The sequence below is a fragment of the Pocillopora verrucosa genome, chromosome 3, assembly GCF_036669915.1.
Source record: "Pocillopora verrucosa isolate sample1 chromosome 3, ASM3666991v2, whole genome shotgun sequence".
NCBI lineage: Eukaryota > Metazoa > Cnidaria > Anthozoa > Scleractinia > Pocilloporidae > Pocillopora > Pocillopora verrucosa.
Genome location: NC_089314.1, coordinates 26,437,007 through 26,509,095, shown reverse-complemented (window position 1 = coordinate 26,509,095; position 72,089 = coordinate 26,437,007). Strand labels below are relative to the sequence as shown.

General features: G+C 37.8%; 4 protein-coding genes across 5 annotated transcripts in view; 3 read left to right on the top strand and 1 right to left on the bottom strand.

The window, feature by feature from the left end:
* Window positions 1-27,063: 27,063 nt before the first annotated feature.
* Window positions 27,064-46,348, top strand: LOC131772334 (alanine aminotransferase 2-like). Its single transcript, XM_066163733.1, is given in 14 exon segments — window positions 27,064-27,100; window positions 27,103-27,144; window positions 27,147-27,184; window positions 31,530-31,616; window positions 32,838-32,946; window positions 33,737-33,867; window positions 34,350-34,469; window positions 34,718-34,847; window positions 36,522-36,735; window positions 37,087-37,186; window positions 37,496-37,561; window positions 39,003-39,158; window positions 44,969-45,081; window positions 45,452-46,348. Coding segments are annotated over 14 exon segments (1,449 nt in total). The 3' UTR covers window positions 45,558-46,348.
* Window positions 46,349-54,036: 7,688 nt separating this feature from the next.
* LOC131772335 (alanine aminotransferase 2-like) lies at window positions 54,037-67,770 on the top strand. Of its 2 annotated transcripts, XM_059088234.2 has the most exons (12): window positions 54,037-54,205; window positions 57,758-57,844; window positions 58,529-58,637; window positions 61,073-61,203; window positions 61,778-61,897; window positions 62,143-62,272; window positions 63,262-63,475; window positions 64,005-64,113; window positions 64,422-64,487; window positions 65,208-65,363; window positions 66,460-66,572; window positions 66,719-67,770. In XM_059088234.2, the coding sequence occupies exons 1-12, from the start codon at window positions 54,083-54,085 to the stop codon at window positions 66,822-66,824; spliced, it is 1,464 nt and encodes a 487-aa protein (XP_058944217.2). In that variant the 5' UTR covers window positions 54,037-54,082; the 3' UTR covers window positions 66,825-67,770. The 2 variants fall into 2 exon arrangements, with proteins under 2 accessions (XP_058944217.2, XP_066019827.1); XM_066163730.1 differs by lacking the exon at window positions 54,037-54,205 and having other exon boundaries at window positions 57,829-57,844; window positions 59,374-61,203.
* Window positions 67,771-67,937: 167 nt separating this feature from the next.
* LOC136279689 (uncharacterized) lies at window positions 67,938-70,715 on the bottom strand. Its single transcript, XM_066163626.1, has 2 exons — window positions 70,708-70,715; window positions 67,938-68,505 (listed from the first exon to the last, which is right to left on the bottom strand). Exons 1-2 carry the CDS (start codon window positions 70,713-70,715, stop codon window positions 67,938-67,940), a joined length of 576 nt encoding a protein of 191 aa, XP_066019723.1.
* Window positions 70,716-70,792: 77 nt separating this feature from the next.
* Window positions 70,793-72,089, top strand: part of LOC131772289 (TNF receptor-associated factor 4) — a 4,284-nt gene continuing 2,987 nt past the window's right edge. The window contains exons 1-3 of the mRNA XM_059088179.2: window positions 70,793-71,109; window positions 71,559-71,610; window positions 72,072-72,089. The exon at window positions 72,072-72,089 is cut by the window's right edge and continues 87 nt beyond it. Of these exons, the coding sequence (XP_058944162.2) occupies window positions 71,039-71,109; window positions 71,559-71,610; window positions 72,072-72,089 (141 nt within the window). The 5' untranslated portion in view covers window positions 70,793-71,038. The remainder of the gene's footprint in view (window positions 71,110-71,558; window positions 71,611-72,071) is intronic.

Here is a 72,089-nt window from a genome sequence, read left to right as displayed (position 1 = left end):
TTGCAGTATAGATTTCCCTTGAGAGACTAGTTTTACCGCCAAGTTTATACTTTATACCCTTTGCTCTTTGAGTGCTGAGCATTTGCGTTTCGACTACAAAGGTTATTATGTGGTGGCATTCTGTGCATTAAATCATTCAAAACAATTCTAAAAGACAAGGAAAAAAACAAGAACAGGACCAAATTCTTGCCACTCTAACAGGATTGTCTAAACTTAATCTGTAACTAAACCGAATGCGTAAAACATCTACTCATATATTTTTCATTATGAATCTCCGCAGGATGTTTGTTACGCCGAGCAGTCAATAACTTAAAGCTCGTCTCGTTTTGATTGATATATCGTACGTTTCCAAATTCGATAAAGGAGCAATGTCGATTAAGTTTTCTGAGGTGGAATAGGCTTCGTGTTTTATACAAGGTATCAGATACTAAAGCTTCCAAAAGAAATAAAACTTGGAACTAATGATTTTTGGCACAAAGTGTGGAATAAAAACTCTCGGAAGAGTTTTTGACTTCCGATAATTTTAAGTTCAGCATGTAGGGAATTAAGTTCAGCATATAGAAGAGTTGCCTTCGTCGGCGTTGAAGTGGTTGTGAAATAATTAATTTTTTTCACTAGGCATCGTGTTCTGAGCGAAGAAACCCTTTTTTCATTTTCCGAGTATATCTCTGATGCCTCATGAACATAACCCACATGGCACTTCTTTTCATTTGCTTAATTTTTTGGTTTACTTTATCAAAGCGTGCCCACGAGCATCTTCGAAACTACGTCAGTAATATGAAGACTATTTTTAGTGAAAATGTTATTGACGTCATCCCCTGAGTGCTGCTGTGAGGGTCCATTAGAGAGTGTACCACTGATAAAACACCAACGTTGTTTTTTCAATGCAATAGTTGATTTAATATACACTTTGTTCTGGAATTTCTCGGAACGTGATTTATATAACATTTATAGCACTGAAGTCTTCCTCTGAAGACCATATATGGTAATTTGGCAGAACGAATAGCTACCAATATTACAAGACGCAAGTTTCTTTATTATTGTAAATGAAAAAATTTTACTTTTAATAATCTGCCGAGGAAACTTTATACCATTTGCCCTTTGAGTGCTCAGCATAAAAAAAAATATGCGTTTTGACCATAAAGGTTATTATGTGGGTGGTATTCTTTGCATTAAATCATTGAAAACGAAACTAAAAGACAAAACAAAAAACCAAGAACAGGACCAAATACTTGTCATTTTCACTGGATTGCCTAAAGTCAAGCGGTAACTTACCCGAATGGCACTGAAGTCTTTCTCTGAAGGCCATACATGGTCTTAATGGATAGCCACAAGGCATTACTGTATCTGTCTTGCCGAAGGAAAACGTAGCTGGTCGAGGCTAATGTGAATTATGTGCAATTCTGCCAACATCCTTCGTTCAAATCACTTTAAAGAAGCCAAGTGAAAAAAAAATGAATAAAGATGTTCCTGAAAAACAGCGACAGTATGGAGAACAAATCGCTATTGAGTAACCCAGCCCCCGCACGTGTTAGTGCTGCTTATGGCGGAAGAGAAGTTTTCATCTTCTATTTCGCCTCGCGTTCAACATTGTGCATGTCTACCTCACGTTAGTTATTTTTTATTCTAACTTTTTCTTGTCTTCCCTGCGCATAAGATAAACTTAAAACTGATTCTGAGTAAAAAATCTGTAGGTTTGTTGCTGCCTGTGGATGTTTCTCTGATTAGATGAGCCATTTCCGTAAACAGGGTGGAATAAATAGATGCTCTCAGATTTTTTTTAATCACGTCACGCTGTATTATATTACCACAAGACCTTTGAATCAGCGCTTGAGAATCTTTTATTACTAGAAAATATCGAAAATTAGCTAGATTAGTTATTTCACTGCTGTGTCCAACTATCCTTTGTGAGGGCGGTTGATTTCGTGCGTGAACTAAAGCTCGTTAGAGTTCAAAGATGATGATGAACGGGGCCAAGTGACATGTTTAGTCGTGATTTTCCGGTAATGGAGACATCGAGAAAATCTTGAAGCATTGCATCGCCCTCCAAGGTCAAGAAATGATTTTTTCGACTATTTTAAAGGCTGTGACCCAAGTCATAAACATTTTGGTAGCGAATAAATTAAGGTAATTTCAATAGTTTGATTACGCTTGTGAAAGTCTGGAGGCGATCTTAAAGAAATTTATGACCTCGCGTTGAAGCCCCCTACTTATTTTTTTTTTCCTGTTTATTAAGACAAAGTTAGCTTCAAGAGTCTGGAAGTTATACACTCAGCGATCTTTCTGAAATAAGAAAAAAAAAACCTAAAATAGCCTTAAGAAAAAAAATCCCACGACCTCTCTTTCGAGGTCACTCATTTAAACATGCTTTTTGTGCGTGTATTAAGACAGACTTGGGAAAAGTCCAAATATTTGCTGGAAAATTAGAGGGGCGTAAATCTTAAAATATATCTTTCATTCGCAAACGACGTAGAGATGTAAATTTTGACACCTCTTGATAAGGAGATGAGAAATTTAGCGTAAATATTGCCGTCACAATGACGGACACCCTGACTGTTGTTTTCCCAGCTGCTCAAAAAAGATTTTGAAAAAACTGAGCATTTCGTTACCAGGAAAAATAAATCTCCTGACAAAGTTCAACCGGTAAATTGCTGATGAAAGCCGAACACTGCGTTGGCAAGAGTATCATGTTTGACTGGGATCTAATTTTTAGAAATTCTGGTTTGATAACACAAGTTGATAGAATCCCACGCACGTCAAATACTTGTTTTGCTCGCCCACAGCGCAGGTGCAATCTATAAAACTTGTAACATTGCGTGCGGATTTTAATCCGACGTATTTGAAAGATTGACGAAATTTGAACACAAGAAATTGCCGTCAGGGCGTACGTTAACAGCGGATAATAATTCATCTTTGAGTTGTCATTTTTGGACAAAAGAACTCGCTGTTATAAATAGCTCGCATATAGAGGGGAAAGGATCGGATTCACAAAGCAAGGTAAAAGAAAAGAAGTGGTGGTTCTTAGTGAAATCTATCCTGGCGAGGACGTGGTACAACAGTGGTTATATCGACAAAAACATGAAACAAACTCTACCATTCTTACCACGATTAAACATGACTCGGCATTTAAGTACAATCTTGGAAAAGAGAGAAGATAACGAGGATTTTGATGACGACGAATGTCCTTTTGGCCGGCCGGTCGAAGGAACACACAGAAGATTCCAGCGAAGGGTTCACTCCTGTGGTGATTTAGCTGTTTCTAGAGAGTGTAGCAAACCCAATGATATTTTAATTCTGCCTGTGCTACCGTGCCTTGAGAATACTCACAGACAAGCATTACTCAGAAAGGGAACAGCGATAAAGGACAGTTATAAAGCCTGTAGTGATCAGAATATATTTCCGGATTTTAGACCTTCTGATCGCAATAGGAACGAGATAGACCTTGACACTAAGACTGCGAGAAATTCTTCGCGGTCAAATACAAAGAGAGGTGGAAATTTTTCCCACAACAAGGAAAACATTGTTGCTTCGTGGCTTCAATTTTTTGGATAGAAGTTTGAGAAAAATCTGTACAAATCAGTAATGCAGACAGATCACGGCTGATGAAAAACTACCTCTCAGTCGATAGCTCAATGAAAAATCACGCGGAATAAAGCTGAACAAGGAATTATGATATATTTTGGAGAAGTGCTACACCTTTAAATTTTAAGTCTACGTGACAACTTAGCTGATAAGGAAACGTTGTTTCATTTTTTTTTAATGTGCTATCTTCTCCAGTGAAGTAACGAGGACCGTTTTTTCCAATTTCGTTATTTTCTGTAAAAACTTGATGATGGTATAAGAAGAGTTAAAAAAAATAACAGAAAAAAGCAAGACAGACTGAAAAATGAATTATTTTTTTGAGAGAAGAAATCTATTTTTTTGTATTTCATCTATTGTTTAAGGGTAATAAATTCACCCGATTACATTCATTTAATATGCTTGTATAGTCAATCAATTTTCATTCCCGGTGGCCTGACAAGGAAAATTGAAATTTCAACCAGAGCACGTACAACATATTTCGATATTTTTCTATTAGCTTCATCATATTTACGGGTGAAAAGAATAAACAATAAACTCGAACTGTTGGTAAGTCTTTACAAATGCAACTGTATCATCATAAAAGATATATACATAGCTTTTGAGTTGTGCTCCTTTATTCTTTTAAAATTTTCGAAAAAAAAAACATATTATGCAAATTTTAAGTTTCATAACAAAAGCCGTCAATTCCTGTTGTTTCGGACTTAAACTTGAAGTAGAATTTACATTGTATATTACCGTTTTAAAGTGTTTTTCCCCCAACTCGAACTCTGGTAAACATTGCATCAAAATAATTCATTAATTTAATTTCCCAATATACATCAATGATCGATGTGATTCTCCTGACAGCTTCACCTAGCTGTGTAGGCGAGTATACTTGATAATCAGCTTGTTGATCTACAGCGGTTTTGAGGTTATTAATCAATTGCAGCACGTACGCGGAAGCCATCGAACAATTCAATTTAAGCGCTTTGTGAAAGAAGCGGTAGGAGTTTGGCGGATATCGTATCAGCAAAAATTTTGAGGGAATTCTTTCTTTCCTATGTATTTTCAAAACCGGAATTTACGTCAAGGTTTAGTTGTGCGTTCACTTAGAAACAAAATTGAATACACAAAAATATTTTAGGGTTTCGCTGGGGGTATGTGGATATCCCCACGATTAACACAACTTTTAAGGCTGTGCTTCATTCATCGACTATTTGAAAAATTTATTTTGAAGAATATCCCTTCGTTCCTGCGACTACTCCCATCTGGACGATGCGCGTGTACGGTCAACAATGACTCCTGCATGTAGGGTCAAACTAATTACTGTCTAAGAAACCATAATCAGTTCCTTATGAATCATCAGCATGCTGGATTTATGAGAATTTAGGAAGATATGGACTAAGAATATGTGGCAAAATTAAAGGATGTAAATCTTCTAAATTCTAATTTTTCCAGGGCGAAATTTAAAGTGTTACGCTAACCGGCGTGTTGTGAAACGCTAATGTGAGTGAAATCACGAACTTATTGTCACCTTTGGTTCCATAGAGCACTTACAAAACCATATTTCAAGAGTCTTGGTGGAGAAAATCCAGCAATTAACCCAATTTGCATTAAATCAGATTGTGCATTAATGATTAACTTCTCTCATAACTAACCAGCGTCTCGGACACGTCTGTAACTGAATGGAAGTAGGCAAAGCCACTTCATTCTTCGGGGAAGAGACTTTTTCGTTATTGTTATAGCCCAGTTGACACGCGCCTGGAAAAACGGTCTTTTTAGCATCCAAAAAGGAATTCAATGTGATTTCTTTCTAGGCCCAAGCTTATCATAGGAGAACAATAAACGAGTCGTCCTACAAAAACTTTTCGTTTATGCATCTTTTGCGCGTCGGTGTTGACGGGTCCTGAATTACAATTTATTGTGTCATAAAGAGGTATATTACACTCTAGCTACTCAAAAGCTGTAACTGCACGTCATCGTCAACAATTTGTGGCTTTTTACGAAATCTCCGACATCCTTCATTGAACGTTAGAAGAACCCATTAGGACTAATAGTCGTAACGAACTCAACAGCTCTTTGAAAGAATTCCATACTCAAGTTTTACCCACTCGAGTATTTCTTTAGAGTTCTCAAGATGCTTCTCGATAGGACCCTTTTCTTCATTGCTAGTTAAGATTATAGATGGGAAACTTGTCTCTTGGTTCCTGCGTCGGGAAAGAAATTCTGGTAAGAGTTTCAAAGCCATATCAAGTTCTCTCCATCTGGGTGGGTGGCTAAGGGTGGTTTTCTTTTCGTCTGATATCTGGAGACAAATACTTATGTCTGTGGAACGCAGAAGCTGGGTATTCTTGAGATCTGAGTTGGTCTCCTTTTCAAAATCATTTGCTGTTTTCTGTGTGTTTTTTGCCTTGCGTCTACAACCAGAACACACTTGACAGTGAGTCATTGATTTCAGAGATGGCAGCAGTGTAACCTACCCGTTTTTCAATTCACCCGACAGCGATGTCTAAACTTATCAAGGTCCAATTTCTACGAACCAAAAGCGGACGACAACCTCGGGAAAACGATCATGTCTCTTTCGACTAGATATGCTTCTTCTTCACAAAGTAAACAACGACCTTCATCTGAATATATAGACCCATAACTAATTCTAGGAAATACGTTGGTTTCTTGAACTTTTACGAGTTTCGCGTCATTTCACGTCATTTCACGTCATTTTACGTGGTCACACGTCATTGTTAGAATTATAATTTCCTTCAGTATCGCAACAATCTAACTTACAAATGCGCGACGTGTTTATATGTCATGTATACATATATATATATATATCTACTAATTTTTCAAAGTATTTCGTGGCCTACCTGAGAAATTAATCTTCTTTCTATCATGCCCAGTCAACTAAAGAAGAGCGAACGTTCAGATTCTGTTTTCAAAACTACACTAAAAAAGGTAAGTAACCGATGAAAAACATCATGGATTATGCAAATATGAGATAAACACTCCTTTCTGGTTCTTTCCAGCATCTGCTCCGATAAATTTAGTGTTGTTTGATATCAATGCTGGAAAGATCCGGCTCGTAACTTAGTCGTCCTAAAATTGGAAGGTACTCTGATAATCTATTCACCCAGTTTTTTGGTCTCATTCCTTGAAAACCAATCGGTCAAGGAAAATGTAGCACTCATTTTCATATGTTAACTTCTGACATTACAGTAGGCATGATATATTGTGTCGAGAAAAAAACGGGAAGTTCTAACGCTGATGAATAATGCGAAAATGAATCCTTTCAATAGATGCTGAGTAGAAAAATGATGACAAAATATCTTAGCAGAAATCCATGAGCTGAAACAAAATAACTCTTTCCTGCCACAAAAATCGACTCAACGCTCTTTTTTTAAATTTTCAATACATAATTCTCTTTCAACGCGTTTTCTAATTATTTCCTGACGCTGAACGCCACTTCACGCTGCCTAGTTTTAATTTAAGATGCCTGTCTCTTGTTCTTTCAGACAGATGAAAATTAGACAGGGGGGTCAACATATCATAGTTAATTTAACTGTTAATAACTGAATAGAAGGTCTCGGTTAAAATACATCACATTTTAAATCTATTCTCTATCGATTTATTTATTGTGCGACTGTATTTTAAACCTTAAAAATAACTGTCATATTGGAAAAACCTTTGCATTTTTAATTTTTTTACCACGTTTGCCGGTACATATAATGTTTCGTTCATAGACATCGTAAGCGTTTTTGTTCTCTTTTGGGAATATTTGAATTATTTGCAAAACAAGAGAAAAAGCTGAATGTTATGTGGTTAGTTGGCTCCCAGGTTGCAGTGCGACTGATTGTTGCAAAACCCAAACCAAAGTAATCGCACTGGCCAATCAGAAAGGAAAATATCCCAAGGAACCAATGAGAGATCAAAATAAATTCAAGCAAAGAAGTATGAAATGCTGGAAAAATGAGTTACCAAGCTGTGATTGGTTTAGATTTTCATCTCATTGGTTTGAGGATGGTGCGAATTTTTCAGATCAATCGGAAACCGAAGCAAAGGAACACCGCAAAAAGAGAGCATAAAAGATCTAATGTCCCACTTCCTGCTCTTGCTTTCCTACCAACTGGGCTTGTCCCACTGTGTATTTTTTAATTTTTTTTCAGTTTACAGCGGAGGTAGGAAGTCACATCAGCTTAAGTTGTTACGTTTTACCGTTAGATTCTTTAAACGTCATAAAAAAATATCTTGGTCTTGTTTTATCAGAAATGTAGGTGTTTGAAATACATATCACCTAAGCATTGATGCGTGTGACTTCATCATCGACTTTGCTTGTCAAATTTCATCCTATGTTCCTTCTGTGAACTATAGTTGCGATTGTCATCTTTTTTTTGTGGAAAGACGAATAGCAATACAATTTCGTTCCACCGTGCGCTAACGCCTTGATAACGCAATTAAGGTTCCCTGCAGAATTTGACGGTACTAAAATCCCTCGATGTGAAATTTTAATTATCGAAATACCTCATAAAAAATAAGTAACTCTGAGGCACCACAAATCTCAATGTTATCCCCTATAATCTAATCGCTTTGAATTAGCTGTAAAACTAAAAAACCTCTAGTCGATGTTTTTCTTTTTGTGATCCCTTTTCTATCAAAAAAATGTATTGTTATTGAAAGAAGAAACTCCTTTATGGTGCCTCCAGTGAATAGGAGGTATCATGGAGAACTTTCTGACTCAAATGCACGCCTCGTAAGGGTTGCAAAAGCATTTAAAGCTCGGATAGTGATATCTTTTCGTTAGACTATCGGACTCTTTTTTTTATTAAAGCATCTTTAACATATAAAGACAATAACTTGTTATTTTTTTTCTGCTGATCTGATCTGATGCATGACAAAGCGATTTATTATGACTGAAATGAAAAAAGAAAAACAGTGTCGGAGAAGCAAGGGAAATCAAGAAAGTATAGAAAATTAGGTTGAATTGAATGAAGAAATTCTCGAGCACCACAAAGATATCCTTGGACTCTTCGATATAATGAAATAAAATAGTCTAAGTTAAGAGATGCAAATTATAATTCGTCAGTACCTCTAGTCAAACGAATTTACATATATTTGTTTCTTGGAAATGTTTGTGTCCTATCACTCAGGGTTGTTGAGACTTGAAACTGACCTGAGAAAATCTCTTCCAGGGTTGGATACGATTGTTTGGAATCGTAACTGGTTCGTGAAGGTTGTTGAGGGAAAAAGTCGGGAAAACATGCCTTAGCTGCTGTGATGTCTTTCACATGCAAATTTATCGGCATAATGTTTTTCATCGGTCGGCAAGTAGTTCCGAAGCAAACATAAGAACTTCTCGCGGAAGTGAGCTGTCCTTTTGCACGGGCAAAGTGTAGAGGCTCACTTAATCTTTTATTCGTCACCAAATCTTCAGGCGTGTAAGCTGCACCATCGTCATCGTTATTGACGCACTCTTCTGCGATCATAAGCCTACTTCGCTTCAAACGTGATTCGCGGTTACCAAACATGTTCCTTGCCTGTTTTTCTATATCAGGGGCCATTTCTGCTGCGCTGGTCTCCGTCATCGTACGTTTGAATGTGCTTGAGAGAAAATTGGATCTTTCAAGCTCCTTGCATACTCCAAGACTGTATTTATCTCTAGGTAGCTGATACATCGCTCCTTTTAGGTCTTCGAAGACGATGTACCTTTGCTTTTGAGCAATTCCTGTTATATACTCGCTAGTGCAACGGAGGGACGTGCTCAGCAAGTTGGAATAGCTAAGTCGCCTCGAACCTGAACTTGAGTTTTCGGCGTACAGTTATATGTACAATCATGGCTTCACGTTCTTACGTCAGCGTGGTCACGTTGCGCTACTTGCATTTGTCACCTGAATGTTTACCCCATTGTCCCGAAAGTTCTGGAAAAGAGAAACAAATTTTCCAGCCAAAGGAAGTTAACTAATTTGCCTTACAATTAAATTGCAATTTGGAAAGAAAGCGTGTTTGTTTTGCAAATACATGTGTTGTTTTTACCCGAAGAGCAAAAGCAGGGTTCATAATTATTCCTTTTGCCTTAAAAGGACTTGACAGTAACAATAGGATTTTCTCAGCGAGATGGCGAGTTAGTTGTTTGCGCAGCTGATGACTCGGTGCCGTAACGTCTGGTTTCTTGTGTCCGTATGTGGCAATAAAACTTTTAAGTTGCGCTTGTAGAAAAAAGCTTCTTTAGTTTAAAGAAAACAAAAATAAAATGATCAGGAAATCGTTAACTTAAAGTCAAAATACAAAAGATTATAAATGGAGAATAAAAGGAAGAGTAATAATTTTTTTGTGAAACTGTCTTACCTGTGCTTATGTTTGTGATAATTTTCTCAGTCGGTGATTCAAAGCCATACCCTGCTGTAACGTAACTGGATATGCAATAATGTTTCAAGAAGTTGTAATGGAGCAAACCGTCATTGATAGGAATCGGGAGCGCGAATCGGTTGTTAAAAACATGAATATATCACGGTTTTTAGTAGTACTCACGTATGAAAATCGAGCATTTGCATGTAAGTTGTTAACCAAACGCATAAGTTCGCTACAAAACGTATTATTACTATTAATGAGATTTTTATTGAACTACGGACCTCAGGCAATGTAATATACAGTGCACGGAATGAAAGAAGATATGTTTTTTTTGTTTTTTATCTCATATTCATAAGTGTGTCGTGTGGGTCTATACGTTATATGTAATTAAATTCTCTGTACCTTAGTAAAGAAAAATTGTTGATAAGCCAGTTAATTCACCTGTTGATTAATCAAACAATTAATTGATAAATTTATTTTTTTCACTAGTCAGGCAACCATTTATAAGTCACTCACTCATGTTTTCGTATATGTTTTGCTAATATAACGCGCGCTTCATACAGATGTCAACAGATTATTGGCAGCACTGTTGCTCATAATCACGCCCTTCCTTCAAGTCCCTCCAAAGATCGATGCCATACCTCTTATCGATTGTTGCACAACGTAAAACCCTAGTATAGCAATGTTAGGTGATAAGAAAAGGCATATTGATTAACTAAAAGATAAAAGCTGTATCGAAACGCACCTTGAAGCTGAATTTGGTGCTAAGATGTGTATGGGGGTTGTCGATGTTTAATTAGGTGTGAATGCACTCTACGCAATTTTACGTATAAAACTTTCCTTGGTCAATGGTTATACGATCAAGATCTTAGCAAACGGGCAACGAATGATCTCATATTAACACTCGAGCCCGCTTAGAGGGGTGAACCTTACAATTGTGTCTTGCCAACTTCTGTATAGCATCTGGGCTAAGTTCTCAGCTTTCTAATCGGGCTGAAATTTCCGAGATGGACTGGGAGACGAAAACTTCCATGGCAACCGAGACAGAACGATTACCCTGGACTCATACGGAAAGGCTCCCGCTTCAGTTTTCACCATCGAGTCTCACCATCTCGAGAAATCATCTCTTGGTCTCACTTGTAAATTCGTCAAGCGTTTTTATACTTTAACCACATATCTAAAATATTTAATCTGCTGGGAAAAAATTTTTCTATGCGTGTAAGGTAAGACCACATAAAATGGAACATTTGAATTCCGTCATCTCAGCATAATCCTCAACGGAAGCAAAACAAGTACTCTGCTCGCAAATGAATTATAGATAGCTCTTTTCTTACTCTCTGTGATATTTTCTCCAGTTAAAACAGATTTTTTTAAATTGTTAATGCTGCAGGGAACCGACGCATAGTTGAATCGTCGTAGATACTCTCAAGTTTTACAAAAAGCCACTTTGCTTTTAAGACTGCGCATGCTCTTAGGAATACCTACGGAGCCGAGTTAGTGCCATCTCGTATTTCTCATTAATTTTTTTCTCCACCTCAACTTTATTTTTCACAAGCTCAGTTTTTTCTCGGTACGACTTCAACTTTCCTACACGACTTCAACTTTCCTACACGACTTCAACTTTCCTACACGACTTCAACTTTCCTACACGACTTCAATTTTCCGGCACTACTATAACTTTCCGGCGCTGCTTTAACTTTCCGGTACGACTTTAAGTTACCGGCACGACTTTAACTTTCCCGCACGACTTCAATTTTCCGGCAGGACTTTTTTTCCGACTTTCTCTGGTCTGTTATTCAACAGTACCTACAAATGTTTACTTTAAGATTGAATGTCACCTTTTTTTATGGGCAATAGGCTTTGGTGGAGACGTTAACAATCAAATTGTTTTGTGTTAACATATAAGGCCATAAGTAGAGCAGTTTTGTGACGGTTCAAAAAGAAACAAAGACAAAGCGGTTATTCTAATCAGTAGGAACAGGTTTAAACAAAAAAACGAGCCAATCATGCAGATGTTGACAAGCGAGTTGGCCATGTCTGAATTTACTTCTACTCAGTACATTAGCGATACAGAGAACCAGGCTAACTCAAGTCAACGCAAGTGTTTTATCCTTAATTGAAAACTGATTTATTTCCTAGCAATTGAGTGCAAGACAAGCACACTAAGCAAAATTCGATCGAGTAAACTTATCCAATTTAGCTTTGCCCAGTTGCAAATTTATTCTTAGCTTTTACCAAACAGTGTTACAGTAAGTGCATTGCGATCGACCGGCGGTGACTTGCCGCCTTGATTCTTGTGTTGAGTCTTCAGGTGGAAAAAGTTAAATGTCTAGCCAGAAAAAGTCGTGCCGGAAAATTTATGTCGTGTTAGAAATTTAATGTCGTGCCCGAAAATTAAAGCCGTGCCGGAAAGTTGAGGTGGTGAAAAGTGTAGTTGAGGTGATGAAAAAAGAGTTTATGAGAAATACGAGATGGCACTCGTAAATACCTGATATTTCATTCATACGTTTCCGTCTGCTTTTCGAAAACAATCAGTCGAGCTAAACTCTTTGACTCATTTATCATTTTAATTGCTGCAGATCTGATTTATTGTGTTGAATGAACGACGGAAGGTTTTAAGCTTATAATCTGCACTGCGCAAAGCAACCCTTTATCAAATGTTTAATAGAGGAAGACAAATGAAAATCAGATGAGGCAAACAGAAGGGGGGGAGGGGGGGAGGGGGGTCGCTAAGCCTCCAAGTTACTGTCAGTAAAGTATTAAGCATAATTTTAGATTCTCATCGATAACCGATATTTGTTACTTGCCGTCTAAAATGCCAGATAAATTAATTTTTTTCGTGAAGTAGCGCCTGGTTTTTTCATCTTCATCACATTTTTCATCTTCATCACATTTTCGGAATAACACTATGCGCTTCACTATTTCCTAATGTGTGTGGGCTCATAGGATGCTGGTATATAGGGGCAGAAGGAACAAAGTTTCCCCATGAGGTGTTTTTGCTTTGCTCGGTGGCACGGGAAGGGAAAAAGAAGAAGTGATTTGTCTAAGCCTTTATGTCGATCAGTGTGTCAGGTAAGAATCTAAACAGAAGGCAAAAAAACTGGATCAAATTCACAAGGTCGAAAACTAATGGTGAACTTCCCGGAAAATTAAAGAAAAAATCGTCTCGATGTCCCAAGCAAAATTCAATTCAGGTATAAAAAGAACGATGAGTCGAACGAAAATAGCAAGCCAATATGTAAAGCGCCGAATAAACCAGACTTAAAGTGAAGGGTACAAACAGCCCATCCAAACAATGGGAAATCTCTCAAAGAGATAATGCTGAAAACTAGTAGCTGTTCGAAGCACGGGAAAACACGATTAGTTTAAGTTGCATATGATTGGCTGAGAGGACGACCCGAGTTTTTGAACTAATCACTGGGTACTGAAATAATTTACTCTCGGCTTAGTTGCGACTCTCGTTTAAGATTTACTTATACTAGAATTTTATATACCAGTACAATGTCAAAGAAACAGGTAGTTTCAGGGAAAGGAAGCTTCAGCTTTCTACCATATATCTCTCCACTCTCCCTTTCAATATTTTTTACTCTAGTTTTAATCAACACCATAAACTTTATAATAAACTGATGATTTCACTGAGTCACGTGTACATCTCGCATAAACTGTTATATTTATAGCACGGATGCTGTTCTAAGTTCACTTGGTGATTAGATCCTTGAAATATTAAATTCAAGTAAGGCTATATAAATTTTAATTTGCTTTGTTTTTCTACACATTCAGAGCTTTATCGTTTCTAGGAAACGTCTGAAAGTATCTAGATTGTAAAAACCACCAATCAGAACAGTTTTTCATTAGTGTCTTAGTACTCAAGATCGTTAAGACTTAATCTGACCTGAAAAAATCTGTTCCAAGGTTGGATGCGAATGTAAGCAATCGTACCTGTCTCGTAAGGGTTGTTGAGGGAAAAAGTCGGGAAAAAATGCCTTAGCTGCTGTAATATCTTTTTTGCGGAAGTTTCTCGTGTTGTGGTTTTCCAACAACAGGCTTGATCCAGAAGAATCAGCAGAACTTCCTGTGGAATTGAGCTGTGCTTCTGCATGGGTAGAGTGAAGAGGCTCACTATGTCTTCTTCTCTTCAGCAAGCTTTTACGCTGGTAACTTTTCTCTGCTGCTCCATTGTGATCCTCTTTGTCGCACTCTCCTGGGATGAGGAGCCTGCCATACTTTAGACGTGATTCGTTGCCAAACGTAGACCCTGCAGCTTGTACTCCTTGAAGATCAGCCGTCAAATCTGCTGGATTGATCTCCATCCTTGTATGTATGAATGGACTCGGTAGAGAAGCAGGTCTTCTAGCCACCTTGCATACTCCTTGGCTGCACTCATTCTCGGGTGCTTGGTTCATCGCTCCTCTTAGCTAAGCGGTGGGAATTTATTCAAGGCCTTCAAACCCGATCTGTGTTTGCTTTGGTGCAATTCCTGTTTTTATGCTCGCTTTACGACAATGCACCCTGCAAATACTACAACTATAGATCAAGAATGTATCCGGCACCAAAATGAAATTCCTAAGTCGCCTTGAACTGAACCTTGATGTTTGGTGCACAGTTATATCAACAAGCATGGCTTCGTTCGTCGTCATGTTGTTACGTCAGCGTGGTCACGTTGCACTTCTTACATCCATCACACTCATCTGAACGTGAAGAGTAATGCTCCCAGAGTTTTGCCAAATCGTTTGCATCACTTTGGATGTCGAAGAATATCATTTTTGTGTTATTATTAAGGAATTAAATTTTATGCTTCGGATTCGTGTTCTTGAAATTCGATGGAAACCTTCGAAAACGACTATTCTAGGAGGTTCTAGTCTTTTTAACTGCTTCTACGTATGCAAGTTCGTTGAATGGCCTGCTGGGAAACAACATCTGTCCTTTCCGACATGGCCATTGTTGTCAGGTTTAACGACCTTTCCAGCAAAAGGAAGGTCATTTATTTTCCTTCCATTTAGACTGCAACTTCAAAAGCATTCGTGTTTGTTACATAACTTTCACTCAAGCGGACTTAGCCCTTTCTAGCAAAAGGAAGGTCATTCATTTTTCTTCTGTTCAGACAGCAACTTCAAAAGCAGTCGTGTTTGTTTTATAAATAAATGCGTTTTTTTTTTACTCTAGCTGGCTTAGCCCGGTACTAAATTTTTCATTTTACCATAAAAGGAGTTGACTGCAGTATAATACAATACCGGCGCGTTAATTGTTTGTTTAGCTGATGACCCGTGCAGACACATCTTTACGTGCGTTGAAAAGTAATTATAATATTCTGCTTTGTTCCTTGACAAAAGAATTATTTGAAAAAGATTTCAATTTATTTAACTTTAAATTTAAAAACCAAAAGTTGAATATGTGGAGTGAGGAGAACACAATTTTTCTTTCTTGTGAAAATGAATCCAACTTGTAATTGTCATATCTTTTTCAGCAGGTGAATATATTTAATATTTTTAGTTCCTTTTCATCAAACCCGAATCCATCTTTCGCTCATATAAGACAAACATAGGAGCCTCTTATTGATTAAATCAGGAGTGAAAAGAAGTAAACAATGATAAAAACGTAGATCTAATAAAATTCAGTGGCGCTCGTGTGTGAAACATTGAACATTTGTATGTAGATATATGCAATAACTTTTCAAACGAAACGTGATATTTTAAAAGGCGAGATACTAAATGAACTATTGTCGAATTCTAAAACGAATAACACGTGTGTTGTTCGAAGACTTGTGACTGAAATCAGCTCAAGAAGAAATGTCATTGTGGAAAATATTGCACGGAGGATTTAACTTCTTTTTCATCGTTTATCCGATTTTACAGTGTGTGATGAGGCCGCAGTGTTTTTTTAACTCTCACGAATTAGACCTGAGTTCATTTGGCCTACATCAGATATTTAATTCGCTCTTTGAATATGCCGCAATATTTGTCATCGTGCATTATCAAATCGTCAATTTCTCGCGCAAGATAGTGAAGAACTTAATCTAAGTAAGAAACTCGTTATTAAGCGCACGATAAATAAATTTTCAATTTTGTGCAGACTCTAAACTTGTGATTTTGTGATTAGAATAAGCTGCTGGGTAAAGAGTCGGACATCTTATCAAGAAAGCTTCCGGCAATTCGTTGTTAATGAGGTTTCTTCGACGTCGCTCAGCCAATAGAATGCACCACTATTAACTACCCTCGTGACAGACCTTTCCTGAATATGAAAATTGACTGGGGAGGGCTGAAGAAATACAGAGGAACATCATTGGTTTTTTATTCGTTTAATACGCAATGTTTTGAAAATAAAAACACTAGCTTTTACGTATAAAGTCTAACAAATTAATTTTTCCATATTTTGGGGTAGTTAATACATCTCACATTTGGCTAGACAATCTCATATCTAGTCTGCCGCTCTATTCACTTGAATGGAAACAGGTGATAAATTACAACGTTTATGAGGGGTACGTGTGCATAAATCCAATTTACTGATCCATTCGAATTTTTTTTCACCGATTGCTAATAACTATCAAACGCAGTCAACACGTATTTCTCAAAGATGATCGATTAAGTTTAGATTGTTAGAATGATAATTGATATTGTTTCCAATATTCAAAGCTTGCTTCCTGATTAAGTCCTTGTTTCTCTGAAACACGAGCACTGCGAATCCGTCCTGAAAATACTTCCTCCATTGTCAGTTTTGCTGCCCATAAGCCACTGTGAGAATTATATCCTTGTTCTAGGTCTCTGGGAAAGAACTCCGGAAAAAGATTTTTAGCAAAATTTATGTCCTTCGAATGTCCATTCTTGGAAACAACTAGCCTTGACTCTCTCAAGTTCAGTTCAGTGCGAAGTTCAGTTTGTAATTGTGTATCTTCTGGTAAAGTTTTGATGTGAAGACAGTGAGTGCTCTCGTACAAAAGTTCATTGTACTCCTTCACCCTTGTGTCTGCGCAATCTTGGCAAATTTCATTCTCTCGTCTTCTGCTTTTTCGGGTCTCTCCGATGTCTTCGGATATCGTAGCCAGAGGCTGTAGACAGCGTTTGCTTCTATGCAATAAACGGCTTGGCTTTTCCATCGCTTTGTTGAGTACGTTTAAAAACAGTGGGATTTGCTGTTCTCGTACTGGTGTGAAGATACTAATTTTGTGTTTCTCAGACAATGTTTTGTTTTCTTAATGCTCTTCAAGTCGCCCAGTTGTAATTTATAGTGGTCGTGTTTGAAATGCTGGAACAGTCTGAATTAGAGGTTACGTGTTACTTGCCAATATAAGAGTGAGAGACCCTCTAGAAAAGCAAATATTTTGGCATAAAAGCGTCACGTACTTTCTAAAGGGCAATATCATATTTTTGTCACGCATAGAAACAAAAAAATAGTGAAAATAATAACGAAAATTCCACCATGTGGTTATTCAAAATTTATAAAGTTTTAATCGGAAGATTTCTCCAGCACTGGTTTCATTGTTGTTTCTACAATAGTTCGTGTCCCTCATCAAAACTATAATTTTATCTCGTTTTGAATAATTAATTTTGGTGACATTCAACTATATTTACCCAGTAGGTTCTATTTCGATCTGAGTCACCAACAGACTTCGTCTCATGGTCAAGACATACTCTGATACATTCCGCACCATTAGTGCGGGCAAATTATATTTGCTTTATATAGTTTATTTGAAGGAGGAAACGCAATAATGGGAATTATTTAAACGAAAACCTGTAATTTACTTCAATTTCCGTTGAATTCCTCATCGAGTTGTAAAACATGATTAGAAGATTTTCATTATTATCTTCATAAGTGCTAACATACATTTCTGTCTGCGTCAATTTCGATCTTAGTAAAAAATTCACCATCTTCGGATTTATCTCTAAAAATGACTATACTTCGGAAGAAAAGATGGGATCATAAATTCTTAAGAGGCAAAACAAATCAAAACGTGCTGACAAATATTTATAAAAATACAGCTTTTAAGTACATGTATATTGGACTTGTTGATACCAATTTAAAAGCATATTCGCGTTTTCTCTTTTCAGTTAATATCTTTGTTTCTGGCCCTGAGACTACTTCCATTTCGATCTGTGGGAGGACGAAAAGACCAGAAAACCAAGAAACTGAAGTTCGTAAAAAGAATCGATTTGTTTGTACGTAGGACTACGTGATCGTTGCAGCTTTATTCGGGAAGTATTTATTATCGAAGTTGACGGGCATTTTTTGCCAGGTAAACAAGACGTGTTTCAGCCGATAAGCACAAACCTTAAAATAGCATAAGTATTTTGCGGAAGCATTAAATTTTTGGAGGAAATCTGTGTAGATTGCCCTTAGTAAGCAAAAAAAAATCCAAAAATTTACTGCTTTCCGTCAAATGGCATATTCCAAATACAATTCAAGTGACTCTCCGTATTTTTAACTCTCTCGCGATATCCATATGCAAATCAATTACTATTTCAGACCCACTCCTCTGGCTCCTTCTCTTTCATATTTGCTTTGGTGGTATGTTGTTTTCATCATTTATAAATTCAAAGTCCAATTTGACGCTTGAAGATTAATTTTTTTGTTCAGTCATATCTCCAAAACCTGAAATATCAAGTTGAATACCTTAAATAATTATGTTATAAAATGATCGTGTCTTCCAGATCTTTCGCTGAAGTATCGGATGACTTTATGGCTGCTTGTTGATGAGCTTCTCGAATAAATTCCATGATTCACATAATTCGAATATATCATTGTCTGCTCCATCAAAGTACAAGTGTTTTGTGTCGAGTACACTGGAAGTCAATCCACCTAAATGCATAAAAATCGTTCATTCAAAAAAATATCTTGAGGATTTTTATTTTTGAAACTTCTCTCGTGGGTATTAGTGGCGGATCTCGGGGAGGGGCCCGTGGGGCCCGCCCCCCCGCCCCTTACTTTGGGTAAAAAAAAAAAAGAACCGCAGACGGAAGAAAAGCCGGCAGGGCAAGCGACAAAAACCGAGCCCTTCCCCCCCCCCTTAGCTCCAGGTTAGGATCTGCCACTAGGTGTTTTGCAACGCAAGCCACACTATTCTTAATTCTTTTCGAAACAGCAAAAAAAAAAAAGAAAAAAGTAACTGTATGTTTTCCTCAATTATCAGTCTTGTCGATTTGACCTCTACACTGACAAAGAATTAACAAACTTCAATCAATCATTAATTACCATAGGAGAGACTTGTTTTCTTTTTAGAGTTGAAACTACGTACTGTACATTTCGATGAAATCTATATATATATATATATATATATATATATATATATATACATATATACATCTCAAATCATTCTCCTCGCTGATTACTAGACAGTCTAACGGATCCTTTATAGATTTTCATGTTAAAATTTAAAATTTTTGTTTTAATAGTATGTTGAGATAAATTCCCTTTCTGGAATTTTTTTGTGTTAATTCTACTTACTTTCTTAATGGACTGCGCTCGACTTTTAAAACAAAACACATTATATTTGTACTTGTATCGCAAAATATATCGATAATATTTGAAAATATTAAGAGTCAGGGATCAGGTGAGTATTTCGCCCGAAGTTTCTTCCTCTCCAATACGAAACTAAGATAATTAATCCTGGTGACATCTTTGCAATAGGCTCTTCGAGATTTGTGGTAAATGTAGTTGCCAGCACGGTTTTTGAAATCATCTTTTGACGGAAATGACATCGTAAACTAAATGAATTGTTTTTATCAGCCCCAGGACTGGAATATTTCCCAAAGAAGAAATAACTCCATCAAATTTAAAAAAAATTTAGTTTCCGTAGTTTTCCGCACACGCGGAAAAATTAAAAACATTTCGTTTCTAAATCAACACTCGAAAAAGAAGTTTTTCGTGAACCTAAAATCCATGTCTTTAATTTCATAAATTGTATAAGAAAGCTCTTCTTCTTTATTTCTTTTTGAACAATTTAGAATCATCAAGTATTCTTGACTGCTATCAAGTATACGCCTTAATTTAATTTGTTGAAAAAAGTGAAACTTAATTTAAAATGCAAGAATTATTGCATTGGATTCATAAGCTTTTGGTTTTCTAAAAATTTGTTTTTGGGTATCTAAATGAGATCACGTAGCAACCTTCTAAGAGTACTGAAATTAGCAAATACATCTGCAAGTTCTTTTTAAATTTGACTTTGTTAACACCTCCGTGATGGTTAACATCCTGAGCCCTCATCAGAGAGGAAACATTCTCTGTTGATTGAGCTCCCTCTGACGTCATCATGACGTACAGGAGTTAGCGATTCACGTTTACCAAAATGATGATTTCCAAATTTTCTTGGAAAAATACATAATTCTCTTTACTTATTCAAAATTGTATTGTGTGTTATTGAATAAAAGTATAACACCACTAATTATCCAATTTGTCATTTTTGAAATGTCACACCCTAGAGCAATTTTCTGCAGACAAATTTCAGTAAAAATAACCACCTTAAGAACGGCCTTTGTTCTTGATACTAAATTATACCAAGATGAATGAAAACTGATATTAAAATCTCCAGATCTGTGTGGTAAAATAGATGCAGTAAAATCCCTTTTTACCTCCAGGTCGCTCTTTCTCATTCAGTGGCTACAAGGTATTTCAAGGGTAATGAACAGTTTAAAGTGGTTTTTGGTTTTTTGGTTCATTTTGCAGTCGAAGTGTTTAACCGAATGTTTTCCCCTGTTTTTCTATGATTTCGTTATGTATAGTCCACTCTTGGTGAATGTCAAAGGCCTTGCTACAGCCGCCAAAGACGAACGTTCATATAATGAATGTTCGATTATAGGAAAAAACGGTGACTGAAGGCAAAATGGGAAGCGTATGGGATCGAGCAAGGTTTGATAGCGGTTAGAGATAAATCATGAAACACTTTCTTTCATGATGTAAAAATTTCCTCATACCCAAATTAAGAATAAAAATACTAGTATTGTGTTTGGTGAACAACTCCTCAAGAACACACTTCAAATTGTAAAAAATTATAATAGACCATTTCTCTTAATCTCATATCATTCGCGGAAAAAAATAGAAAGAACAGAATGAAAGGTTGACTTTCAATGAAAACCTTTATGATTGAAGCTGTAGTGTAGTTCGAGAGACTGTTGTTTCATTACTTGCTTTATTATTTAATCGTCAATTTCACCATTTTTTCAGTGATAAATACTTATAAACCCCTTTGTGTTTTTCTTTATTTCTAAGAAAAATTAAGCAGACTGATTTGTTCCATCAGACGAAGCAAAGCATTGTGCTTATCATCATTTTCCTTTTTATGTAAATCAGCGTTGAAGGTAAAGAGAGTGATTCTAATGCATAGCAGTTAACGTTCCAGGAGTATGATACTACTCAAAGAATTACTGAATTAATGTCATCGAACAAAACAGACGACGAGAATCATCTCAGATGACAAATGGAGCCTACTTTATAAAACAGGTACTGCAGATTTAATGCACCTTTAAAATTTAATACGTCCATGTTTCATTGCTGTGATAAACAATGGGTTTTGTAACCAATCAGAGGAACTGCAAATTCTAATGTACATAAATACGATATATCAACAACAAAATGTCATCAATTGATCACGAAACGTTGAATTCAATTTACTTTTTTTTGAACATGGTATAGTTTATTGCCTGCAAAGCGGGAGAACTCGATGTCTACTGGCACCTGTAGTAGATAAACAGAAGTTTTAAAAAACAAATGTTCGACTCAAAACGAATGTTGTCTTCAGTTTCATATGTTATGCAATCAAATTTAATTTTCACCATCTTGAAAACGCGATGGATCTGAACTGACAATTAAAATAAGAAAACAAAGGTAAAAAGAAATAAGACGCCCCATGCATGGTATCGGTGACCTACATTAATAGATGTACTTTAAGAAGATAGAGTTCAACGTTTTTGGAAATTGGATGATCTTATTTAAATGGATTAGGCATGTCGTTTCTGTGCGTGCTTTGGTGCCTTGTGAGGGTATATCTACAGAGCTCTGACAGTTGACTATTATTCTGTAGCCTGAGGCATCTCGGTTTCCCGCAGCGGTTATCTTATCCACCTGCCTGCACCTTAGCTCGCATTGGAGCGTTCAAAAACCCCTTGTCATTTTGCTTTTCAAATAAGCCCGCAAATGTCGCGATTATAATAGGCATGAGACCTGTTTTGCTATCTTCTCAAAAATTTATCGTCGTTAAAACAAATGAAATGACAGCAATATTTCCCCTCCTAGTATCCCATTTGAATAGAAGCCAAAATTAGATTTTTGGGTCAATAAAGAAAACAGCGTAGTTGTGAAAAGCTTTTTTGTCGATAGCTGAATTAATTTTCGGCGTCTTCGGAAACCAAACAGCCCTTGCTTTAGGTAAAAAAAAAGCGATTTGAGAGACGTGACATGCATTTAGTTATCTTCAGAAGGCTAGAAAACAAGTTTTGGCGGAACCAATCACAAAGACATTCGCACCTCGCTTAGAACAACAAGTTGGCGGATATGGGTTATTTTTAAACTCGCTGGATCAAACGTGGGCAGGTAACTTAGCGTAAATCTGTTCTAGTTGCTATAAAGAAACACATATTTCGGCTAATTGGGGTAAACTTGATTTACGCTTGCCATGAAAATCGTGGAATCACCGAAACGGACTTCTTTTTTTCCTGCTTGATGAGTTTGCTTATTTCAGAGTGGAGTGTTGCTCGATGATTTCAAGCCGTAATCAAAACACCTTCACGAGGAACATCTGACGATTTCACGTGAATCGATTGAAACACGAAGATAATTACCAAGTACAACGATGACTTTTTACAAGCGTTATATTCCACAGAAAGGGAAGGAAATTCATTAATATGACCATTTATCGTCAGGAGTCCAGCAGGAACGCCAAAAGAAACTTACGAAGCGCAAAATTACCTTCTCTTACACGAAAAAGGAATTCTCCGAAACATTTGCCACCAATTTATGAGATCGACGAAGATTGTGAAGAAACTGTTTCAGATGCTAGACCAAAACAAAATATCTCGTCTGGAATATTAGGAATCCTACCTCACCACAGTGAGGACAAAAGCTTCCAAGTTAATATAAATGTTCCTGAAGAAGAATATTGGGGATTAAGTAATACGCAGAGAGAGCAGCAGAAACATCGAGAAAATACAGAAAATACTTCCACTTATTTTAAACGAAATCTCAAGCGCAATTTATCTGTTACCTCGCGCGACAAAGGTAACAATCAGATGGCATTTCCAGACTTTTTTCCTCCAGGCATGCACGTACACTGCGCTCAAAACTCTCTCCCAGAGGCAAGCAAAGGGTTGTACATGAAAATAATGCAAGGTGAGGCTAAAATGCAGAAAAACATGTCCAGCACCAGCGAGACATCAAGCAGTACATCTAGTTATAAACAGTATAACTGGATGCAGTTTTTCGGTTAGAAAAAAGAAACCAATTCTAACTGCGGTTTAGGCTTCAGTTTCTTTCCAATAATAATAACACTCATGTTTGAATAGAGGCAAATTGTACAAATTCTAACCTATCCGACAGTGCACACTAAGGTAAACACGGAGAGATTTGTCTTCTCTTAAATAGAAAACAAAATTTTTGAATTTTTGACTGTTTTGAAATTATGATTTTCATTTGTAAGTAGTCTTTTAAGTACGAGTGTAAATGTTCTACACGAAGCTCTGTGTGATATTCAATCGCTATGTTGTTAAATTCAAGTGAGATAGAATAATTATTTCTTAAAAATACTGAGCTAACTGTGAACTATGCAATGTATATTCATAACAATGTTGGTGAAATTAAAGAAAATGTGGTCGGTGGTTACGATTCATACTTAACACGTGACCAGCAGTGTCTCAGAAACATCTGATTGAGTGACACCTGCTACTTGTGTTCTTTATTATAAAAATCACATCATGATTCCAAGTTATCCATGGATCATGCCGTGTACACTGACAACGCGCAAGATTATTGCTTCCTCAAATTTAAGAGCACTTGCCAAGGACAATTGTTTTGTTATTCGCGTCAATGATTCCTTTTTTGTTGAAGAATCGAATATTGTGAATATTGTGCGTTAACCCGTATAATCAGTTGTGGATATTCACCTAAAAATATGCAAACTGCAATTTATTGCAAGGAAAAGTAATAGAAGTTTATTCGTCCAGACCAGTTACACAACTGTAAGGCACGTGATGTTTTCTGCGGGGTTTTTATAAATAATATTTTCACGTGATTCGATTCGCAGAAATAAAAAGCGTTCAAAAAATAGTAATAATAGTAATGCTCGGCGACACACATGTAAGCTTAAAAATACTGAAAACTTTTAATCAGTATTAATTTTAAGGAGTAAAATGGAATCGACAAGTTCCTGTCACCGACAAACATACACAATTCCTGTACAATACAGGTTCTCAAATCAGGTCAGTCCTTTTTACTAAACCAAAAAAAAAGAGTTTTTCAGATCAATTTTTTCCTTTACTGCCATAGAAGTTTGCGAATCATTTTCGCAGCGAGGCGTTGCAGATTTTTCAGTTTTCGAACTTGAAGAAAGTGTTCCATGATAATTCTTGAACTTTCAGGCGTTGCAGATTTTTCAGTTTTCGAACTTGAAGAAAGTGTTCCATGATAATTCTTGAACTTTCAGTTTGAAATGCTTTAGTATGTTGCTTACGGAAAGACTATAGTGTCAATAGGAATTAGTTACCAACTATTTATTGGTTTTGACGCACTATGATGCTTGCATGTGACCAGACCTTAGTTACTCCCGTTCAAGGCTGCTCTGATCTAAGGCAAATGATCTCTACTGACAATTTACTATGATACTTAGCGGTCAGTGTAAAACCTTGTCGGTATTTTCCTCCTCAAAAGTAATTTTTTGTGTGTTTCGTGTTGTATCATAACCAGCTTCAGCGTTCATTTGGAACTCACCACTCAATTCCAAAAAATTGATCAAAGGAAGGAAGAGAAAAAATGCAAATCCTTCCTCTCTCCTCCCCCCCCTCCCTATTATAAACCACCGTATAATTCAAGAACATCAAAAATTACACTTCCCCTTGAATTGGAACGTTCTCACCATGAAGCTTTCCATTCGCACACAAATATCTCATGTATTTTGCATACGGAGGGTAACTGTCTTTCCTGACGTATCGCGTTTTATGAAATGCTAACATAATGCGGGTCTTGTTTAAGAGGCACACAACGAGTGACTTTAACGGTCACTATAAGTTGACCACGAGTGGCCATAGGTCACTACGAGGTGACTACAGCCCTAAGTGAGTACGTTGTGATCCTGTGAAGAAGAAGTTATCAAAATACTTGGCAACCGCGTGTTCCTCCTCTGTGTACTCTCTCGCTTACCTAGATCTTTTTCTAAAGGTGCCAAGTCCCGTTACATGGACTGTTGGCTGTCGACAAATAATCACGCAATGTTATGGCGTTTTCCCTCCCCGTTTTTTCCCTCATCGAAAATCCGCTCACATAGAAAATGATGATGAAGAAAAGGGTAGTGGAATGATTTTACAGTACAAAGAAAGCGCCTTAAAAGAGTTAGTTTCAAGAGAAGATACCGCGACAGCTGACCCGCAGATTCTGCCTCTAAACAACATGAAAAGGATAAAGAAAACGGCTGACGACATACCAAAACAGGCAATGGAAAACGTTAAGGGAGACGAAGAAACCCGAAATCACGAAAGTATGGATCTCAAAACGGCCGCAAGTCAGGCCAGAGAAGCGCATAACCACTCGTAGAGTTTTTGGAGGACAAGGCTGATGCTGACCGTGAAGTTCGAAAACAGGGATCTTTAACACTAAAAGAGAAAGAACAGGAGGGTCAACAGCAGGTTTTGGAGGTACTCCTACAACAGCAACAGCAAATGAACAGCATGTTCTTGCGGTTTTATAGAAGGTGATCGATAAGTATTTCAGACTTGTAAAATTGTTTTTATTGAACATGAATTTTCTTGTGAGTAGAGTAAATATGTTCAATTGAAGCAGTTTTTTAAACCTTGTTTATGCTGATGAGTAAATTCAGTGTACAACTTCAGGGTGGTTTCACCTTGAAAAATACATAACCCCAATACCACTAATTTGTTGATTCTGACTGGGACTTGACAATACATCTTTTTGTCACTGTTTAGCCTCAGAGTACATCACCGACGCCATTATTGCTTTCTCTGAGGAACTAGTGAGATTCTCCACATTAAAAACTTAATTTCCAGTAACTTTTCTCACTTAGAAAAGTAACTTTTCTCACATAGAAAGCTCATTTGCCTCGGAAGCACACACGACCTCTCGAGAACACCTTAAATACTTCTCTGTCTGCATGTAATCACCGAGGAATTTGGAACACATCGCCAAGTCGGCAAAGATCAGCCCTTTTGATTTGGAATTCCACCTTGCAATCAGCTTAGGGCTATATCATCTTGGTCGAACTGATCGTAAGACTTGTAACAAAAATCTTTTTTTTTTTTTTACTGAAAACATTCGTAGAGAAGACCCATTCTCATCAGAAATGGTGTTTTCATCGTGAGTTAGCTGAAGCAAAGCTCGAACATTTTAAAACTTGTCCTTTTTAATTTAAATTATATATAAAAATATTACAGATAAAAATCCGTGAAAAGACTCAGCGGCTGTGACCGTCACTACTTATGCCGTCGTGAAGTGATGGACGCGCCTAAAGGTTTGTTTTTGGCGGGAAAAACGCCGTTCTCGATCCAGGTCCTTCCGTACCCCACCGTTACCGTCTGTAGTGTATTGAGGAGTAAAAGTACTCTACCGATATATTAAAGTTCACATTGCAACCAGGCGGACAATCAGACATGGTTTGATGCGACTCTGGTCTACAGATTTATTGACTGTAGCCGAAGAAGTTACAATTCACAGACCCAACGTTTCGACACTATTGTCTGGTGCCTTCTTTCAGAGGAGTGTGGGCGGAGTTACCTTTTCCAATGGCAGCGAAAAGATAACTTGCTTGATAAACGATCAGAAAATGATAAAAGAAAGACGCCAATTTTGAGCGACCGTCGTTTCAAAAGAAAAAAAAAACATAATGGAATTGCTTAAGGCCACTCTTAGGGTACTTTTTAACATAAACTATCGATGCGGTGTGATTGAAGACTGGTAATTTCGTTGACGTCTGTTGCTAAACTGACGAAAGACATTTCCCCAGTTTCACTTCTACTACAGATGGAAACGACAGCAAACGAAATCCTGACGGACAAAACAAGCTCCCACTGTTCCAGAGAGCCTATAATGTCAGAGGATGGATCATGCCCGGGCTTACGAAATAAAACACGATATGGCGCTGGTGAGTGCTGGTGCGTCTCTTCATGTTCTTTATGTATTCCAAACCTACGAAACAATTTTGATCGCCTGGGCTGGGTTGTTCAAAGCTGGGTTAGATAACCCAGGGTTAGTGTGAAATCGGATTTCAGCTCTGGGAGCTTTAAAGGAAAATTCAGTAGAATTCTTTTGTCAACAATTTGATGATTAGATGCTCCATATGGAGTAGAGAAAATGATCCCAAAATGGCTATCGAACAAAGAAGTTATAAACCCAGATTAAAATTTAAGCCTGGGGTTGCGCTAATCGGCTGTCGAAAAACTGGGCCCTGTTGCTTTATTTTCCAAGTTTCGTCCATGACAAGAAGCAACACCTGTCCACACTCATTGTGGCCGTTCAATTACCTTGGGACTCACTAATACACTGTTTTGAAAAGTTTTGATTTTCATGATTCACGTCCTAGGTTAAGGTTACTTCACACCTTCAGAGGCCGAAAAATCGATTCTTTCTTCTATTTGAGTAAACTGAATTCAACTCTCGATTTTCATGTTAGTTTCATAGTTTGCCCCCATCGCGCACTTTACAAAATTCCCTCATGGAATCTCTTTGATAAGGAAAAAATCGTTGCTAAAACAAAAATCAAAAGCGGAAGAAAGCCCTTGGTAAAAAGGAGAAAAAAAAACAGGCTCAAAGAAGAACGAAAGTGTCTGTCAAGATAAGAAAAATCCCTTTTTAAGCGATTGGTAGTGGCGGAGCTCCACGCTGGCGTCCAGATTTCGAACATAGAAGTCGCCGTCAAACCAAAATTGCCATCCATAATGTTAGAACGAGGTTTCCTTTTCTGTATACAAGTAACAGCCTTGGTACAAAACATTACAATCATCTAGAATGGTAATTTTGAAAGCTGTATATCTGTCTGAATCATCAGCACATTTTCCGGTTTTCCTCATTTGCTTCGGGCAACTTTGCTCGTCATCAGGACCTTTGGCAAACCACCACGGCGACGGCAACGAGGACGTGGGCAAACAAAGATTTAATGAGCACAAAATGGTTTAACGTGAGCGCCTTAAAACTGTGTACATTCTTGGCCGTTCTCTGCGAAACAACAACGTGAAACCATCAGAATTTCGTGGTCTGAGAAAGGAAACCCTGACAGATTATTTAAGTTTCCATTTGGCACTCAACGGAGCTCTCATACGTGATGCTGAGGGATAACTTTCGTTGCTATAAGATGATAAACATCCAGTCATTCGCGAAATTCCAACTAAAAATATGTATTCATTTTTAAATCGACGTCCTTTACAGTTTGAAACAATTTAATTAACTCGAAAATCAGTGTCAGAGGAGAAACAAATCACCGCTGACACATTATCTGATTTTCTTTCTATGATATCCTAATTAGGCCGAAAAGGAGGGAGATTTTTGGAAAGTTAGAAGTATGTTATATTTTCCATGTAATGCATCAGATGACACGCCGCCATGAATTATCCTTGTAAGTTTACTACAGGCGACCTAAGCTCCATTGTGAGATGATCAACTTGCGAAATAAGAGTCGTAGCGGTCACGTCTGGTCTAAACTGGAAATTTCTGAAGCAAACTGCGGCGTAGCGTCGGTTTCACGGAGAAGATTAAGTTTGAGTGATTGAAATGAAACTACAATATATGTGCTTGGATTCTTCGTTGTATTTGTGGCTGCCCGGTCGTTTAAAGATTGGATTTTTCGCTTCTTCGTATCGAGCGTACGGACTCTTATGTACGTAGTAAACCTAGATATGGACAACTCGCTAAAATGGGTTATTTTCAAACATAGTAAGCTGGCAGATAAAAGCGATGCACTGTGGCAGTGAGGTGAGGTATTTTTAGTGAGAATTTGACTGATTTTATACCAAAGAAAGCGCCTTCGCACTTAGCCTCGTCCTCACGCCGTTATTTCGGTACCAGATCACTGAACCGCGAGAACTCGGAAGAAATCGCAAATTACAGATCTCTATTTTACATATCATCAGCATATTTCCATTTCTCAAATTACAGATCTCTATTTTGCAAATCATTAGCATATTTCCATTTCGCAAATTGCAGATTTCTAGAAATCTTCAATTTGCGAATCTCCACTACGTTCGTGGATAACTCAATGCTTCGTGTAGGCCATAGAGCGCAAAAGTAATAGGCCACTTCCGAGTTCTCGCGGTTCAGTGATCTGGTGCGAAGGTGCTTTCATCAGTGGTAGAGAAAACTAGCGAAATTTTCTCGAATTTCAAATTGGGAGAGGAAAAACTTATTTGCGAGCGAGGCATTAAGTAAAGTGATGGCGGCAAAGGAAAAAAAATACGAACTTTTTTATTCATGCAAGAAAGCTGCCAGCAATGAAGCCGACCAAAGTTGCCTCTACTGTCAGAAATGAAAAAAACTGTTGGAGATGAAAGGAAAAACAAGTGAGGGGAAATCTTTAGTACCAAAGATTTTTAATGCTTGGACGTACTACTAATTTAACATTCCAGAGCTCTCTTGCGTCGTTTGTTTTGAAGTCATTATTATACCGTAATTTTTACTTCTTGCTGAATCGTATAGTTTTATATACTATAGTTTTCGAAACAAAATTGAAACCTGTAGATTGTTGAATGAACTCAAACTCTGTAAATTTCGAAATGGAAAATGTGTAGATCTGTAATTTACATCAATAGAATTGCAGAAACTTAAGGCCACCAACGGCAAGGATGAACCTACATAACCTTGCAGATAATACCAACTTGGGAAAGAACGAAAGGAAAATCTTCGTGTTCACTTTGCAAAATATTCACTTGTCCGTTTACGATGACTAATTCGAATGCGTGACATGACATTTTACTACATATGTCACGCATTCCTCCTCAGCAGGAAACATAGAAGCTATCTCTATACCATTGCCCTTATTTACTACAAAAATTTTCAGAGATGGTTGAAATGGGAAAATGTTCAGTTTAGGTTTAAATGTTATTTATAGTTAATATTATATGCTAAGTTGTGTTTCCAATTTACGCTAGTGACGAACTGACCGATTTATCATTCTGGCCCAGTTGTATAAAAGGCGGATAACGCTAACCAATGGGTAAATCGCTATCCAGCGGATAAGTGATAGCAAAACGTATAGCGTTATCCAACGGATAGAGTTTTATCCAGTGGATAGCGTTATCCAACCTTCGAACAACCGGGGCCTGGCCGGTGGAGTTTACCGCATGGATTCTCGTTTTGTCAGAAGTAATGGGCTCCTGGTTTTGTACATTACAGATTTTCATTTCGCACTTTTGCTAATTTTAGATTTTGAGCCCATTAAATGGTTTTTAATTCGTATCGTTAAGATCGTCTCACAATTACAGTTAGCCCTTGCTACGAATCAGAGAGAAAAAACAAAAACTAAATGATGACAATAAGAAACTTAGGCCAGGCTTGGCCAGGCTGCACGTGGACGCCGAACGAAAACTCTGGAAAGTTACAGAGGTTGTGCATCCAAGCATCCAAAATCTTAGGAACTAGAAATTTTCCCTGACTTGTTTGTAATTTCTCCTCCAACAGCTCTTGCGGGCTTCAGCAGAGGCAGCTAGTTGGATCTGCTTCATTACTGCAATAAATAAATATATCGAACGGTTTCTGCTTTTTTCTTTCCTTTGCCGCCATCACTTAGCTGTGTGCCTCTCTCCCACCGATAATTTTTCACTCTCCCACACTGAATTTCGAGAAATTTTCTTTCATTTAAATTTCACAACCACGGCACTTAACTCTTCCTACCGATAGGACGACTTACTAACTAGCCCACATCACTGGCTACTCGGGTTCATGTTAACCCCTTCACACCTAAGGTCACATAGTAGTTTACCTTACTGTCTGTCACACAATTCTTGTGATGTGAGTTTGGATGATTTGTTATTGGATTAACTAATAATCCTCTTATTTATTTTTCTTTATTCTCATCACTTTTCATTTGTCTGCTTGAACTGTACTGATGTTTTAAGGAGAAATTCTGTCTTGAAGACTCATGGGAGTTACAGGGTTAAGAGTGGTAAAGATTTCCTCACTTTCGTCTTCGGAAAATCTTTTTGCTTGTCTTGAGCTGATAATTCATTTGTCTAGTCTGTATGTCATTAATTGTTCATAAAATTATCATGTGTAAAGTTAGTTATATGATCAGACGTTAAAAACTACAGAATGAGTTTACATGAAAGCATGGCATTTTGTTCTGGGTTAGCTGTGTGGAAACTTACCCACAGTCATCCATATGGTTCCGATATCACATAGTCATAGACCAGACATGGCAAACTTTTCCGAAAGAAAACAAAAAAGCTGTAGATTTAAGTACTAGAGAATTCCTCTGAACCCTAAAATCACATTATTTGTAGGGTGAAAGAAAACCATTTGATGAGGTTGTAATACATTATGGAGACCCTCATGCATTTGGACAGTCACCTATCACCTTTGTAAGACAGGTTGGTAAGCTGATGCCAAGAAAGTTAAGAGCATTTTAACTGGTGCTCTATGTTAAGTCGGTTAAAAATCTATCCTTACGATAAACTATTACAACTAAACTAATTTCACATCTGCCCCCTCTTTTGAGGGTCTCCAATAGATTTTTCGGGATCCGGGATTAGGCTTATTTAGAGTCCGGGATCCAGGAATTTAAAGTAAGAAGGAGCGAGATGCAGGATTGCTATTATGAACGGGACACGGAAATCGGCGATTTTGAAGAGCAGGATTCGGGAAATAATCACTTAAACGAACCTAGAACCGGGATGTTCGTTGACGAGAATTTATGAATAAATGGATTTTCTCAGTCATGAGAAGTACCAGGCATACGGGCTCTCTTCAGTTACTGCGCGGGGATGAAAATTATATCAGAAGTGAAGTTGCAAATTTATCAAAAATCCTCAATGGCCAACAGGAAACGTAGTCTAAGACTGCTGCGTCAATTGAAATGCTTAACGGCGTTGAAAAACCTCCTGAAAGTCTCAGAATTTTACCGATATGATGCTCTTAAACCTGTTGAGTTACATGTTTCTAGATGTGAAGAATATTCACTTAGTTGTATCTTTAGTCGGGATCGCGGGATTGAAGAACCCTATTGGGAACCCTCTCTTTTATGAGCCCATTCCTGCAACATTCCCTCTCAAATTAGCCACTCTTCTAAACAACCCTCTACAAAAATTTCCCTTCTCTAATAAGTCTCCTCCCCTAAAAAATTCCCCCTTAACTTTAACAACCCATGCTCCTCATCTTTCCCTGAACAAAATCTTGAAAAATGAAATGTGGAAATATTCTCATCATTCTCGCATTTCAAAGTGTGTCCTTGATGATGTTTATGAAATTGTAAGTTTTTCCTATCAAAGTTATATGTTCTGTACACAGTATTCATAGCAACTGGGCAAAAGTGCAAAAGTTATAAGATATCCCCCCCATTGTGGCCCTCAATATGTTTGAAATTAGCCTCCCTCTCGACTAATTCAGCCCACTTCTCTAAAAAGACTTCATCTGAATGACCCCCCTTTTGTGACAAAACACGAAAAGATGGCTAGCAGATTAAAACTCTCGCTGCTTACGGCTGAGCGTGAGTAATAAAATTAACCTTCTCCATCAAAATAGAAAAAAAAAATTCAATTCTTGAAGAAAGGTACTTTGATAAGGATTACTGAGATGGTTATTTGTATCTTTAGTGTTTAGCCTGTCTCCTTTGTCCACAATTTCTCGATGACCCTCAATTCCCTAAGGATGTGAAAGAAAAGGCTCACAGAATCCTAAAGGCAACGCCAGGTTTTGCAATAAGTATGTACCAAATTCATTTTACTACAGGCTCTATGAGTAGATTTTATGAAGTTATTTAATTTTTTTTTTGGATTTTTTTTTTTTTTCCTTTTTAACCCTTTGCTTTACGTTTTGCTGCTTTGGGATGTGAAAAGAAAGGCTCACAGAATCTTAGGGCAACACCAAGTTTTGCCACGAGTAGGTAGCAAATTAATTTTACATACAGGCTCTATGGGTAGATTTTATAAAGTTTTTTAATCTATTTTTTTTCGGATTTTGTCTTTTGCTTCTTTAATCCTTTCCTTTACGTTGTGCTGCTTCGGGAGAAGCACTGTGCAGTTGGTTTGGATATTTGGTTTTCTTGTGTGCTTTTCAATCTTCTCTCTTTTCGATTTTTTTCTGTCTTGTTAGATATCTCAATTTCATAAGCCCCTGAACCTGCGGGCTTCAGTATAGGAGGGAATTATTGTATGCTTAATTCATTTAGTATATACCAAACATGCCGATGGTGTTTTGAACTTTTTCAGTTTCTACGTGGTTCATACTAAAATAATTGTTCACCTCACTGTAGTGATAAAGCTGGAATATTATCCACCCCTAGTAAAAAATTATCAAATGTACTTTTCTCATATCCTTTATAAGTTTTAGTGTTTACAGACTCCATATGCTGTGTTCTTGCGAGAAAAAGTACTACAAAAGACAGAAATCAACTAAATTTCACAGTTATTTTTTGTGCTTATTAATGATTTTAAATATCAATTCACATTGTTTTGAAGGACATCACTATCTATAATAATGTATCTTTTATTAGGTTCGTACACAGATATTATTGGATTAAGACTCATTCGCGAGGATGTAGCCAAATACATTTCGAGAAGAGATGGTTACCCAGCTGACGTTGATGACGTCATTTTAACTCATGGAGGGGCAATAGGAATCGAGGTTAGAGACCAGTACTCTTTCTACTGGGTTGCAGTTAATCTGCCGATCAAAGTCGTGTGTCTGCTCAGTTGTATATCACAGGTACAAAAACGTGATGAAAGCGAAATTTGGTTAAAACGAAAAATGTGGTTTGGACAAGTTTGCCACTAATACATAAATGCATAAATTTGTTTGCCACTGATGCATAAAGTAGAGCAACGTGTGGGGTACGACGCCGAGAAATCATGTTAACAGTCCCATTTAGGCTTTTCAAATTCAAAGGATGCGGAGAAGAAGGAAAAGAAATTCAAGTAAGGTTGGCATAAGTAGCGAATTATGAGGTCACTATGTGTAGGTACAATGTCGGCTACCCGCCTGCGTAGGGTGGCAGTGTTTGTGAAAAGTAGTTCTTTAATTTAAATAACTAGAAATACTGCGATTACCACACAAGGTTTGTTTCATCTCAGAGCAATTTACATTTTCTACTAAATTATCTTCTACAGGTAGCCCTCGCATCGCTTGGTACTGATATGCCGAACGGCAAACTTAAGCCAGGGCTCATGATTCCCATTCCAGTTTTTCCTCATTACAAGTCCAGGATTGTAGAATTCAACCTCTACGAGGTAATGCTGACATTGTGTTGAATACTTACAACCGGCATCTCTCTATTGATTCATTTGCATACTCTTCAGTTTAATGTTTCTTATTCTTTGTGTCTTAGTGCTACATTATTGGACAAGTAGAATTTAACAGAAGAAAAAATTAGAATAGATGAAGGTCTGATATCAATCAGTGACTCATGCTGATTAGAGTTCATAAGAGGAATGACCCAGCTTATGATTGCTGTGCTAAAACTGATCTTTCTACTCAGATCCCTTATTATTTGGAAGAAGAAAATAACTGGTCTTTGAACATCGGTGAAATGAAGAAAGCCATAGATGAGGCCAGGCCGCACTGTGAACCAAGAGGACTGGTACTGATTAATCCTGGTAATCCTACAGGTGAGACATACGTTTGTAACCATGGTAACTAGTGCTGTGGTTGGAGATGAACCTGATAACGAATGAGTGAAGTAGAAAACCTAGTGTTTTTTCTTTGTTCTCGAGAATAAAAACTCCTAAAGGGGAAATAAGAAATAATGAAAATTGTCCAAATTGGTTCGAGGTCATGACATACGGACTGAGCGCAGCGAGGTCCGTACGTCATGATCGAGAGCCAAATATTTACCCGTCCAGCCTGACCAAAGTCAGTCAATAAGCATTTTATCATATGACCACTTAGCGTTGAAAATTTCGAAAGTTTTTGTTCAACCATAGTAGGACGCGATACATGGGCACGCGGGAGAACAACAAAAAATATTCTACTCTTAAAAAAGTTTTCCTCTGTGTTTTTCGAGTCAGAGAAAATAAATCACAATTCATTAAAAACGCGCCTATGCTTTTACCCTTTTTTCCTTCAAGTTTTTGCAACAAAGCAGTGTTAGTGCAGGGCCAAATGGCTTTTTCCGGATCGACTCACGTCAATCCGTCGTACAAACGTCAGCTTTCAACATGGTTTTCTATGGGATTGTGCGCGCGGGGCCGTATGGGTCATATGGTAATTATCAATCATTCACTGAAGTGGAGGTGAATAGTGGTGGACACCTATAGCTTGCCGCCTCGCGGCTCGGTAAATATCCACCATTTGTTTTAGTATATAACGCACAGATACCGACAAATTAGTTTATTGCTGACATGGTTTGATGCTACTCTGGTTTAAACATTTAATGAATGTAACCTGACGAGGTGCAAATAGGCGTCAGGAAATAAGCCGCCATTAGCACGATTTAAAGGAGCGTGGGCGGAGTTGATATGCTAGGCTTCCAAACGAAGGCGCCGGTGGTAACGCCGATTAGTGGTGATAATTTTAGACTTATTCCACCGATAAAGCTGAATTTTCTTTTTGCAAAAGAAGACTCCTTTTTGATGCTCTTTCAAACGTCTACTAAACTGACGTTTGGTCCGTCCGATATACTCGTTATCACAATTTACTCAGCCCTCCTGAGTAAAGTTTTGGCTACAGACTTTTTATGGCAAATAGGGTGGTGAGAATCGAAAGCGAGATATTTGTCGTTGTGGGTAGGTTTACGATAGACACTTGTCTCTAAATTCCCCTGTTCCCCTCTGTACACATTTAAATCAAGAAAAGGAAAATGTCAATTCTTTTTTTGCTCAAGGGTGAATTGGATAGACGGCTCTATTGAATTTAAGTGCGATAGGAGGTATGAAGTGGCTAAGGCCCTTTGTTCGACGTCTTTATAACCATATTGGCAATGACAGCAGAAAACGGGCGAACCCATATCTGTGCCAAAAACCCCTTGATAGTAGGTGCCGTTGTATGCAAATTGCGTGGTTTTGAAGCAAAAAGACAGCAGATTAAGAATATCCTCCACAGGCAGAGAAGTTCTCTATTTATTTTTATATTTATTACATTTTCAATATTGCCTTTTCGGCAGAATCCACACGTAGTTTATTGATACATTGTAAAATTGGTAAATAATGGATACTCGTGTTGGTGTTTTTATAATTCCTGTGTTGCCTCAACCGCCATTTCGGAGGTCTCTTTTACCTGTGATTGCATTGGCCACCCATATTAATAGTCATAGGATGACCTTTTCGTCTATCTTTCATACTCAGGACAGATTTTGAGTTACGACCACATAAAGGAAGTCATCAAGTTTTGTGCACGAGAGAAACTGGTTTTATTTGCGGATGAAGTGTACCAGGAAACAGTCTTTACAAAGGAAGTCCAATTCCACTCGTGCAAAAAGGTTCTGAGGGACCTGGGACCTGAATACAATAACTTTCAATTGATGTCGCTCAACTCCGCCTCTAAAGGATTTTATGGCGAGTGAGTGGAGAGGCCACATTATGAACAACACTGCGGCATAATTATTTGTAAAAATTCTTATTATCATCACTTATTCTATTTTAACCCGTGTTTTATTTGGAGTTTTCGTTAAGAGGCAGGGAAGGAAGGGGTCTTAACGGGTTGTTTGCGGTACGCCAAAAATATGCTTTAAGATGTTCAACGTGAAATTTCTTTACAAGATTTCTTAGCTTTGGAGTTCGTGAACATGATATTTACACTACTTTAATTTGGGCGAAAGGACGATATGCAAACGCAGGTTAAATACCGAATGACATGCAAAAAATGTTTTCTCTCAGCTTAAGAATCATTTCATATATTTTACTTTTATAGGTGTGGTTCGAGGGGAGGGTATCTTGAGCTGGTCGGATTTAGCAACGCAGTCAAACTGCAGTTTAGAAATCTGATGTCACCAAGCTCGACTATTGGCCAGGTATTATTTCAAGTTTCTTAATTTTAAACATGTAGAGAACCTCATGATGAAGCACTTAGTCTAACAGGAACAAAACGGTGAGTAAGCCAAACCGTTTGAACGTCTAATGAATGTTATCTCTTTTCACAAAATGGGAGATTTCACATACAGAGAGAAGTACCAAACCATGCACCCCTACGTATATCTGCTGTACTGAAACGGCTTTTTGACTTCTGTACAAGGACTGAAGGGAAAGTGAAACGTTGCTTGAAAGATAGAAGAACAAAATCATGTACTTAGCCTTGCTTGATTTTTATTTCTATTTTCAAGGCTGCCATAAGTTTAATTTGTTGTCCGCCTCAGCCTGGAGACGAGTCGTATGAAACTTTTATACAGGTTTGTAGCGAAGGTCTGGATACAGTTATATTTGAGTTAACTCCAAGGAAGAATTATTTTTAGAGTAAAATTACTCATCAAATCGGCTATAGATCTATAAGCCAATCATTCAATTATTCCTCTTTTCTGCGTGTATTTATGTGTTTTTTGCCCTTTTTGGGTAAGAAATACTCGCAGTCAAAGGAAGAACTTTGAAATATCATACTGGTCGTTTATCTCGCCAAGCAATAGAAATCCTTGTGGACAAGGTTCCTTATGGTACGGTTCCCTTGGATGAGGTCCCTTTGTCCTGCAAGCTTTAGTCCCTATCCTTTATGGGTACGTGAAGGATAGGGTTCCCTGTGGAGTAAGCTTCCTTTGTACTGTTAACTGCACTTCATACTCTTTACGGACTAAGTTCCGTTAAAGTAATAATGAATAAGGATCCCTGTGGATAGGGTATCCTATGAATAAGAATCTTTTGTACCGCAAACTATCGTGACTCTTTATCCTTCATTGACAGGTCAAGGATAAGGTTCCTGAGGGATAAGGTTCCTTATGGAGAAGGTTTCTTAGGGATAAGGTTCCTTAAGGACAAGGTTCCTAATGGTGGGATTTCCTTTTGAATAAGGCTATTCATGAATAAGGATCCCTATCGATAAATTCTCTCAAGGGTCGAGTACAGTCTATATAGTTTGCCAAGAATTCGCGAACGTTAACCCGTTACACCCTAACATCAGTTTGCATATTCTCCATACTGTTCTCTACACGTTTCCTAACTTGCTGACAGGCAGAATTTATTTAAAAATCAAGAGCTTCTTTAGTTGGTGATCATTTCCTTTATTCTCGTGACCTTAAAGTGCGACTCAGGGGTGATATTGTAAGGAGAAATTAGATGCCAGTCACTCTTAGGGGTTAAAGGGTTAAAAGACTTTGTTAACTGATTTAGATTATAGTCATGTTTGCTAAATAATTGTTACGTAGTTATACTGAATAAAGTGATTTTTTTATAATTTTAAAATTTCTTGCGTGAAACTCACCAGAGACCAAAAATCAGTCAATGATGGTGAGGCAAACAAACTTCCGTTTGTTTCTAGGGCTCGTAACACATGTACTTTGAACCTTGGAAACAAACGGCAGTTTAGGCCCGTGTTCAAGATCTAGACAAGAAGATTTCGTGACACGATTATCACTGTTAATGTCATAAAAGCCTCAACTAGTTAAGTGGACTTTTATATTTAATCGACATATTCTATTTATAAATGTAACAAACCAGTTGGCTTAAACCACTTATAGTTCTTTTCAATGTTATTATTATTATTATTGATATTATCCTATTTAATAATCGTGTAATTCAATTTTTTTAGTTGCAAAGCGATTATAAATAAACATCTTATCTCTACTTAACTCTCTATCTCTATCTTACGAAAGACTTCAGTATATTTTTACTTTTGTTTTGTAGGAGAAGACGGCCATTTTGGACTCTTACCAAAGGAAAGCGAAAATTACCACTGCAATGTTGAATTCTTTAGAAGGAGTGACGTGTAATGAAGTAACTGGTGCCTTGTATGCTTTTCCCAGAATTCGTCTTCCACAAAAAGCTATCGAGGAAGCCAAGGTGAGGAAGTGAGCTGTAAATGTGACGATAAGTTTACTCACTATACTCAGAGGTGCACAAATATATTTTAAAGGGACGAACCTTCGAGATGATACTCATTATTTTTTCTCAGTTCGTGAGCAGGCGGTATTCTACAAATCCTGCGATTTAATTGGTTCCGAGAGCAGGCACTACTCTCCCATCCGGTACGCTCTCAGCTGAGAGCGGGCGATATCCGCTTCGTGTTGAGTCGCTTTGCAGAACGTCTTTAGCTTCCTTGTAATTATTCATGTTGTTTTCCTAGCTGGGCAGCATTAATGAGCAGAGACTTCGGTCACGACCTTTAACCGATAAATAACTTATCAATTCTCTCCTCTCTTTGTCTCTCTCTCTCCACCTCTCTCCCTCTCTCAAATCACTTTGGTTTTTTTCCGCAAAAATTGATTTCAAGATGATTTTTGTGGTGTCAAATGTTGTTTTTGAATATATTGACTGATTATATTGGTGAGTGTCAACCAGGCCATCATGGCGGTCAGACACGTCCGTATGGGCGACACATTATTGTGTCTTTTATCCCTTGTCGTACTTCTACGAGAATTTCGTGAGTCATCAAACTGCAGTTTTATGCATCCCGAACGCTGTACGCGACTGGTTATTTCACTCCACTTAACAACGTCAAGTGCTTACTACAAACTACCTTTCAAGCTCGCATCGAGGCGTTTTAATGGAGGAAGATTATTATACACTGCTACTGGTGTAGGTACATTTCAAGCGCTAAGATTGTTGATTTCTGGAGATTTTTCACCTAACCCTGGTCCGAGAAAGAAGGCTACGAAATATCCTTGTGGTGAATGTTCTAAATCCGTAAGAAGCAATCAAGACGCCATTTTATGTTCTGAGTGCAACACCTGGTCGCATGCAAGATGTCTGAATATTTCGAACTGGACCTTTCAGTACTATCTTAATAATCCATCTGTCGACTGGATATGCTCTTTCTGTGCCTTGCCGAAGTTTAGCGATTCATTCTTTTCCGCCTTGAATAGTTCCACGCATGAAAGCGCGAGCGACACTGAGCTGGACCTTGAGGAGATCAAGGAATTGGCTAACGAACAGAGCCTTCGACATTCTATCCATACAGGAAACTAAGATCGATCGATCCTTTCCTAACTCTCAATTTTATGTCAACGGGTACAAGTTATTTCGCCGTGACAGGACGAAAGGTGGTGGCGGTCTTGCCGTCTTTATTCGCGATAACATCGCCGCAACATGTAAGAAAGGCATTACAACATCAGTGGAATCACTCTTATTCGATCTACACATCGGACAAAGACGCTTTGCTTTAGTCAGTGCCTACAAGCCTCCTTCTGTTAACAATGCTACTTTCAGAACTGAATTGACTACAGTCCTGGATCAAGCGATATCTCTCTGCGAAAACGTGATTTGTCTTGGTGATCTAAATTGTGACATAATTCATCCGTTTATGAATAATAACCAGGGCAAACGCCTTTTGGATATTTGCGATATCTATGACCTCGACACATTAATTAAAGAACCGACAAGAATTTCAACAACTAGAGCTTCTTGCCTGGACGTCATTCTTTCAAATGTGCCCATGTTTATGAAATCGTCTGGCGCTATCGAAACAGGAATCAGTGATCATCTGCTAGTTTACACGGTTCTCAAAACTAAAATGTTACATGCTAACGCCGAAGTCGTCAAGAAACGGATATTCAAGACCTTTAACCGAGACGATTTTCAGAAAGATCTCAGTCGAGTTCCTTTCCATGCTGCATACGTTTTTGATGATATAGACGATGTTCACTGGTGCTGGGAGACATTATATAACCAGGTGTTAGATGACCACGCACCAATGCGATCTTTCAAAGGACGATCTTCAGTAGAATCGAAGTTTATCACTCCTGAAATTCGGAGAGAAATGGTGGAACGAAAACGGCTTAAGAAAAAATTTAATAGATCACGTAATCAGTGTGATTGGGAGAGCTACCGTATAGTGCGCAACAAAGTAGTTAGCATGAGAAGAAAATCTATACGTAGACATTTTGAGAAGCTGTGTTCGGACAAATATGCAGATCAAAAGAAGTTTTGGCGTGCCATCAAGAAAAACTTAATCATTATGGCATCAGAGGAATTATCAATGCTTGGTTTGCCTCGTACCTTCTCGGTCGTTCACAAGTAACTGAAGTGGGTTTTAACTTATCTACCGAATGTATGATCTCATGTGGTGTCCCACAGGGGTCTGTGCTTGGTCCTCTGTTATTCTTAATCTATATTAACGATATTCACAACTCTTCAGCGAAATTTTCATTCTATCTCTTTGCTGATGATACGAGCTTGTTGTATGCTGACTCTAATTTGAAATCTCTTGAAAAAACCGTCAATAGCGAACTGCTCAAAGTCTCTGACTGGCTCAATGCAAATAAGTTAACGCTCAATGCTAAAAAGTCAAACTATGTTATCTTTCGTCCATATCAACGTAAGTTGAACTACTCGATTAACATTGAAATGATCGATAACTGTACTCAAATTCCTACCACGCTTCAGTGCGAAGACCATGTTAAATATCTTGGCGTCCTATTGGACAGCAACTTAAGCTGGAAATTTCAAATAAATAATGTTGCATTAAAAATAAGCAGAACTGTTGGTGTTGTTGCCCGTCTTAGGCACTTCGTCCCACGTACAACCCTTTTAAATATTTATCAATCATTGATCTTGCCTCATCTGACATATGGTTTGGCGGCTTGGGGTCAAGCTGCCAAAACCCATTTAAAAAAAATCCTCGTGCTTCAAAAACGAGCCCTTCGTTTGATGTACTTTTCTGAACCTAGAGCCCATGCTGTGCCTTTATTTATTTCCTCGAAAATTCTACCCCTACAAATGTTATATGCTGAAAAAGTATCTTCTATAATGTTTGACGTTTCCTGCATGAATGCTCCGTCTAACATCTGTGATTTCTTCACTAAAGCTAATTCAAAGCACAGGCATGAGACCAGGTTTTCTTCGTCTGGAAATTATTATGTTCAAACTTCAAGACTGAATCTAAATCAAGATTCTTTTTCCAGGTTTGGAGCTAAACTTTGGAACGCAATTCCTAACGAATTTCGTCAACTCTCCAAAGGAGCTTTTAAGAAAAATTTTCATGACTTTTTGCTCTCGATAATGGAAGCAGAGGACGATTATGTTGAAGTGCCCATTCTCCTACAAAAAATGGCAAATTCTGCATCCTCGACTCAATGTATATAATTGATAGTTCTGTTAGTAGTAAATTTGATTGTAATATCATTCTGTAAGACTATATATTTTGTAACTTTAGCTTGTTTTTTTTGTTTTTTTTGTTTTTTTTTTCAGTAGTTCTTTTTTATCCAGATAGTTTATTTAGTTACTTTACAATTGTTATATTATCTGTTATGACTGCTGTAACCTTTCCTCTCCGCCTGCCTCGTCTAGCTTTTGCTATTTGCGGGTGGAGATGGCAAAATGATTTGCATGAAATAAAGTATAGTGTGTGAATCATCAGGAATCCTCAAGAGGTGACCGAGACATTAAATAATATCTTCACAAGCTGTACTCAAAGTGCCAAACAACAAAATCAAAACGGCTATCCAGTAGATTTATCGCACATATCAAATAACTTAATAAGCAGGCTGAATGTGTCGCTAAGCAACACTAATCCAACAGAAGTTTACGAGGTAATGAGGAAACTTGCTCCAAACAAGGCTTCTGGATGTGATGGGATCCCTCCACTAGTAGTTAAAGAATCGATGGATGTCTTATGCTTCCCTCTTAGTACACTGATTAATCATGTTTTAACTTCAACTAAGATACCACAACAGTGGAAACTTGGCGAGGTCACTCCAATTCTCAAAAAGACTGCAGCCTATTAAAAACTAACTATCGGCCGATAACGATTCTGCCAGCTATATCGAAGGTTTTCGAAAAAATTGTTCATTGCCGAATAAGCCCGTATTTTGAAGAAATCTATCACAAATATGTGTTTGCTTATAGGAAATATCAAGGCTGCGGCTCAGCACTTCTTAGTCTAACCGAACAATGGAAAAAAGAAATTGATAGCAATAAATTGATCGGTCTGGTCTCCATGGACTTGTCCAAGGCTTTCGACACCTTACCTCATGAACTGATTGTTTTGAAATTAAAAGAATATGGAGCAGATGAAGCAACAACCTCCCTGATACAAGATTATTTATCAAATCGATTCCAAAGGGTGAGACTGGGGGATACGCTTTCCAATTGGCAACCTATATGCAATGGTGTACCACAGGGATCCATCCTCGGCCCTTTATTATTCAACATCTTCATGAATGATCTTTCATATGTCATCAAGAAGTGCACTCTGTCCACTTACGCTGATGACACTCAAATCTTTTACGCCGACAATCAACCCTCCAAAGTTGAAGAAACAATCAACAATGGTCTTATTATTGCTGATATATGGTTTGCGCGTAATGGTATGAAGAGGAACAGTTCAAAATACCAGGCTATGGTGTTGGGAAAACACAAAGGAACTGATGAACCAGTGTTTAAGTGTGAGGAGTCACAACTTCCCATATCCAACACAATGGAACTTCTTGGCGTGACAATCGATGATAAATTATATTTTGAAAAGCACATTGCTAAAATATGTAGAAAAGTCAGTCAACAAGTCGCCGTAGTAAAAAGGATGCAGAAAATGTTGTCTTTTGAAACTAGAAGGGATCTTTATAAAGCTTTCATTATACCACACTTTAATCACTGCTCCGAAACGTGGCACTTCTGAAATAAAAAGTCAGCTGACAAGTTAGAGTTGGTGAACAAACGTGCGCTCCGTTTTGTTTTTAGAGATAAGTCCTCGCCTTATGAGGAACTAGCGAAAATATTGTCCACTGTCTTTAAGATATTAGCCAGTGATGCAGGTCCAAAAAGCTTACGTGATCTTATAACAGTAAGGTGCTCCACTTATAACCTTAGGGGCACCACAATACTGAACCTCCCAAAAGTAAAATCAACAACCTTCGGGTTAAGATCATGGAGATATGCTGCATCGAAATTATGGAACGCTTTACCGGACGAGTCTCGAAAGATACAAACATTTACTACTTTTAAAAATTACTTAAAAACATTAGATCTCACAGGACTCCAGTGCGGTGAGGATCTATCCTTGATTATATTTACTGTTTTTAATAATTACATTTTATACATTTTACTTGGTGACTACATTGTTAAATTCTTATATTTTAATATTAGCTAGTTCTTAATCTTAATTTAGTTAAATTTATATACCTTCATAAGGCTTTATAATTTCCTTTTCTCTTTTTATTTCGTGGCGTACCTGTAAACTAGCTTTTAGCTAAGCGTTCTGACCACGTTAAATAAATTGATTGATTGATTGATTGATTGATTGACACACGGCCTAAAAACAGTTTGAAATTTAATCATCCTTCATAAAAAGTAACTCAGATAATTGTAACGAGAGGTATTTGGGGTTAAAAGTTACATTAATCAACATAACTTTCGTTCATTTAATATCTGAATTCTCCAAAACAGTTTGTTCGTTGTAAAACGTTGAACGAAGTGTTGAAGTCACCTTAAGATCTCTGAGTGGTTTTGAAGAAACAAATCGTCGTAAGTAAGGCTGATAGTCGGTGTTTAGCACCTCATCTATTTGTGGACACTACTTTGTCATTTGGCAATTCGCGTTATCCGTGCACTACTCATCTTTCCTTACATTTCGAGTTAACTTGGCGTCCATCAGTGGGAAAAGGGTTGTTATGAGAACGTCATTTCTATTTCTTAAAATCATTTCCGTTTCTCTTTAGCGTAATAACCTTGACCCAGACGACTTCTATTGCTGGCAGTTGTTGGAAACAACCGGAATAGTCCCCATGCCTGGAAGAAATTTTGGACAAAAGGAGGGAACATACCATTTTAGGTCAGTTTATTTTTCTGTGTTGTCCATGTGACAGCACTGCTTTCCAGACATAACGAGCTGGTTTTTTCCATCTATCTTATTGGACTCTTGAATATCTGTTTTTTCCTTAAACGTCTGATGGTAAACGATCAGAGTCTATACAGTCATTCAGCAAGAACCATTCGTTACTTGACTACTACATACCAACAAACAAAATTTGATTGGTTCTCATTTTCTTAGATACTCGCCTATATACCATGCCACCCTTTTTTATTTCTATTTATGCGTTTTTGCTCTAAAATAAGATGAGTTTTTATCTTTTATCTCATAGTTTGCAATCACAGGCTTGCCTCCTTTCCAATTGCTTTGTTCCCTTTTTTTCCTCCTACAGATTAACAATTCTACCCTCTGAAGAAAAAATTGCCCCTATGTACGAAAAGGTGAGCAAGTTTCACAAGGAATTCATGGACAAGTATAAGGACGACAAAGAAAACTAATAGGGATTTCAAACTGAGAGCTCGTTTTTTGTTGGGTATTCACGGTGTTGTTGGTGGCAGTGACTGACGTTTCGAGAACCTGAGGTGGAAGTCTAAATAAGAGTGACTTCGATGAATACTCCGATGATGAGTCATGAATGCTTGTACTCGCCTGGTTAATTGGGGCTTATTATTATAATTACAATATAACACACCTCTGCTTCGTGAATTGTATCGGCTACCTGTGTGATACCGCAAAGAATATAAAAAAAAACTCATCCTTTTTAAGTTATTGCATGGCATTGCGCCGGAGTGTTTTAGTAATTTAATATCTATATTATCTCCGTCCATGAATAATCTACGGCGCAATCATGACACTGGTATCCTATCATTCCCAAAGGTGTTAACCAAGAATACTTCGGGGATAGATCATTTATTAGTGCTGCCCGTAAATTTTGGAATCTGTTCCCGAGTTCAATTGATCCATTTTTCAAAGCTACTTAAAAGTCACAGATCTAGAATGATGGTAACAGTTCAACATCGCATAATACTAAATACTTTCAACAAGCAGTGTACAAAAACAATTCAAGATGATATCCTGTTTGTATCAAATTTCCGCCGTGTGTTCTCAAATTTTGACGATCGTAACCTTTCTTCGCCTGGCCAGGCCAGATTCAACCGTTTTCCATTTGTACATCACTCTATAACTCACAGCTGCTTAAATTATTTGCATTCTAACGCCATGATCTTTGTTAACAATGTCTTCTTCTACTTGTAATTCAAAATAAACCTCTCAGTCTCCTGCCTCGAAACGGACGACGCATTTTTTGTGATTGCAAGTTTTGTCTTTTTTTTTTTGGTTTTTTTTACTGGGTGAAATTAAAGATATGCGGCAGTGAATTCCGCGAGTTTTAATGATTGGAAAAAGGCCTGGAGTACTCTCATCTGCAGAAGTTTAAGTTTACTTAATGACTAGCAGTGGAGAATAACTGCTGTTTTTTTAATTTGTCTAAATATATTAGATGATTTTTGTTCAGCGCATATATAGTTGTTTGGAAATTATTTTAAGTAACGGACGATGTATACTTCTTAATGTATGTAGAACACTCGAAAAGAGCAGAAAAAGAAAACTGCCAGTGAATGAATGAATCCAAAGATCAACGACCTCGGAAATTAAAAAATTAATTAGATGAATGCTTCGATTCTAAATTTAGCATCATCTTCTAAGCTATTTATTTATTTATTTTTTCTGTTCTGTAAATTTGACTTGGGCGTGGCAAAGTACACAAGGCGATTTACAACAGAATACCCGCCCGATCTCCGTTGGGTACTAGGTCTTATTACTGAAAGCATTGCCATGATGTAGAGTTGTTTCAACGCGTACGTAGGTTCTACATCAATTATTCAATTGAAGGCATACGTGATGACTTCGTCGTAGTCCGTGACACTTGAAAAATCTAAGTTTGTAGCTTATTGTGTAAATCCCTTCCATTCTTGGATAACCTCTCATAATTTCTAGTTAACACTTGTTCGTTGTTACTCTAAAGTTCTTTCATCTTATAGAAAAGTTATTCAGTTTAAAGTAAGCGTGGATGTCGCAGACACGAAAATCCTTGATGACTCGAATGTGGTTAAATCGAAATTAAACGAGATTGGTCACGGTTTTTGAGTCTCCTGAAATTAAGCATAGATATTTCAAGTCCTTATTTTGAAGTTCGAAAAAAATTTTCTTTATACATGTCTTTCGTTAAGCCTCTTCTAACTTTGTTCTCTCCAACGTATTAAGTGTTTGAAGGCGACCACTGCAAAATGATATTTATTATTCGGAGTTCCTTCTAAACAAAGGTTATTTTAACAGTCCTTACAACCAGTCAAAGCATTTGATAACTCCCACCCTTTGAACCATTTCAAAGTAATAAAACTTCCAATAAATCAATCTCCTCAATAAGGTAATTAAAATTCGTGGAAACTGATTCGAAAGCACACGTCAGCTATGCCTAACTTATACCTCCATTTTAAGGAATAGAAATGATTCTTATCTTGTGAAAAAAAACTGCGTCAAAGTCTCGCCTACAATCTCAAAGAAAAAAACACCTAAATGATAATAATGATAACGCTCAGCAGCATATGTGTACGATTATGGCAAATGAAACGTTTAACATTAATTATTATCAATCAGACTTACTATGAAAACTCTGATTGGTCGAGAGTATCCAGCCAATATACAATAGAATGTGAAGTTGACGTGATAATTCAATATCTGCAGCGGTTAATTATCATGGGTGTCCTCTTTAAGAGATTGTTTAAAATATGTATAATAAAAAAATTATTGAATTCGGTTTTCGCATGATATCATAAATTATCAAACCTTGAGTCTGTGTTATCTGTTACAGCCTTCGGCTTTAGCAGATAACTCAGACCTCGGCATTGATAATTCATTATATCATGCTCAACCACATAAATTAATTGCTTAATGCATGTGGCAAATTGTTATCTGCTTTTACTCCTGGCGTTGGAAAACATGCACAGTTCCATTGCATTACCCTCACATTCGATTTACCAACTTCAAATCAGTCTATGCTGCATTTGTAGCCAATAAAGCGGTGCAGATAATTTTTTCTTGAACGTCCCACATGCCTGGATGTTCCTTGAATACAGCCTTTTTTTACGGGGCTGCACAGCGATTACCACATTATATCAGGGTACGCATATTTGGCCACTGGGCAACAATTCACGTAGTCTTAAAAAAAAGTTATGGCCACCAAATATGGGTTTAACCACATATGCTTCATGAACTAGCTCTTCTTCCATACTGAAACCTTAAAAATAGAACCGAAAATGGAAAGTGAAAGTACTTACCTTTGCATTTTGATCGGAACTACGTGTTACTGTCTCTTCGACACGACTGGCTTTTCCACGGTTCATTTCCGAACAAGAGAACCACGTTGTCCCCGTTTCAGCTTTTCTTTTTCTGCTCTCAGGTAAAATGGACAACCAGGAGGCTTGGGATTTAGAGATCACCTTCCATGAAGCTAATGGCGAAAACGAGAGTGAGGTCGAAGAGACTGATTTCGCCAACTTAGCAGATAGTCATAGCGAAAATGACGAAATTCAAAACTGTCTTGGTGGCTGCGAATACGAATTTGTAGACGAGACAACTGACAACCAGAAGTGTCCAGTGTGCCTTTTTCCGATGAGGGATTCCGTGCAAACTGAGTCATGTGGCCATAGACTTTGTAGAGAATGTCTAAACGGGATTCCTAGGTAAGCTGTGCGAAGCGTTGTGTAGGTTAAAAAGAGTTACAGTGACAGAAATAAAGCTTCGATCCTTTGTGCCTAGGTAAGCAATTTCCTTTATTTCGGTAAAGACACGTGGTGATTAGCATGATGCAACATGCAACCGAAGAAGTACAAGTCGTGGCAACTGAAAATCCATGAAAAGACGTAAGGATTCTCACTAACCTGTCTCTTTACTCGGTAGTAGTTTGCTCAGTGCGATTGACTTTGTGTAACTCCGCTGATTACTTGGAATAAAGTCCTTTATTTCCACACGTGGGTAGGCTCGAAACGCGTTTGCTGAATGCCAAAATCTTTATGCAACAAAGTAATTCTTAGAGTGGCACTATTAAGCTCTTATATTGAATAAGAAGGGCGTAATTCCTCTGTTTGACGTAGCAAGATAGACCACAAAACGTACGAGGTAAATTTTCATCATTAGATATATAGATATTGTGTTTTAGACTAAAGTGAGTGTATTTCTCTGTCATTTCAGGAGCGGTAATCCAGTTTGTCCAAAAGATCGGGGAAGAATTGATAATGTAATAGAAGTAATTATTTCTTCCTGTGTCCAGAAGGCGTGTACTGAATCACTCTTCGGAAAAGCATAGCCTAAGGTTTACTAATCCATAGCTGCGCCATCAGACCACACTTGATTATGGAAATGCATCTATTGCAAGTGATTGCATGGTTTGCTGATAATATTCGATTTCCGTGAACGATACAACTTTTTTAACCGACTTAATTCAAAGTGGAGCACAAACACTGTTGAGTAAACAGGGATCAGCGCTAAGATTTCCTCTTTTTCTTTACTATATTCATGTTTATAAAATGCCCTTAACATTTCATGATACTGCTTTGAACTAGGTTAATTTCTTCGTCAATGCCCTCTTAGATTTAATATTTCTGTGGTGTTTTAAACGCTTTTTAAGACATTTCTTATGGGCTTTCATAGATTTTATCTTCTGATCGATTTACCTCTAATTTTCCGCACCATACAGTTCTATCCCGACAAGGCCTTTGCCAGGGAAATGTTATGCCTTCGAGTTAAATGCTTACAGAGTGAGAGAGGATGTCTCTGGATTGGTCAGTTACGACATGCAGAGGTAAAATAAAAGTTTGATTGGTTTAATTAATGATTGAAAGTGGAAACCACGATATACGTTTTTACACGATTGAAAACCTGTTATGAATGTTGCAACGGTTAGCTACGTCAGGCGATCACAGTAAAATATACGACTGATTATGTGACTGAAAGAGTCATTAAATTGAATGTGTAAATTAAAGGACTCTATGCACTTCCAAAAATTCAACCAGCTAACAGTTTCCTTCCCACGACAGGAACGTATTGGTGAGTGTTCTCATGAAGATCGAAACTGTTTGGCGTGCGACGCTCTTGCTCAAAGGCGACATCTAGAAACGCATTAAAACGACTCATGCCCCAAAAGAATCATAGAGTGCATTCACCATGATGAGTTCACTTTTATAAAAAACAGGCAAGTATACAACTCGGAATTTTAGAGATCATCCATTAACAATTGCCTTTTGAGTTTACATCAATTTAAGATATTGAACTTCATCTCGAGCCATGCAATATATGTTTCAATAAAATCGAACAAAGTAGAAAACAACCTATACTAGGAATACACTGATACAGAGTCCGAAAAAGGTTTAAACTGACATAGACGCTTTCCTATTACCTGCCCAAACAGCTATGGAAAGAAAGGAATACCTAGGGAAGAGGTAGATGGTGTCTGATCTCACTGCTACAAGCTGCTCCGCTGATGTACATTTGATAAGACAGAAGATGTATAGCTAAAGCTCTTTTATACAATAAAATTTAGAGTATGCGGTTATATAAATAAATGTTTGAGTTCTCGTTTTCATAGCGCTTTAAAATCTAGTATTTTTTTTAAAATTCAACCAGCTTCAAAGCCATCTTTCAAAAAAATGCCTAACGTCAGAGGTCACTTGTTGTTATGCAAAGGCTGGTTGCCTATTTCAGGTTTGTCATGAAATTGTAAATTGTTGTTTTCTTCAGGATGGCTTTATTGCCGCGATGTTATAGTGCGGGTAGAACAAGAGAAAACGGTCCTTTTTTATACCCATCCCATCAAAAAGTTTGCCATTAATTAGTTACCATCCTGTAACATTCCAATTAAGCAAAGAAATCCACCCAACCGGACAAATTGGTGAAACAAAAAGTTTTAGCCTTTGACAATGTGGTTTCATCGAGACTCTAGAATTAAGCGCTAGGCACAATAAACCAATACCCTTGTCCTTCCTTACCAATTTAGGAATGGGACAGGAGTATTGGCAAATCTATACTCACCTCACCGGTAATGTCATGCAGGGTTAAATTGGACAAGATAAAGGCAAAGATACGTTTGGCAAGAAATGACACAAACGATAACAAAATCTTTGAGTGAAGGGGAACAATAGTTCATTTGATAACTTATGACAATGTCAGAATTCCTCCCAAAGCCGGGGGTGGTGTATGATTTTAAATCAAAACTTTACAAAGGTTTAATCTGAATATTGTCACATGCGCAACTACACAAAACAACACTAAACGTCAATTTCTACACCTACTATACCCAACCACCACTTCTACACCTACTACACTACACTACAACTTCTACACCTACTACACCAAACAACAACTTCTATACCTACTACACCAAACTACAACCTCCACACCTACTACACCACACTACAACTTCTACACCTACTACACCAAACTACAACCTCTACATCAAACGACAACTTCTACACCTACTACACCAAACTAAAACCTCTACATCAAACTACAGCTTCTACACCTACTACACCAATCTACACCAAACTACAACTTCTACACCTACTACACCAAACTACAACTTCTACACCTACTACACCAAACTACAACTTCTACACCTACTACACCAAACTACAACCCCTACGCCTACTACACCAAACTACAACTTCTACACCTACTACACCAAACTACAACTTCTACACCTACTACACCAAACTACAACTTCTACACCTACTTCACCAAACTACAACTTCTACACCTACTACACCAAACTACAACTTCTACAACTACTACACCAAACTACAACTTCTACAACTACTACACCAAAGTACAACTTCTACACCTACTACACCAAACTACAACTTTTACCCCCACTACACCGCACTGCACCAAAATACAACTTCTACACCCACTACACTACACTACACCAAACTACAATTTCTACACCTACTACACCAAACTACAACTTCTATACCTACTACACCAAACTACAACCTCTACATCCAACTACAACTTTTACACCTACTACACCACACTACACCAAACTACAACTTCTACACCTACTTCACCAAACTATGAGGTGTTTAGAATACTGAGTTTCTTTTATCTCGCCGAGACTAGCGGTGAACGTATAAATGCCTGCATCTTTCATCTATAAATAGTTGTTAAAGTCCTTCCCAAGAGGTAATTAAGCGCTGATCATCCTGTTTGTTTGTTTGTTCGTAGGACAAAAGAGTTCATCTCATTGACCATATAGAGGTAGGAGTAGAGGATCATTTGGAGATGACATTTTCTTTGCTATGGGTTACAGAAACTGAACTGTCAGTTTACCATAAGAGAATAACAGAGTTGCAACAAAAGTTCCATGAAAGCTTAGAAAATAATTAGAAACTCTTACAGTCAGAGGAGGAACTCTCACAGTCAGTGGAGGATCATAGTGAGCAGATTCGTGATTTGACCTTGGAGACGAAGCACTCGGAGATGAAAAGCATCCAACACAAGAAGACCATCGAAGAAATACTCAAGAGAAATAGCATCAAAGAGAAACAAAAATTGATAAAAAAAATATGAGTAGTAAAATCGCCCAACAAGAAATAATGATAGGCAAAGTGCGAGGAAAAACCTTCAGCTAGAAAGGAAGATTGAGGAGATGGCCCGGAAAAACAGCCGACAGGAGAAGACGATTGAAAACATGGTACAGTAGAACGTTAAACACCTGAAGGAAATGATAGAAAATGCAGTCAGAACAGACCCCTATCAAGAGACGGTAGTGGAAGGACAACCCATGAAAAGCCTTTCACGAAGGATGAAACTGCAAAGGTGGTATCACACAGATCAAATGGATGATTTATCCGATGACTGAAGTAATGGTTACCGTCCTTGATCCTATAAAAGAGCCACCGCTATCAAGTGTATCTATGTAGAGTACCCGGCCCTCAGTGATAAGTTGAATTTCCTTATATAAATGGAGCTTTAGTTCGCCTGAAGCACAAGGTTTAATGTCGTTTTTGTGAGAGCCAAAGCTTGAGTGATAACACTAATTTTTATTTACACATTGCAATGGAATATTGATGAAAGTAAGTTGAGACTTTTCATAACACTGAGCAAAGACAATGTAAGCATTTTAACCTTAGCAGGGAGAGGTCCAATGGACAGGTCCACCTGAACATTTTTTATTGAAATTATGTGACAGTCCTTACAAGTTGTTTGTTCCTGGCGAAAAATGTATCTTAGCTTAGTTTCATTTGAAGCGCGTGTCCATGTCTGCAGATAAGGCCCTTAAGTACCGCAAAAAGGAGAACATTTCAATACTTTTACTGACAAGAAACATGAACGTAGATTTATCATTATTATTTTTTTTTTGCACTTTTTTGTACAATAGTTTTTATGTGATCTTTTGCATAAAGTGATCTTTTGAATTCAGACAAGCAAGAAATGTCTCTAATTTAGACAGCGGCCAAGAGCGCAGCAATAGGACAAGTAAAGGAACAGATAACGAACGGAGATAGAAATAACTGGAACACAAAAGAAACAATTTCCTTTTTCGACTCTGAAGTTGAAGGTTAAAAGGTTTTAAACAAATTGGCAATAGAAACACATTACTAATTTGAGAAAGTGAGAGATGGGGTTGGTTATTCGAGGCTGAAGGCGCTTGCTTAACATTCTGGTCGAGGGGTTGGGCGCTCATTTGGGGGAAGGCGCTTATTCGAGCGCGGGCGCCTACCACAGTACGATCCCTTTCCGGAGAAATGCCAACTAGAGCACCGTGCCGAAAAGAGCACAGATGCATATATTATGACTGGTTATGCAAATGTTAGTCAATGTTTGTCACGCAAGGTGCGGCTTTGCATTGAGTGCTCTCTCGAGCATTGCGTTACATCAAATTTTGCGTGACTGAAACAAGATCTATATTGGTTCACCGTTTGAAGTTAAATCGACGAAAAAGATTTCCTTGGATTCTCATCCACTTCAGATGGAAGCGGCAGCGCAAGAAATCTTGACGGATAAAACTATCAATCCAGTGTTCCAGAGAGCCTATAATGTCAGAGGATGGGTCAATACTCGCGCTTACGAAATAAAGCACGAAATGGCACTGGTAAGTGTTCTCTACAGCTTGCTTTGAATAATCCAAACCCATAACCTAAGCTTCTCTGCCTTCTTTGTTCGATATATTTGGAAGCAAAACATGTTGCAGCTTTGTAGCTGTTTGACCGCCCTGGAATCTCACATCTATTGTCGTTTGTTTTCGTCTGAAACTTTCGCTTGAGTAAGTGATTTCTATGATTCCCACGAGATAAAGTGATTTGCATGTTCCTCTCCCCGCTGTGAAAGCCAAATGAAGTCTCTTCTGAGCTAGCTGAGATCATTGCAGACGGCAAATTTTGAAATAGCCTTAAAATTCTGACCATAAATCAGTCTTTGGTACTCGTTGGAATGTTTCAGTAAGTCCGTTTGAAATGGAATGCAAATGTTAGAGGCATCGTAATTTTCGTTCCAAAGGTGAGGGGGGTAAAAAGGTTAACGGTCGACGGAATTATTTTACTCGGATATAGGATTCAGAGCGAAATTTTAGCGGATTTGTGGATCCTGGAATTGCAGCGGTTCGCGGTTTTATCGAGTTTTTGGATCCGGATTTTGGATTCTGCTTGTGAGGATCGGAAGTTCGGATCGTGCATCTGAAGGATATATATATAATCGGCATAATATTTACATTCTGTAAAATTTTACGCCAGTAACCAACGGCGTATTTTATTCCAGTCTGTAGTGTTTATAAGTAAGATTTTACAAGCTAACGGCGTAATTTCTTCCAGTCAATACTTTAAATACCGTAAGATTTTACGCCAGTAACTGACGGCGTAAATTCTTCCAGTCGGTAGCAATTGTAAGTAGGATTTTACGCAAGTAACTAACGGCGTAATTTCTTTCAGTCGGTAGTGTATATATGTAAGATTTTACGCCACTAACTAACGGTGTAATTTCTTCCAGTCGGTATATTATATACTGTAAGATTTTACAGTAGTAAATAATGGCGTAATCTCTTTCAGTTGGTTGTGTTTATATGCAAGATTTTACGCCAGTAACTAATGGCGTAATTTCTTCTGGTCGGTTGTGTTTATATGTAAGATCTACTGATGGCGTAACTTCTTCCAGTCTGTTGTATTTATCTGTAAGATTTTTCGCCAATAACTAACGGCGTAGTTTCTTTCAGTCCGTTGTGTTTATATGTAAGATTTTACGCCAGTAACTAACGGCGTAATTTCTTCCAGTCGGTACTTTAAATACTGTAAGATTTAAGGCGCCAGTAACTGACAGCGTAAATTCTACTAGTCGGTAGTGTTTGTATCTAAGATTTTACGCGAGTAACTAACGGCGTAATTTCTTTCAGTCGGTAGTGTATGTATGTAAGATTTTACGCCACTAACTAACGGTGTAATTTCTACCAGTCGGTATATTATATACTGTAAGATTTTACGCTAATAACCAATGGCGTAATTTCTTCCAGTCGGTCGTGTTTGTATGCAAGATTTTACGCCAGTAACTAACGGCGTAATTTCTTCTGGTCGGTTGTGGTCATATGAAAGATTTACTAATGGCGTAATTTCTTCCAGTCTGTTGTGTTTATCTATAAGATTTTTCGCCAATAACTAACGGCGTAGTTTCTTTCAGTCTGCTATGTTTACATGTAAGATTTTACGCCAGTAGCTAACGGCGTAATTTCTTTCAGTCGGTAGTGTAAGATTTTATGCCAATAACTAACGGTGCAATTTCTTTCAGTAGGTTGTGTATATATGTAAGATTTTACGCCAGTAACTAACGGCGTAATTTCTTCCAGTCGGTTGTGTTTATATGTAAGATTTAATAATGGCGTAATTTCTTCCAGTCGGTTGTGTTTATATTCAAGATTTTACGCCAGTAACTAACGGTATAATTTCTTTCAGTCGGTAGTGTTTATATGTAAGATTTTACGTCAGTAGCTAACGGCGTAATTTCTTTCAGTCGGTAGTGTATACATGTCGGATTTTACGCCGGTAACTAACGGCGTAATTTCTTCCAGTCGGTATATTATATACCTGATAATTTGTACGTGATAATTTAAAAAGTGAAAAGTACGAGATATATTTTTTAATATATCAATTAATTCATCAATTATTCATAAAGTTTGACATGACAAAGGCTTTCACACCTGGTCAGTCCCCTGATGCCTGGTTATCAGTTTATAAATGTGGGTTGAAAGGCTGTAAATCATAATCTGCAAAAAGCTTGCTTGGCTTGGTTTATTTAATCAAATGGCCATGATTTGTTCACTCCTTCATCAATATTCAATCGTGATTCCATAATTCTAGATTTTACCATTTTACATTTGTTTATTACTCTTGTGAAACCATTTTTTCATGTTTTGGGTCAGAAAATTAAAGGCTTGCCAGATTACTGTTCACAAAAACAACATGCCACAGCTGATTGGTCACCTGAGTTCACGTATTAAAGAGTACATATTTTCATCATTCTTTGCCATGATCAATGCAGCCCTTGCCAGGGACAAAACTTTTATGTCCAAAACTTGTTTTTTTTTGTTTCCAAAACTTGTTTACTTGATAACCACACTGAGATTTTGTGTAAATAAAATTTAATTTATCCTCCAATCAAGGCCAGAGCCCCTCAAGATGAAGGAGCTCATATGGGGCAAACCACAAGATGAATGTCTCAGTGTATTTTTGTGAAATACAGTGAAATACTCATAAAGTCTTTTAGATCTTAATTCTGATGAATTAAAAGTCCTATGAGACTTTAAATAACCAATTTTTTTGCCCTCACTGAGACCTGGAACAAGCATTTTCTAGAGAAAGATGTTTGCCTTTTTCTTTGTCCCACGAGCGTGGGACAAAGAAAAAATTCCCATGAAGAATCAAACCTCAGACCTTCGGATTCCGCACTGCGATGAAAGAGTTCTATTACGAAGTTCATATGACATGCGTCCTGCATACTGCTAGGATCAGCAATATCGATATCGTAATGTTTGTAGATAGAAATAAGAAAGATGATAAGTTTTGAAATCGGTAAAGAATCAGAGAAAGATGTTTTTTTTCATCTCGTCACGAGAGTGGGATTGTATATATTTACTATCCAAAAGAAAGAAAATGAAATTAGTGGAATTATTCTTCTCAGAACATTAAATACGGAATTCACACCTTATTGTGCTGAACACAATGTTATATTTTCAAAAACAGCTGTGTTGTGTAGGAGCTACATTAATATTAAAAGTACATTCTTGAAACAATTTTTAAACTTTAGTAGTTGGAAGTACACTTTCTTATAATGAAATTAAAGCCAAATTTTATCTTGCTGAGCAGGTAACTGTTCATAGTCAAACAAACGTATACATAAGTGTGTATGTGTCCCAGTAACAGAAGGGTTAGATATACCATTTAAAATGTATTTTATCAGAACTAGTTTCTGTGTGGTCAAATATATGTATATAGTTAAGTCATGTCCTCTCATTGTTACATCCAGAAAATCTGTTTCCTTCTCTTAATTGATTTCATTAGTGTAGTCACAGACTTAACGTGGTAAAGCTTTGCTGGAGGAATACAAAATCATCTGTAGGATACTATACAGTGCGTTAAAAACTGTAAAATCATATTGCCTTTAGGGTGAGAGAAAACCATTTGATGAGGTTGTAATACATTATGGAGACCCTCATGCATTTGGACAGTCACCTATCACCTTTGTAAGACAGGTTGGTACATGTAAATGCATGCCAAGAAAGTTAAGCCTTTTTTGGCCGATGTTGTCTGTTTAGTGGGTTAAATTCACAACTTCATATTACTGGACCTTGTTACAACTAAAGTTACTTTTCGGTTGCCTCATCTCGGCAGACAAAAATACTGTAAACTCTTTTATGAGCCTTGCTCTTCAATAAACCCTCTCTTTTGTAAACACCCTTTCTTTTAAGCCACTCTTTAATAAGCCCTCTCACTCAAAAAACCCACCTCTCTTATTAATCCCCTCCCAGTTAAGCCCCCCTCCCTCTCTAACAACTCTGCTCCTCATCCTTTCCCTCGACAAAATCTTGAAAAATGGAACGTGGAAAAACGCCATATCATTGTTTAAGTCTGTATTTGTTACTGTTTCAAAAAACTGATGGTTTGCACCAAAGTACATGTAATAGATTCTAATTTTACACAATATTTCTTGCATGTGGACACCATTCCAAAGGAAAAAAAAAAGGAATCATTCCATTGTGGGCCCTCAGTGTGTTTGACTTAACCTCCTCTATTATGCTACATCTCCAAAAATGTCTTGGATATTTATCTGAATGCTTTGGATGTCTAATAATTAGATTGATTAGAGTATATTCTACCCATTATCCATTATTTTAAACCAACAAGAGGACTACTAAGGAAATTATTCGTATCTTTAGTGTTTAGCCTGCCTCCTTTGTCCACAATTTCTCAATGACCCACAATTCCCAAAAGATGTAAAGGAAAAGGCTCGCAGAATCCTTAAAGCAACACCAGGTTTTGCCATAAGTAGGTAGCAAATTCATTCTTCTTAAGGTTCTATGAGTAAGTTTAGTAACATTATGTTTTGTTTGATGGTATTTTTTGCCTTTTTTTACCCCTCTCCTTTACTTTGTGCTGCTTTGGGATAAGCACGGTAGGACTTGATTTGTGCTTTTGGTATTTGGTGCTCTATTGTACTTTTCAACCTTCTTTGTTTTTGATTTACAATTTGATTTTTCTTTTTTGTAACTGATTATTAATCTATTCAGATACCTCATTTTCATAACCTGCCTAAACCCAAGGGTTGCACCACAGGAGCAAAACGGAGATATATATGTATTTTCTTGAGTTTATACCATACATGTGAAAAGTGTGTTGTGAACCTTTTCAGTTTCTGAGTGGTGCATACTAAACAGTTTTTCAACTCAGTGTCGGTGAAAGCAGGGGCAGGTCTAGAGAATGGGTGTAAGAATTATGCACCCCGCTTTCCTCACCCAAGTTGGGTCTAAGTTCACCTGACGTTATTCCCTAGTCATAAACTTCCATCTTCGTTGCTCGCTTTTTAAGGCCCATTTTTACCCTTGGTGCAACGCGCGCCGCGACCCAATTTCGTACAATACGAAATTCCAAGATTACTGAAAACCTTCTAAAACCGTCTTTCTCAAGAGCCATCCTGGACGTTTAGTCAATTGTTTTATGGTAAATACATTCGCCGTCAGTCATCTTACAGTTTCCTTACAGTATTTTGAATTTTGATCGCTAGAATCTGAAGAAAAGTTGTTTCAAGTTTCACGCTTGGATCTCTTCGTGCTCTGTGAACAGGGCCGGCGAAAAGGACAACGTTCGAATTTTTTCACTTTCTAGAAGCGCTTGTGGATTCTAAATAAAGATAAAATATTTTCCAATAGAAATTAGGTTTTTTCAAAGAGAAATATGGAAAATATCCGACTGCCGGGTGTTGAGTTATTCAAGTTATTCGGAGGTGTTTGAGGAAAATTTTCTAAGTGTCACGCTTGGATCTCATCGTACTCTTGTTAGAAATAATTTCCTAACACTCGTCGTTCAGTTGACTATTTCTTTTGTTCACTCTTTATTACGCAAGTTATTACAACGGGGACTAGCTCTGATCTTGACTTACACAACACAACACTGTTCTATTTTGCTCTATCTCTGATTGAAAGATACTGTGCACTAGCTTATAAAGGTGGCACTAAAGGTGACACTACTAAGCTGTCAATCTTCTTCAATCGTCATCATTCTATCTCAATCAGCGAATCACGTTAAGTTTCGTACGACAGACCCTGCATAATATGTTTGCGTCTTCGAGTTTACGTAGTTACAAAATCATTTTCTACCCTAAATTTCTTACATTTACGACTAAGATCGACCAGAACAGAAGCAAGATTGATAATACAAAAATTATAATAAACTTAGTAACAGAATAATACTTGAAAAGGTATCTTAAAAGAAAACTGTCCTTGAAGGTTGTTACATAACAGCAGAGTAAACACAAAATTCGAAGAAGGAAAGTACCGCCCCTAAGAAAACTACGTGCTATTCGCATAAGTTATCTGATTACAAATTCAGTGCGGCAGATGAAAGTACTTCACGTTTACACCTTAAATCACCTCAAAGAAAAAGAGTTGTTGAACGTTTTAAATTAAAAACTGAAAACTATTGGCTGCCGGAAGCGCTTGAGGATTGAAAATAAAGGTAGAACACTTTCGTATAAATATTTTTAAAAAATATCGGACTTCCGGAGGTATAGTTATTTTAAGACCATGTCCGGCTGCCGGACGTTTAGTCACTTCATTGCAGGAACGTCAGCGACACTGACAGCTTGCTCTACAGTTCTTATTTGCTGCTTTGCATGGATAACAACCTCAATCACTCTTTCGAGCGCAAGCTCTTCTTCTCGGGAAGGAAACTTCAACTGACCCTTGGTACTATTTAAGAAGGATGGCAAACTTTAATAACAAAAAATTGATGTAAGAATGAAAACGTGGTGGATCAAGATTTTCACCTGACCTTCCTCGGAATGCTCGAAAGGAGTTTCCGACCCATAAGCGTTTACTACCTCGGAATCTTCTAAATCAATGGATTCATCTGATTCCATACCGGACTAAAACGTAGAGTATTGTTTTAAACAGAATTATTTTGACAAGTTCACCAAACTCATCGGAGAAAACGCAGGAGCTATTTTGAGACAACGTGGCAAGGTTAAAATAACTGACCAATCAGATTCGCTATTGAAACAAAAGCTGTGGTTCAACACAAAAAAAAAAACGAACGACCGCGTTGCATCAAGGTTGGAAATGGGCCTTTAAAATCAGTTTACGGCACTCGTCTTTTACGTCATTCTCTAATGGTGTACCCACTCCTAAGAAAAATCTTGGACCCTAACCACTGGAAAGTGTTTGGAAATTATCCACTCCACTGTGGTGGAGTGTATCTTTTATTAGGTTCGTACACAAACATTATTGGATTAAGACTCATTCGCGAGGATGTGGCCAAATACATTTCCAGAAGAGATGGTTACCCAGCTGACGTTGATGACGTCATTTTAACTAATGGAGGGGCAATAGGAATCCAGGTGAGAGACCAGAACTCTTTCTACTGGGTTGCAGTTTATCTGCTGATCAAAGTCGTGTGTCTGCTTAGTTATATATCAGGTGTAAAACGTGATGAGGGCGACATGTGGTTAGAGCGAAAACTGTGGTTTACGTAAGCCGACTAGACAAGTTTGCCATTTTGAAATTTAGCGTGACCATTAACATTTCAGAGTAGCAACTGTTGCAGATATCAGTCTTTTCAGGTTACCTACATGCCTCAGACTGCGACAACTTTACTTTTAAAACGATGCATAGAGTAGAGCAACGTTTGAGGCACGACGCCGAGAAATCATGTGAAGTATTTCCATTTAAGCTTTTCAGTTTCAAAGGGCACATCGAAGAAGGAGAAGAAATTCCAATAAGATGGACTTTAATAGCGAATTTGTATGTGTATGTACAATGTAGACCCTCCTACGTGCGTTGGCTGTAACTTAGTGTGGCCGTGTTTGTGAAAAGTAGTACTTTAATTTGGATGACCAGAAATACTGCGATTACCACGCAAGGTTTGTTTCGTCTCTGTGAAATTTTCATTTTCTTCGAAATTTTCTTCTACAGATAGGTCTAGCATCACTTGGTACTGATATGCCGAACGGCAAACTAAAGCCAGGGCTTATGATTCCCATTCCAGTTTTTCCTCAATACAAGTCCAGGATTGTAGAATTCAACCTCTACGAGGTAATGCTGACGTTGTGTTGAATACTTACATTCCGCATCTCTTTACTGATTCATTTGCATACTCAGTTTAACGTTTCTTATTCTTTGTATCTTAGTGCTTCATTATTGGACAAGTAGAACTTAACAAGCGAAAAAATTAGAATATATGAAGGTCTTATATCAATCAGTGATTCATGTAGATTAAAGTCCATAAGAGGAATGACCCAGCTTATGATTGCTGTGCTAAAACTGATCTTTCTACTCAGATCCCTTATTATTTGGAGGAAGAAAATAACTGGTCTTTTAACATTGGTGAAATGAAGAAAGCCATAGATAAGGCTAGGCCACACTGTGAACCAAGAGGACTGGTACTGATTAATCCTGGTAATCCTACAGGTAAGACGTATGTTTGTAACCATGGTAAATAGTGCTGTGGTTGGAGATGAACCTGATGTCGAATGAGTGAAGCAGAAGTGTTTTTTCGTTCTCGAGAATAAAAACTCCCAAAGGGAAAATAAGCACACATGGAAATAATGAAAATTATTCAAATGGAAGGCATGGAAAAAATGTTTGGCTCGAGGTCATGATATACGGACTGAGCGCAGCGAGGCCTGTGCGTCATGACCGAGAGCCAAATATTTCGGCCTGACAAAAGTTAGTCAATAAGCATTTTATCACATGACCACTTAGAGTTGAAAATTTTGAAAATTCGGTTCAACCTAAGTAGGACGCGATATACGGGCGCACGCGGGAGAATTATAAAAAATATTCGGCAATTAAAAAATTTTTGCTTTGTTTTTTCGAGTCAGAGCAAAAATATCACAATTCATCAAAAGACGCAATTGTGTTTTTACCCTTTTTTTTCCTTCAAGTTTTTGCAAAAAAGCCGTGTGAGTGCGGGCCGAATGGCTTTTTTCCGGAGCGACTCACGTCTATCCGTCCGGTCGTACACATTTCAGCTTTCACCATGATTTTCTATGGGATTGCACGCGCAGGGCTAGGCGGGTCATATGGTAATTATCAACTATTCACCGAAGTGGAGGTGAATAGTGGCGGATACTTAGCTCGCTGCTTCGCGGCTCGGTGGATATCCACCACTTGTAAAAATTAAACTCTTGACGCGTGATTTTGTCTCGAAGGCTGCTCGGCTGCTTTTGCTCATTTATTTATTTCTATATTTATTACATTTCCAATATTGCCTTTACAGCAGAATCCACCCGTGGCTTATTGACACACTGTAAAATTGTTAAATAGTGGATGCTGGATTTGGTGTAGTTATAATTCCTGTGTTGTTCAACCGCCATTTCGGAGGTCTCTTTAGCCTGTGATTCGTCATCCAAATCGATACCCGTAGGATGACCTTTGCGTCTATCTTTCATATTCAGGACAGATTTTAAGCTACGACAACATAAGTGAAGTCATCAAATTTTGCGCACGAGAGAAACTGGTTTTATTTGCGGATGAAGTGTATCAAGAAACAGTCTTTACAAAGGGAGTCCCATTCCACTCGTGCAGAAAGGTTCTGAGGGACCTAGGACCTGAATACAACAACTTTCAATTGATGTCGCTCAACTCCGCTTCCAAAGGATTTTATGGCGAGTGAGTGGAGAGGCCACATTATGAACAACAGTGCAGCTTAATTATTTGTACAAAATCATATTATCATCACATATTTTAACCCGTGTTTTCATTTGAAGTTTTCGTTAAGAGACAGGGAAGGAAGGGGGACTTCACAGGTTGTTTGCGGTACGCCAAAAATATGTTTTAAGATGTTCAACGTGAAATTTCTTTACAAGATTTCTTAGCTTTTGAGTTCGTGAACGCGATATTTAAAAGAAAATATTCAAGATGAAGGAGATAAGCAATTTTAACATTTCGTGTACTACTGCACAGTTTACCCCTCAACGTTTTCGCAAATTTACAAAAAAAAATCGAACAAAATTTATCGTGACTTGGCCTTATTCCACATTTTTCTACCAGGCAGGAATAGTTGATAAGGTTTACACTGCTTAAATTGGGGCGAAAGAACGATATGCAAACGCAGGGTAAATACCGAATGACATGCAGGTTCTTATAAGAAATATTTTCACTCTCCTTAAAGAACATTTCATTTATTTTATTTATGTAGATGTGGTTTGAGAGGAGGGTATCTTGAGCTGGTCGGATTCAGCAACGCAGTCAAATCGCAGTTTAGAGATATGATGTCGCCTAGTATTAGTGGCTCGACTATTGGGCAGGTATTAGTCAAGTTTCTTAATTTCAAACATGTAAATAACCACATGATAAGGCATTCAGTTGAACAGAAATAGAACGGTCAGCATGCCAAACCGTTTAACCGTCCAATGAGTGTTATCTCTTTTCACAAAATGGGAGATTTCACATACAGAGGGAAGTACCAAACCACGCACCAGTACATATATCTGCTGTACTGAAACGGCTTTTGACTTCTATTCAAGGACTGATAGGAAAGTGAAACGCTACCTGAGAAAAATACAAGAACAAAAGAATTTACTTAACCTCGCTTGATTTTTTTTCTGTTTTTAAGGCTGCCATGAGCTTAATTTGTTGTCCGCCTCAGCCTGGAGACGAGTCGTATGAAATTTTTATACAGGTTTGTAGCGACGATCTGGACCTTTCCTAACTTGCTGACAAGGAGAACTTGTTTAACAATGAAGACCTTCTTTAGTGATGATCATTTCCTTTTTTCTCGTGACCTTAAAGTGTGACCCAGGGGTGATATTGTGAGGAGAAATTAGATGCAAGTCACTCTTAGGGGTTAAAAGGGTTAAAAGACTTTGTTTGCTGATTTAGATTGAAGTCATGTTTGCTAAATAATTATTGCGTAGTTATACTGAATAAAGTAATTTTTTACGATTTTAAAATTTGTTGTGTGAAACTCATCAGAGACCAAAATCACTCGATGATGGTGAGGCAAACAAATTTCCGTTTGTTTCTAAGGCTCGTAACATATGAACTTTGAATCTTGGAAACAAACGGAAGTTTAGGCCCGTGTTGAAAACAAAAAGATTCCGTGACACTACAATCACTTTTAATTCCCTCAAAGTCTAAACTAGTTAATCGGAATTTTATATTTGATCGACATATTCTATTTATAAATGTACCAGATGTACAAAACAATTTTTTTAGAAACGTGGTTTAAACCACTTGTAATTGTTTTTAATGTTATTATTATTATTGATATTATCCTATGTAATAATCATGTAATTCAATTTTTTAGTTGCAAAGCGATTATAAATCTTATCTCTACTTAACTCTCTATCTCTCATGATCCTATGAGAGACTTCGATATATTTGTAGCTTTGTTTTGTAGGAGAAGACGGCCATTTTGGAGTCTTACGAAAGGAAAGCGAAAATTACCACTGCAATGTTGAATTCTTTAGAAGGAGTGACGTGTAATGAAGTAACTGGTGCCTTGTATGCTTTTCCCAGAATTCGTCTTCCTCAAAAAGCTATCGAGGAAGCCAAGGTGAGGAAGTGAGCTGTAGATGTGACGATAAGTTTACTCACTATAACTCAGTAGATACACAAATGTATTTCAAAGGGACGAACCTTCGAGATGATACTCGTTATTTTTTTCTCAGTTCGTCAGCGGGCGGTATTCTACAAATCCTGCGATCTGATTGGTTCCGACAGCAGGCACTAGTCTCCCATCCGGCCCGCTCTCAGCTGATAGCGGGCGGTATCTGTTTTGTGTTGAGTCGCTTTGCAGAACGTCTGTAGCTTCGTTGTAATTATTAATTTTGTTTTGCCAGCTGGGCAGCATTTTTAAGCGAAGACTTCGTTCACGACCTTTAACTGATAAACTATTCATTAATTCTCTCCTCTCTCTCCCTCTCTCTCTCTCTCTCTCTCCCCCTCCCCCCCTTTCTCTCCCTCTCAAATCACTTCAGTTTTTCCGCAAATATTAATTTCAAGGTGATTTTTTTCATATCAAAGGTTCTTTTTGAAGATATTGACACGCGGCCTAAAAACCGTCTGTAATTTAAACATACTTCACATAAAGTAACTCAGAAACTTGTAACGAGAGGTATTTGGGATAGAAAATTCCATTAATCAATGTAACTTTCATTCATTTAATATCTGAATTCTCCAAAACAAATTGTTAGTTGTAAAACGTTGAACGAAGTGTTGAAGTCACCTTCAAATTTACTTACGCTAATTCTAAGCAAGTCCCTTGAATTTTGACATTTCCATAATTGAACTGAGAAACCGAAGCAATTCGATAAGTAAAATTCGCATTAAATCCCCTCGTGTCTAGCTGGAAAAAGCGTCTCATTTGACTTAAGTTAACGTTTTAGGTAAATCTTCGAAAAAGGCTAGAAGATAAGAGGTAAATCTTCGAAGATTAATCCTCGTTTTAAGTGAATAATACTTTCTGTAAGATCTCTGAGCGGTTTTGAAGAAAAAATCGTCGTAAGTAAGGCTGACAGTCAGTGTTAGGCACCTCATCTATTTGTGGACACTACTTTGTCATTTGCCAACTTGGCGTCCATCAGTGGTGAAAGGGTTGCGTTACGAGAAGATCATTTCTATTTCTTTAAATCATTTCCGTTTCTCTTTAGCGTAATAACCTTAACCCAGACGGCTTCTATTGCTGGCAGTTGATGGAAACAACCGGAATAGTCCCCATTCCCGGAGAAAATTATGGACAAAAGGAAGGAACATACCATTTTAGGTCAGTTTCATTTTTCTGTGTTGTCCATGAGATGAGCAGCCCAAATACAAATACAGAGTTTATATCTTTTAATGGGTATTCCACAATTTGCAATCATACGCTTGCCTCCTTTCCACTTGTTTTGTTCCTATTTTCTTCTACTACAGATTGACAATTCTACCCTCTGAAGAAAAAATTGCTCCTATGTACGAAAGGCTGAGCAAGTTTCACAAGGAATTCATGGACAAGTACAAGGACAACAAAGAAAACTAATAGTGATTTCAAACTGAGAGCTCGTTTTTTGTTGAGTATCTCTATATTTTTTTCCCTGCACTTTTAACTCATTTCACGGCCAGTTCAAAGAGCATTGTGCTCCAATTACTGAGTTATTACAGCATTCCTGTACATGTTGCATATTACTTAGCTCATCTGCATGCTGAATCTGTCATTCTTCCGAAAATCTATCTATCTCCCTTAAAAAATAATTGATTTGAAGAGGGAGTAACAGTTCATCCTGTAATATGATCATACGGTTCAAAAAAGACTACCTAAAAAGACTGTTGCAGTTGCGTATCAGGGAGAGGGTCGGGGGGAGGGGGGGGTTTACACCTCCCACCTATCAGACATGTGGGTATTTTTACTACTTGTCTGAAAGCAAACGTTAAACGACAAGGTTGAGTGTTACTAATCAACTATCCCCCCACCCATCAAAAATGCTTGGATCTGTACCTGTGTTGTTAGTGGCAGTGACTGACGTTTCGACAACCTGAGGCGGAAGTCTAAATCAGAGTGACTTCGATGATGACTCCGATGACGACTTCCGCTCTAGGACTACTCTTCTCCGGACGATCAGAACCGAAAATCAACTTTATCTAATTTTCTATCGGTGAATGGCTTCTCGACCATTTTTGAATCAACTTGGTTAAGAGGAAGTTTAGGAGCAGTCAGTTTCCATTAGGAGGTAGAGGAATGATTCATCTGATCATCTGATTCAGAATCATCTGATCGAATGACACTGCTATTTGCATTCCTTATCACAAAATCTTATCATGATTTCAAGTTTCTACGGGTCATGCCGGTAAGCGCTGACAGCGCAAACGCGCAAAGATATTGTGTAGTCAAATTTAATAGCACAAACCAAGGAAAATAAAATCGTTTCGTAGAAAAGGTTGTGGTTATTCATCGTGGTGAATAACAATAAAAGCTGATTTTTTCGTTTGTCTCACGATGTAGTCACGTGTGATGTAGATCGCGACGTTTCGACTGCATACTGCTAGTCTTCTTCAGGTCGACTGGTCATGCGTGATCTCATAAAGCATGATGCTCTGCTGTGATTAGTTGTTTTTCAACAGCTCTGATTGGTGCATTTCGATCCTTCCTGTTCACTCAGTGATTTGCTCCCTCGGCGGTCCGCTGTCGCACGGCTCTCCTGTTGTTGTGTTTTTTGATCATGGCCACCCACGCTTCTGGAATTTCTATTCCACTATCCCTGTTGATGTTGTTAGGGTGAAGTCTTATATGAATTGCCTCGTTGACCCTGCGCGTGTAGTGATAAGGGTCACGATCAATAAACTTTACTTCGTTCCAGAGTGGCTTGTTTCCGGTGTCGTGGGCATGCTCCGAAACGGCGGAGGTCTCGGTACAGGCGAGTCGAATGTCTCGATCGTGCTCCTTTATTCTGTCTTGCTGAGGTCTTCCAGTCTCTCCGATGTACACCTTGCCGCATTGACAGGGGATCCTGGAAACTACGCCATCTCGTTTATCCGGGTCGACAGCGTCTTTTGGTCGTACTAACTGAGATCTTAGCGTAGTCTCCAACTTGAAAACTGCGCGTACGCCTTGTTGTTGTAGGCAACGGCGAAGCTGTTCGGACAGACCTTTGACATAAGGTAAAACCGCAGTAGCTTTGAACTCGTTGGCGGGTTCGGCACTGTTGACTGGTCTTGGTAAGTTTCTGCAAGAAAGAAACAGGATAACCATTAAAAAACCAGAACAGATGACAGATGTTTTTTCTCCTCGGAGATGACGGAATAAAATCGTTATTCGTTGCGATAATTCTCTATTCTGCTGTAGAATCAAATTGTTGAATAGTTTGCTTTTACCAGCTAAAATTATTTATGATAATTTCCAAAACATGCGGTCGTGCATTTTATTATCTTTAAATTGTTATCCAACTGCACTAAGTAGAGTGCAAATGACGCGCGAATCGAGTACACTTCTATCTCGCGATATTAGCCCTGTAATTATATCATAACGCACCTTCGCTTCCCGACTGGAAGAAATTACACCGTTAGGTACTGGCGTAAAATCGTAAATACAAACACAACCGACTGGAAGAAATTACTCCGTTAGTTACTGGCGTAAAATCATCCATATAAGAAACCGACTGGAAGAAATTACGCCGTTAGTTACTGGCGTAAAATCTTACTTTATATAATATACTAACTGGAAGAAATTACGATGTTAGTCACTGGCGTAAAATCTTACAGTATATAATATACCGACTGGAAGAAATTACGCCGTTAGTTACTGGCGTAAAATCTTACATATAACACAACCGACTGTAAAATCGTACATATAAAGAATACAAAAGAATCAGTCGGTTGTGTTTGTATGAACGATTTTACACCAGTAACTAACGGCGTAATTGCTTCCAGTCGGTTGTGTTTATACGTACGATTTTACGCCAGTAACTAACGGCGTAATTTCTTCCAGTCGGTTGTGTTTATACGTACGATTTTACGCCAGTAACTAACGGCGTAATTTCTTCCAGTCGGTTGTGTTTGTATGTACGATTTTACGCCAGTAACTAACGACGTAATTTCTTCCAGTCGGGAAGCGAAGGTGCGTTATGATATAATTACAGGGCTAATATCGCGAGATAGAAGTGTACTCGATTCGCGCGTCATTTGCACTCTACTTAGTGCAGTTGGATAACAATTTAAAGCCGTTAGTTAACGGCTTGAAATCATACATATATATATACCGACGCATATAGTGGCGTAAAATCTTACAGTCTATAGACTGTGTTAGTCACATATTACGCCGTTATCTAACTACCGAACGCCGACTGATACAAAATTACAAGAGATGTCAGAGAGATTTGTAACTGTCAACTGAGAGTTTTCACAGTCCCGCTAATACGTTACCTGTCCACGGGACAAACCGAGGTTTAGGTTTTTTGGAATTTTTCCCCTATCGGAATCGTTTGTACATATGATAGGCTGAATATCTACGCACACATAGATTTCGTGTCATAGGCACGACACAGGATAAATCCTGTAATTGGAGGCCTAGGTGGAATCCTTTGGAAAACTATGTCAGAAGGCTGGTCTAATGAGCAGATCAGGCGCTGGCGGAATTTGACCGCTTTGATATTTTTCATAGGGATGCAAGAAACGAAACAAAAATTTTTAATGACAAAATAGTTATAGTTATCTGCTAGCGCGTAAAAAGGCTTAAGGGCCTTTCCGTACTAGCGACCTTAGTTGCACTTGCAGACAAAATTAGAATTTCCCGACGAAATCATGGGACAAATTTTTGTTTCGTCTATTTGTTTCGTTACGCAAATGATCGACAAGTTTATCACAGTTTTGTTTACTTATTAGTCGATTTTGTCCAGTTTTTGTCGGAATTGGTTTGTACTTATGATAAGCAAAATATTTACGCAAAAAAAAAAAAAATACATTTCGTGTCATGGTGCTTAAAGAAATTAAGCATAAATATTTCAAGTCCTTATTTTGAAGTTCGAAAAAATTTTCTTCATACATGTCTTTCGTTAAGCTTCTTCTACTTTTGTTCTCTCCAACATGATAGGTGTTCGAGAGCGACCATCGCAGAATGACATTTATTATTAGGAGTTTCTTCTAAACAAAGGTTATTTTGACAGTCCTCTAAACCAGTTTAAAAATTTGATAACTCTTGGGATGTTCCTCGAATTCAGCATACCTAAAAACAGAACCGGAAATGGAAAGTGAAAGTGCTTTTCTTTGCATTTTGACCAGAACAACGTATTACTATCTCTCCGACATGATTGGTTGTTCCACTGTGCATTTTTGTATAAGGAAACCTTGTTGTTACCGTTTCAGCCTTTCTGTCCCCTTTCTTTCAGCCTTGCTTAAAAATAGAACCGGAAATGGAAAGTGAAAGTGCTTACCTAAGCATTTTGATTAGAACAGCGTATTACTTTCTCTTCGACATGATTGGCTGTTCCACGGTTCATTTCCGTATAGGGAAACCTTGTTGTCCCCGTTTCAGCCTTTCTGTTTCAGCTCTCAGATGAGATGGACGACCAGGAGGCTTTGGATTTAGAGATCGCTTTTCAAGAAGCTGCTGACGGAAACGACCGTGAAGTCGAAGCGAATTTCGCCAACCTAGAAGGCGGTCAAGGCGGAGATGGAGAAATTCACAACTGACTTGGTGGCTACGAATACGAATTTGTGGACGGGATAAATGACGATCAGAAGTGTCCAGTGTGCCTTTTTCCGATGAAGGATCCCGTTCAAATTGAGTCATGTGGCCATAGACTTTGTAGAGAATGTCTGAAGGGGATTCTGGGGTAAGCTGTGCGAAGCGTTGTGTAGGTTAAAAAGAGTTACAGTGACAGAAATAAAGCTTCGATCCTTTGTGCTTACGTAAGCAATTTTCTTTACTTCGGTAAACACACGCAGTGATTAGCATGATGCAATATGCCATCGAAGAAGTAAAAGTCGTGGCAACTGAAAATCCACGAAAAGACGTAAGGATTCTCACTAACCTGTCTAATTACTGGGTAATAGCTGGCTCACAATGCGATTGACTTCGCGTATCTCCGCTATCTAAATTCATTGTGTAGCAAAGTAGTTCTTAGAATGGCACTATTAAGCTCAGATGTTCAATAAGAGGGGCGTAATTCATACGTTTGATGTGGTAAGATAGATCACAAAACAAACGAGGTAAATTTTCATCATTACACAGATAAATATCGTGTTTTAGACAATATTTATTGTATTTCTTTGTTATCTACAGGAGCGGTAATCCAGTTTGTCCAAAGGATCGGGAAATAATTAATATTGATAAGGTAGGAGAAATAATTATTTCTTCCTATGTCCAGAAGGCGCATACTCCATCAGTCCTCGAAAAAATACAGCCCACGGCTTACTAATCGATAGCTACGCCGTCAGACCACACTTGATTATGGAATTGCATCTATTGCAAGTGATTGCAAGGTTTGCTGTTAATATTCGATTTTCGTAAACGATACAACTTTGTTGGCCGACTTAATTCAAAGTGAGGCACAAACACTGTTCAGTAAATAGCTATCAGGGCTAGGCTTTCCTCTTTTTCTGTGTTATATTCATGTTTGTGAAATACCCTTAAAATTTCATGATACTGCTTTGAAACTAGGTTAATTACTTCCTCAATGCTTTCTTAGATGTAATACTTCTGTGGTGTTTTAAAAGCCTTTTTAAAACTTTTCTTATGGCCTTTCATAGATTTTACCTTCTGATCGATTTACCTCTAACTTTCTGCACCGTACAGGTCTTTTCAGACAAGGGC

Excerpts from the sequence above, each read along its gene's own strand:
- LOC131772335 (XM_059088234.2), top strand. The coding sequence starts at position 54,083 with ATGGAAGCGGCAGCGCAAGAAATCTTGACGGATAAAACTATCAATCCA. Across the intron at positions 58,638-61,072 it reads AACACCAGGTTTTGCCATAA|GTTCGTACACAAACATTATT; the intron begins GTAGGTAGCAAA and ends ATCTTTTATTAG. Across the intron at positions 66,573-66,718 it reads GAAGGAACATACCATTTTAG|ATTGACAATTCTACCCTCTG; the intron begins GTCAGTTTCATT and ends CTTCTACTACAG.